At 43.8% G+C, this 70768-nt stretch overlaps 1 protein-coding gene and 1 long non-coding RNA gene across 5 annotated transcripts; both read left to right on the forward strand.

The window, feature by feature from the left end:
- The first annotated feature begins 9053 nt into the window (after nucleotides 1-9053).
- LOC135572557 (uncharacterized) lies at nucleotides 9054-11891 on the forward strand. Its single transcript, XR_010464393.1, has 3 exons — nucleotides 9054-10145; nucleotides 11380-11566; nucleotides 11688-11891. It is a non-coding gene; the product is annotated as an uncharacterized LOC135572557 (long non-coding RNA).
- A 6688-nt stretch (nucleotides 11892-18579) lies between these two features.
- On the forward strand, nucleotides 18580-60415 carry LOC115132237 (msx2-interacting protein-like). Of its 4 annotated transcripts, none has more exons than XM_029664665.2 (15): nucleotides 18580-18953; nucleotides 21596-21916; nucleotides 28081-28695; nucleotides 44222-44382; nucleotides 47748-47948; nucleotides 48082-48233; nucleotides 48343-48468; nucleotides 48611-48724; nucleotides 48853-48966; nucleotides 49091-49191; nucleotides 49306-57130; nucleotides 57340-57675; nucleotides 57844-58038; nucleotides 58196-58354; nucleotides 58502-60415. In XM_029664665.2, exons 1-15 carry the CDS (start codon nucleotides 18871-18873, stop codon nucleotides 58631-58633), a joined length of 10635 nt encoding a protein of 3544 aa, XP_029520525.1. In that variant the 5' UTR covers nucleotides 18580-18870; the 3' UTR covers nucleotides 58634-60415. The 4 variants fall into 4 exon arrangements, with proteins under 4 accessions (XP_029520525.1, XP_029520526.1, XP_064876826.1 ...); XM_029664666.2 differs by having other exon boundaries at nucleotides 44225-44382; XM_065020754.1 differs by lacking the exon at nucleotides 18580-18953 and adding an exon at nucleotides 22274-23801 and having other exon boundaries at nucleotides 21828-21916.
- The last annotated feature ends 10353 nt before the right edge of the window (nucleotides 60416-70768 follow it).

Raw genomic sequence — 70768 nt, forward strand, 5'->3', positions numbered from 1 at the left:
AGTTGCATGTACTTTATTTGAAAACATCTACATTGGTCAGTCCATAATTACTTTTGAATACTGTCATAGAAATAAATGTATTTCCTATTACCAAGTAATTTACGGTTTCTATGCCATTAGTTTTCCATGTGGACCAATTTATTGTGGAGAATCGGTTTAATTTCTTCCATATTCTTATAGTGTTCCTAACTAATAGGTTGTTAATGTTCTTTGCTTTATCCTTTGAAAATACACATGTGAAAAGATTCTGGGGGCAAGCGTGGCAGTGGAGGCTGCTGAGGGGAGGACGGCTCATAATAATGCCTGGAACATAGCAAATGGAATGGCATCAAACCATGTGTTTGATGTATTTGCTACCATTCCACTGATTCTGCTCCAGCCATTACCACGAGCCCGTCCTCCCCAATTAAGGTGCCAACAACATCCTGTGGAGCATGTGCATCTTCAATATGTTCCTCTTTAGTGCATTTATAGATGAGACACTTCTAAAGCGTACATTGATGATTTGTCCTGGCCAGCGTGATAGGCCCACCTCTTGTTTTTTTTAAAGCCAAGGGATAGGAATAAGTTATCCCTCTCAGGGTCAATAACAAGAGAAAAACAACATTAAAAGCTCTTGCCATCACCATCTTGACTGAGAATAAAATGAATTTGATTGTTTGGGCATTAGGCATCCTTATAGTAAATGAAATAAATTATTTATTCAACTCTCCAATGAAATAAATGCAAACAGATGCAGGCCTATAACCACTGGAGTAGCCTTCTGCACACAACCACACGTGGGGCGCACTCGTTTTGACGCACGTGGGGGGGAGGGGGGAATAAACTAAAGGGAAAGGTGTGCAATGTGTAGGCCCTCTGAGTGTACATTCTGAACCTTGTTTGAAGTCAGTAGGTCACATGACCAAATTGCTATTGAAATTCATTTAAAAAAAATTATAATAAAAAATTGTGCGAGATGTAAATCAACAAAAAAGTGTGTGCAATGTGTGTCTATGCCATCGGGAGAGCTAGAACCAGTTTTGAAAGTTTTAGGAGTATTGGTTAAAGAGCTATTGAAATGTGAAAATGTTGATTTGTCACTATGTTGACGGTCCCTAACTGCTGTTGGTGGGCGTAAGGAAAACTACAGGTGAATATCTATCGAATATCCAACCTGAATCTGTTTTTACCTAGGTCCTTTTATAGACGCATTTCATTTACATAACTGGAGATGTTCGCAGAATGTTTTTTTTGGCATACTGTACAAATGATCGAAATGACAGACTACTGACAAACTGAGAATTTGAGATCAATAAAAATGACCTTGTCTTGAATCCATAAATAGCCTAGGCTTAGGTGTGTCCAGACACGTATTGTAGGCTACAATATGAAGAGGAAATTATAGTGCTAAAAATGCTTCCCAGTTTCACTGAATTCACCCAATGATGTGCAGCTGGTTGGTGCCAAAAGCCTATAAAATGAGAGTTGCAGGCTCATGTCTTGGTCTATCACAGTTGAGAGAGGGTGAGAGATCATTTAAAGAGAATCTCATTCTAGTTCTGTAAGAGATACAGGTGTGCCTCTCACACAGCCAGGCATTGATCTCCAGGTTACAATGTTAAGCAAACCATAAACCTGGGCCGGCCCAATGCCAATCAACCATTAGAATATCATGCCCGGGGTGAAAATCTATTTTTTCACATTACTTTTGCGGGGTCGGGGGGGAACTCGAAGGAACTTTGATTGCTTTTATTATAATTTGTTTTATTATCATTTTTGCATCGCAAAAAGTGACAATTATTTAAGGGTGTATATAGCAAAACAAATAATTCAACATCCACCCCCAAACTCAGGGGCCTAAATGTGAATTTAAAAGTGAGGGGTACATAATTGTTTTTCTTATCAAGTAGGATAAACACTCCAAACAGCTTACCCGACTGCTCAGAGGCAGGTTCCTAAAGCAAACTGTTGCCTTGTTTTGAATCACATTCCAATGATAAAACTGGGGGGGACAAAAATGCAATTTCAGAATGTCCCCAGAGAAAGTGGCGCCCCTAACCAAACTACTTACAGTGGCTTTGGATCCGGCTCAAATTAATCACTGCTCTAAACTCACTTTAGTCGAGTCGCCATCTACTTAATGAAGAGAGTTCAGTTTACTAAGATAGATAATAGCCTAATGAGGTCCACCGTCCATCAGTACTCCTACCATTCCACCTATTTGATCTCTCACACCACAGGTGAAAAATAGTGGAGATGGACCCGTTGCCCCCTGAAGGAGATACAAGGGATCCCATTGCTGGAGCCCATAGTCTCACACTGGGAACAAGTGGAGAAATTCTAAGCATATCTAGAGGACCTGATATTTGCCATATACCCCAAAGGCAGGTGAGGAAAAGTATATACTCAACTCAAAGATAGAACTAATGAATGATTCGACAGTGAATAAAGTAGGAATGGAAGAGGATGCTTGTTCTGTGAGGGGAAAAACTGTGTATTATGACATTTTGAATTTTTGACAATATACAAATATCATCAATATCAGGTGAGTAAGAACGCAATCAAAGTCTGCATGTGATACCTATATCTATTCCTGATAGGAACAACATGGACCCAAAAGATAGTGGATCTGATCTTAAATCATGGTGAATTTGTCATTTTTTGCTAGCTTGCTGGTGCTAGCTAATTTGTCCTGGGATATAAACGTTGAGTTGTTATTTTACCTGAAATGCACAAGGTCCTCTATTCCGACAAATTAATCCACACATAAAACAGTCAACCGAATTGTTTCTAGTCATCTCTCCTCCTTCCAGGCTTTTTCTTCTTTGGACTTTATATGGCGATTGGCATCTAAACTTTCATAGTATTACCACGACGACCGACAAACTCAGTTGTCTTTCAATCGCCCATGTGGGTATAACCAATGAGGAGATGGCATGTGGGTATCTGTTTCTATAAACCAATGAGGAGATGGGAGAGGCAGGATTTGCACCGCATCAGCAGTACAAATAGAACTGACTTCTATTTTAGCACTTGGCAACGAGTGCGCACGAGCAGTGTGGGTGCAATAATTGAATAACATGTATGTTTAAATTGATTTTGCCATTTTCACGCGTCACGCACGTGACGCGAGCGGTATAGTCAGCATGTTAAGTTTCTCTTTATGTAGTGTTGTCTCTCTTGTTGTGATGTGAGTTTTGTTCTATATTTTGATTTTATTTTTAATCCCAGCCTACCAAAAGGCAAAAAGGCCTTTTGCCTTTTGGTAGGCCGTCATTGTAAATGAGAATTTGTTCTTAATTAACTGACTTGCCTAGTTAAATAAAGGTGAAATAAAAATAAAATGTCTGCCCATGACTCTGACCTATGAACAGCACAATGAATGAGCAAAGCTCAGTGTTATTTAATCATAGGGACATAAACAGCCGAGGTAGAAATTTAAATTTTGAAATGATTGAAGTATCCTGTCAATTGATAAGCGGGCGTGGTCTCATCTTTTATCGAAATTTAATTTTTGCTATGAAATTACCTATTTCCGAAAATAGCCTATAATTTCAACAGGTTTGATATCGAAACTATAGATATAGGGAAACGTTAGGCTAATATTGAAGCGATTTACCGCAAATGTTATCCTTCATTACCTCATTTCTTCCGAGTTTATCTGGATGGCTAACGCTGGACGCAAACCCTCTGGACAGTCTACTCTAAGGCGAGATTTGTGTATCGTTCTCTAGGCTACCCCAGGTAGGTCGGCGCTTGGCCTGATCCTTTCTTGGTTTATTGTGAATGCCCTTTTGCAGGTTACCACTCATGCTGTAGTCTACCTTTATTTTAAGAACCATTTTGTTGAACACGTCAATTTTGGAGATGTCAGGTGATCAAATATTCTTGGTAATATACAGGACTGCGCATGTGGGATCTCTGTTCTCTGTAACCTGATGAGAGTACAATTATTCTTAAAGGCTGAAAGGTGAGAAACGTATACGCCAATGGTAATGTCCCGAAAGATCATATGGCAAGATATGATTCCAACGAGTGTATAATAATACCTATGTTATTACATGTTAGTTACATAGGCAGCTTCAGTGTATAGGTTAGGCTATATTGTTAGCTGTTATACTTGTTTAACACATTACAATTTTACATCCATTTGACTAGCAAACAAACTCGAAATCGATTGTTGCTAAACCTCTTGCCCTAGAATTATAATCTGAATGCAATTACCATTTCATAGATAGGGAGGGACTCATAAAAAACAAACACTTCAGAAGTGGACCAAAGGATATCCAAGATGTGGATAACTGACCTTTTCCCTACTAACCTTAGGACTATTGATGTACAGTTTACTAATTTGTGCTGTTGAATAACATGCTTGTATTCATCACTATTGTAATGACCTGACTAGATCATAAATGAACAATTGTCCAGACAGAGGCTTGAGTTTGCGAATTGACGGTTTATTGAACCAACTTTACACAGGCTACTGTTTGGGCCGTAGCACACGCCAAATAGATGACAGATAACCCACAAGCCAATCGTGACCTTCTCTTGTGAAGCCCAGACGTAAGAGAGAGAGAACAAAGGCTGAACCTGGTCTTAACTTCCAATGCCCAACCCCCCTCCACGCCACTACGCCAACCACCAGGATGCCCGGCATCAGAACATTCCAGGCATTCCCGTGATTGGCAGATAGCAGGTTGATTGACATGTCGGACCCCGCGAACACCGGGCACTGGTCAGTACAACACAACCACCTCCTAGCCTAGCACATAACACACAGCTGTCTGTGCGGGTCGCTACACAGCCCCCCCACCACAAAGTCCCTCGTCCCTGAGGGAACAAACAAAGTCTCTGAAGCGACCCGGAGGTCTCCTTTGCCTGCGTGGCCGTGATGGTCGCAGAGTGCCCCTCTGGGAACCAGGGGATGAAGGCAGGGATATGGGGGACAAGGAAGCGGGACGGGTAATACAGTCCGTGGTTCTGGGGAACCACGCGGTGACACAGGGGGAGACAGGGGAGTGGGCTGTCTGGAGCCTTGTCTGCGGCACCTGAGGGTGGGTGCCTAGAGAATGTCATTGCCAGAGAGGGGAATTGTGGGGGTTCCTGGGGTTTGGGGAGAAGAGGCCCCTCTGTATGGGGCTAACCTGTCCCGGTGCAGTGCCACCTTTCTCCCCCTGGGAGGAAGCTGCACCCGGTACACAACCTCCCTACCCTCTCCAGGACACTGCAGGGTCCCACCCAGTGACTGTCCAACTTGGGGCATCTGCCTTTTTTTCCTTAGGGGCTGTAGACCCAGACCAGCTCCCCAGCCACAAAGTGCCTTCCCGGGTGTGCACGTCATAGTTCCTTTTCTGCCTCACACCTGCATTCACCAGCTGCTCTCTGGCGAAGGTGTGGGCTGTCTCCAGGCGGTCCTGGAGTCTCCGGGCATACTCCGGCCCCGGAGGAACATGAGGGCTATCCAGGGGCCGACCAAACGCCATCTCCGCAGGGGTGCGGATCTCTCTCCCCAGCATGAGGAGGGCAGGCGTGCAGGAGGTGGAGTCTTGGACAGCGGAGCGGCATGCCATGAGGACCATAGGCAGGTGCTTGTCCCAGTCACGCTGGTGTTTGGAAGAGACGATGGCCAGCTGCTGTCCAAGCGTTTTGTTGAAGCGCTCCACAAGGCCATCACTTTGAGGATGGAGAGGAGTAGTGCGGGTCTTGTGCATACCCAGCCTCTCACACATGGTGGCGAACACACGGGACTCAAAGTTTCTGCCTTGGTCGCTGTGGATGGACTCTGCAGCTCCAAACCTGCTGAACATCCCCGCTGTCAGGGTGTCGACGATGGTCTCTGCCTCCTGGTCAGGCAGAGCATAGGCCTCGGGCCATTTTGTGAAATAGTCCATGGCCGTGAGCACCCAGCGGTTTCCACTGTCTGTGGTGGGGAACGGCCCAACTACATCCACTCCCACCCTCTCCATGGGAGCCCCCACTGGGAACTGTTGGAGCTGAGCATGAGAGCGGCCTGGGGGCCCTTTCTCGCTGTGCAGTTGTCACAGCGGCGACAAAAGTCCTCCACATCCCTCTTGTGCTGCCCCCAGTAGAAGCCCTGACGGAGACGGCGCAGTGTTTTTGTGACCCCAAAGTGTCCAGTCCCCACCCCCCATGAGTACTCTGGAGCACAGCCTCCCGCAATGCTTTTGGGACCACCACCTGCCACCTCTCCTCTCCCGTAGCTGACTCCTTCCATGCCCGCTGTAGCACGCCATCAGCCAGCCGCAGTCTCTCAAACTTCGACCACAACCCTTTGGTCGCGAGTGAGAGCGCTGTCACCTCTTCCCATGGTGGCCTCACCTGCGCCTCTACCCACTGTAGCACTGGCTGTAGGTCTGTGTCCCGTCCCTGCTGCTGCCGCCATTCAGCCACGTCGACAGTCTGCAGCTCACAGCAGACAGGCCCGCTCGCCCGACACACTGTGGCACAGACACCCTCCTCTGCCCGCAGCTCTCTCTCCCGTCCCCCCCCCCGTTCACAGTGGCGGCAGCCGTCTGCAGTACAGGGCCGACGGGACATGGCGTCGGCGTTGGAGTGGCGTGCCCCTGCCCTGTGCACCACCGTGAAGTCATACGGCTGAAGCTCCTCCAACCAGCGTGCCACCTGCCCCTCTGGCTCTCTGAAAGACATGAGCCACTGGAGAGCAGAGTGGTCAGTCCTTACAGTAAAGGGCAGACCACCCAGGTAGTACTTGAAGTGTTTGACGGAAGCCACAACAGCCAAGAGCTCCCGCCGGGTGACACAGTAGCGGCGCTCATGTTTGTCAAATGTTTTGCTGAAGTACGCCACCACTCTCTCCCCCTCTGGCCCCACCTGGGCCAGCACCCCACCCATGCCCACATTGCTCGCGTCTGTGTCCAGGATAAAGGGCAAGGTGAGGTCAGGGGGCAGGCACGGGCCTCGATCAGTGCACGTTTGAGGGTGTTGAACGCCTCCTCACACTCCACTGTCCAAGTGAAAGCCTTGTCCTTCGGCAGCAGGCGGTTCAGTGGAGCAGCAACGCTTGAGAAGCCCCGTACAAACCTCCTGTAGTACGAGGCCAGGCCCAGGAAGCTCTTCAGCTGACGCTGGTCGGTGGGGGTGGGCCAGTCTCTGACAGCCCCTACCTTGTCCTCCATGGTGCTGATCCCCTCCTTCCCCACTCGGTGGCCCAAGAAGGACACCTCTCTCCTCATGAAGTGGCACTTCTCGGGGTGGAGCTTCAGACCTGCGGCAGCCACCCTCTCCAGCACACGCCGTAGCGCCCCCAGGGCTGACTGGAAGGAGCTGCCATGGGCCAGGATGTCATCGAGGTATACCAGACACTGCTGTCGGGGGATGCCATCCAGCACCCTGTCCATCAAACGCTCAAAAGTAGCTGGAGCGTTGCACAGGCCGAAGCACAGGACCTTGAACTGCCAGTGTCCTCTGTTAGTGGAGAACGCAGTTTTGGCTCTGGCCTCTGGGGAGAGGGGCACCTGCCAGTAGCCGCTGCGGAGGTCTAGTGAGGAGAACCAGGAGGACCCCTAACCAGGTCCAGCGACTCATCGATACGTGGTATGGGGTATGAGTCCTTCCTGGTTACCTCATTCAGCCGCCTGTAGTCCGCACAGAACCTCAGCTTGCCCCCCTTCTTCGGAACCATGACGACTGGCGCCGCCCAGGGGCTGTCTGAGGGCTCAATGAAGTCTGCCCGCTGCATCTCCAACACAGCCTTGTCTGCCGCCTCCTGGCGTGCCAGCGGGATACGGCGGGGACGCATCTTGATGGGTCGAGCATCACCTGTGTCGATCTCATGCTGCACCAGATGGGTCTGACCCACCTCTTCCTCACTCAACGCAAAGCTGTCTCTGAATTCAAACAGCAACTGCCACAACCGTTCCTGCTGCTCGGGGTCAAGACCAACACAGTTCCTCCCCATATCTCCCTCACTGCAGACAGTGTCCTCTCCTCTCCCATCTGGGGTAGCTGGGCTGGGGGTGCGGCCCGGGCTCACAGAGGGCTGTGTCATGGAGGTAGCTGGGGAATGTAACACACCGCCGTAGGTGACAGGGGGACTGGGGAAAAGTCACACACAGCTGTGGGGGAGGGGGCACAGCCATGAGTCTCTGCTGCTTTAACTGTTGGAGTAAAGGGTTTGTTGGGTTGAGTGAATGTGACATTAGGGGGGGCCATGGTGACTTCCGTCCCTCCCTGGAAGCTCAGTGTGCCCCTATTTAGGTCTAACTGGCAGCCTGTGCTCCTAAGAAAGTCCAACCCCAGGATAGAAGGGTCCTGCACAGCCGCCACCCACACAGGATGACGCACAGTCCTGCCCCCTACTGTCAGAGTCATTATTCCCTTCCCTTTCATGGGTGCCAGCTCACCTGTGACTGTGCGGAGCTGCACAGTTGTAGGCTCACACTGAGTCCAACCTTGCACAATATCTGGCCTCACAAGGGTTACTGTGGACCCAGTGTCCACCAGGGCGGAGCAGGGCACCCCCTCCACAGTGACAGGGACATGAAAAAAGTCCCCAACACAGGTCCGGCCCACCACAACAACAGGCTCCATCCGCTTGCCCTCGTCTGCTTCTGGGGGAAGTGGAGCCTTGCCCCCGTCTGTGCCGGTGGGCTCCTCCTGAAGATGATGGTGGTTGGGATAGAAAGCCAGGGGTCCGCACTACCCGGTCTATGCGGACCCCGAGCCGTTTCCCTGAGCTCTGGGGGACATGGGGCAATCTCTGCGCAGATGGCCTGGCTGGCCACAACCCCAGCAGACCCTGGGACCAGGGCTTGTGTTTCGTGCCGCCTGTAACGACACAGCCCGAATGAGTTCTGTCATTTCGGCCACCCAAGCAGGCTTTTCCGGCTCCGGGCTGCTCTGCCCCCAGCTCGCACAGAGGGTGTGTCTCCCTGCACCCCCACCAAAGCCCCAGCTGAAGCCCCAGCCCACACCAGCTCCCTCTCCAAAGCCATCTCCAAGGCTGTCTGCAATGACTCAGGATGAGCCAGCTGGGTCTGTATGCGCAGCTCCGTAGGGAGAGCGCCTGTATGAACTGGTCCCGTGCTAGCTCGCTCTGCACGGAGGGGGCATGTGAGCATATGCCCGCCGAGAGAGGCTCTCAATGTCATTAGCTAGCACCCGTAGAGGCTCTCCAGGCTGCCTGCGTCTATTCCTCAGTTCGGAGCGCAGTAGCCCGGGCTGTACACACTGTCCATAGCGCCTCCTCAGTGCTCCCACTAGAGCACCATAATCATGCCTGTCCTCGGGGCTAATCAATATCAAACAGGCCAGAGCTTCATCCGTGAGGCATAAAGCCAACTGCAGTGCCCTTTCTTCATCCGACCACCCCCTAAAATGAGCTAACAGTTCAAACTGAGCATGAAAAGCTTCCCAATCCGCCTTACCGGAATACTTCGGGGTCTTAACAGATACGGACGCAGCCGGGAACTGGGCGCCGCCATGTTTGTTTACATCCTGAGCCCCAGATTCCTCGTCACGTCGCCACTTCGGTCCGCCCACCAGAATCCGCGCGAAATACACTCGACGAAGCACTCATGTCCGCTTCAGCGGCCATCACTCTAACGTCCTCCCTCAAGCGGCCTCTGCGCTCCGACGCCCTGGCGATCTCCTCAGACAGAACCCCCGACGTCCATTCACACGCACCTCCTTGGCCATAATCGTCCCCTACCTCCACCTTCACTTTCGGATTCCCTCGAAGCATTTTCAATCCCCGTTCTCACCTACGGTAGCTAGCCACATAAGTTAGCTAGCTAGCTGGCTAACTTGTATCAACGTTTTTACTTCTGACACCAATGTAATGACCTGACTAGATCATAAATTAACAATTGTCCAGACAGAGGCTTGAGTTTGCGAATTGACGGTTTATTGAACCAACTTTACACAGGCTACTGTTTGGGCCGTAGCACACGCCAAATAGATGACAGATAACCCACAAGCCAATCGTGACCTTCTCTTGTGAAGCCCAGACGTAAGAGAGAGAGAACAAAGGCTGAACCTGGTCTTAACTTCCAATGCCCAACCCCCCTCCACGCCACTCCGCCAACCACCAGGATGCCCGGCATCAGAACATTCCAGGCATTCCCGTGATTGGCAGATAGCAGGTTGATTGACATGTCGGACCCCGCGAACACCGGGTACTGGTCAGTACAACACAACCACCTCCTAGCCTAGCACATAACACACAGCTGTCTGTGCGGGTCGCTACACTATGAACAGACTGTTATACGATTTACATTGGCAACAGTAATCAATGTATCCTTAGAAATCATTGTTTTGTATTTCACTGCCTTGAAATGTATACCGTCTCAAGTTACTCTCTCTACTCAGTTCAAATAATGAAGGCAGCAGTAAAGATACATCTATGCAGAAGATACCAAGACATCAAGCCAGTACTAAAATTGGGCTAAGTGAAGCTCTCCAGTTCTTGTTCCTGCCGGTGATGCAGTCTGTAGTGGGCTCTCAGGTTGCATCCCTGGTGGTTCTAGAGTTCTCCCTCAGAACAATGTCAGCTTAGGTCACAGCTGGACCAGTAAGCATTATAATAGCATACTTGTCACTAAAAATTACATGAAAATCATTCTCACATTCATCAGCCTTGATTCATCTCTCCTCTTAATTAATTTCCCTCCCGCTCTCTGAATCTGCAGGAGTCCAGTAGGTTCCTACAGCAGCTGCTGGTCCAATGTAGCCTAGTGGTTAGAGCGTTGGGCTAGTAACCCGAAGTTTGCAAGTTCAAATCCCCGAGCTGACAAGGTACAAATCTGTCATTCTGTCCCTGAACAGGCAGTTAACCCACTGTTCCAAGGCTGTCATTGAAAATAAGAATTTGTTCTTAACTGACTTGCCTAGTTAAATAAAGGTAAATACATTTTTAAAAAGTCAGTTCTCCTTGGGCTGTGCTCTCAGCTGCGGTCTCCATTTCCTCCACGAGGGGGCGCCACAGCTCCGGCTCTGCCTGCTCCTTGCTGCAGGACTGAGCTGGTTCCTGGCCAGCCAAACTAGGCACCTACGACTCCATGTCATGTCACTGTACAGACTACACAGTTCCCAGTGCTACTGTGGAGTGCGCATGATACTGCTAACATCAGGTTGCTTTCTGTTACCGCGCCTGACCAGGGACCTTGTGCTCACCTTTGCAGTGGCAACCATTGCCCCCCCCCAGGTTCTGGACTCCACTGACAATCTGCTACACACTGCTGGTGGTGTATATGCAGGGTGAGAGACTGAACATACAGTAGACTACATGGTTAAACTTTTAAGCAGCAGAATGTCAGAGACTATTTGGTATTTTATACATAGCAGAAAGCAAGTAAAGGACAAGCATATTGTTGTCATTCTCATTGAGAAAGCTGATGATAATTATTTTCTACTCAGAGGAGCAACATCGTCAGCCAAGTGGCCAAGCTGTTATAAACACAGTGGTGGTGCGTCTTGGGGGAGGCTCATGGTCCTGATGCTGATTGTTGGCCGCTGGGCAGATGTGGTCCACATCATCCTGTGCTTCCTGGGTGAGGCTAGCTGTCTGATACCCTCCAGAGACCTATTGGATGCTACAACACAGGTGAGAATGAGTGTCCCTCAATTGACCGTGCTCTTCCAGCTTGTTGTACGTTTATCAATTTATCTAAATATTTCTGTCATTTCAATGTATCTTACATAATATAAATGTGTGTATTTTGCAGGATATAGAGGAAGTTACCAGGTACCACATTCTCAGAGGAGTAAGAACCAGAGGAGATGCCTGACACCTGGCAAAGACCACCAGAGTTAGACTAATTGACATGGGAAGAAACTGTTTGTGCTGGGACTCTTAGAGCATCAGTCTTCGATTATATTTTGTATTATTATTGATTATCAGTGGTGTAAAGTACTTAAATAAAAAATAGTTTAAAGTACTACTTAAGTGTTTTTTGGGGGGGTATCTGTACTTTACTTTTCTATTCATATTTTTGACTACTTTTACTTTTACTTCACTACATTCCTTTTAAGAAAATATTGTACTTTTCACTCCATACATTTTCCTGGATTGAATCATACTACACCGGCTCTGACGCTCGTCTTATGTGGCAGGGCTTGCAAACGATTACAGACTACAAAGGGTAGTAGCACAGTTGCGAGCTGCCCAGTGACACGAGTCTACCAGATGAGCTAAATCACTTCTATGCTCACTTTGAGGCAAGCAACACTGAGGCAAGCATGAGAGCATCAGCTGTTCTGGACGACTGTGTGATCACGCTCTCTGTAGCCGACGTGAGTAAGACCTTTAAACAGGTCAACATACACAAGGCTGCGGGGCCAGATGGATTACCAGAACGTGTGCTCCGGGCACGTGCTGACCAACTGGCAGGTGTCGTCACTGACATTTTCAACATGTCCCTGATTGAGTCTGTAATACCAACATGTTTCAAGCAGACCACCATAGTCCTTGTGCCCAAGAACACAAAGGCAACCTGCCAACATGACTACAGACCTGTAGCACTCGCTTCCGTAACCATGAAGTGCTTTGAAAGGTTGGTCATGGCTCACATCAACACCATTATCCCAGAAACTCTAGACCCACTCCAATTTGCATACCACCCAAACAGATCCACAGATGATGCAATCTCTATTGCACTCCACACTGCCCTTTCCCACCTGGACAAAAGGAACACTTATGTGAGAATGCTATCTTTGACCACAGCTCAGCGTTCAACACCATAGTACCCTCAAAGCTCATCACTAAACCTAAGGATCCTGGGACTAAACACCTCCCTCTGCAACTGGATCCTGGACTTCCTGACGGGCCGCCCCCAGGTGGTGAGGGTTGGTAGCAACACATCTGCCATGCTGATCCTTAACACTGGAGCTCCCCAGGGGTGCGTGCTCAGCCCCCTCCTGTACTCCCTGTTCACTCATGACTGCACGGCCAGGCACGACTCCAACACCATCATTACGTTTGCAGACAACACAACAGTGGTAGGCCTGATCACCGACAATGACAAGACAGCCTATAGGGAGGAGATAAGAGACCTGGCTGGGTGGTGCCAGAATAACAACCTATCCCTCAACGTAACCAAGATTTAGGAGATGATTGTGGACCACAGAAAAAGGAGGACCGAGCACGCCCCCATTCTCATCAACAACAAACTATAATGGTCCAAACACACCAAGACAGTCCCCCTCAGGAAACTAAAAAGATTTGGCATGGGTCCTGAGATCCTCAAAAGGTTCTACAGCTGCAACATCGAGAGCATCCTGACCAGTTGGGCCCAGTACATCACTGGGGCTAAGCTGCCTGCCATCCAGGACCTCTACACCAGCCGGTGTCAGAGGAAGGCCCTAAAAATGGTTAAAAACCACAGCCACCCCAATCAAAGACTGCTCTCTCTACTACCGCATGGCAAGCGCTACCACAGTGCCAAGTCTAGGACAAAAAGGCACAGGTAATCAAATGGCTACCCGGACTATTTGCATTGTGTGACCCCCCCCCCCAACCCCTCTTTTTACGCTGCTGCTACTCTCTGTTTATCATAAATGAATAGTCACTTTAACTATACATTCATGTACATACTACCTCAATTGGGCCGACCAACCAGTGCTCCCGCACATTGGTTAACCGGGCTATCTGAATTGTGTCCCGCTACCCGCCAACCCCTCTTTTACGCTACTGCTACTATCTGTTCATCATATATGCATAGTCACTTTAATCATATCTACATGTACATACTACCTCAATCAGCCTGACTAACCGGTGTATGTATGTAGCTTCGCTACTTTTATAGCCTCGCTACTGTATATGGCCTGTCCTTTTACTGTTGTTTTATTTCTTTACTTACCTATTGTTCCCCTAACACCTTTTTGCGCTATTGGTTAGAGCCTGTAAGTAAGCATTTCACTGTAAGGTGTAGACCTTACGTGACAAACGTGACAAATAAACTTTGATTTGGACACCCAAAAGTAGTTTAATTCAAATTTACATCAAATATAAACATGACAATGTAAATTACGCCTCACAGGAAAAATCTATTCGGCACTGTTTTTTGACCAATGCAGATAGGCCTACCTCATTTAAACCCCACATTTATGGCACCTACAGAGTAGATTTTTTATCAGTCCTTTTCTATCTTTTGAGAACAGTTTTCTGGCCACTATTAGTATGCGCAGATTGTATTTCACAGTAAGGTATTTATTTGCCTGCCTCCAACATTAGACTTGTTTATTCCGTTTATTTATTCCATGATCATTTGAAGAAGTGTGGATAATAAAACGGTGCCGCATGATCAATATAATCCAGGGTCGACCAAGACTGAAGGTGTAAAGGAATATGGCATGGTATAGGCTTGATAGTTCCACCACGAAATGCCTGTCTTGGACAATAAAACAGTTGTACAATCCACGAGGTTATTGGATTTTATTTAGCAGTTCCTTTTTACATCAGAAAAAAAATCGTTGCGTTGTTATTGGAAGCACACGATTATTTCCAAGAGCATTCATGTATGGAGTTCGTGGAAATTATAACGTGCCAGTACCTCCTCGTTGACGACTTGACTCAACTGTAGCCTTTCTAGAAATGCCTATCTCTGGCCCCTTGGTAGGTGAGCCATACGCATGCGTCCCAGCTCCTTCCCCCCTTTTTTTTACCGCATTGCAGCGCATGCGTAGCCTAAAACAATGGATTTGTTTTCTTCACGTAGGCCTAACCATCTTTATTCAAACTGTCCATTAGATTTCATAAAACCTTCACTGTAAACTGTAGCCTACGGTTCTATCAAGTAATTTGATATTTAATAACATTAACAAGGCTGGCCTACTGAACTTGCAACACAAGGACTTTGACCTATAGGCAATTATATCTTATCACCTTACTTTGTTTTGTGGCCTTGTGCCTGATTATGCTGTTAAATATTAAACAGAGCTCAGAAACTAGCAAAAGTGTTGAGTTACTGACGTCTGTGGTATAGCCACTAAGTTGAAATGGCATTGCAACTTAGTGTTGGAGCTAGAAACATAAGCATTTTGCTACATTTCCCTGCAAATCTGGGTAAGCCACCAATACACTTTGATTTGACTTATTCAAAAGGGCAAAGATATACACTGTATACACAGAAGTATGTGGACACCCTTCAAATTAGTGGATTTGGCTATTTCAGCCACACCCGTTGCTGATGTGTATAAAATTGAGCACACCGCCAAGCAATCTCCATAGACAAACAGTGGCAGTAGAATGGCCTTACTGAAGAGCCCAGTGACATTGCTACGGGGAATCAAGTCCTCACAGCAATGTTCCAACATCTAGTGGAAAGCCTTCCCAGAACAGTGGAGACTGTTATAGCAGCAAAGGGGGAACCAACTCCATATTAATACCCAGGATTTTGGAATGAGATGTTCAACGAGTAGGTGTCCACATACTTTTGGCCACGTAGTGTATTTTGCTAGGTTAGTTATCCTCCAGGGATGAAGTGGTAAAAAAGGGGGAAACACTGAGCGCTGTGAGTATACCCTATGCAAATAAAGAACAATTTAAAGTGGCGACCCACCATTCAGGGCAGGTGTCACATATCAGTTTGCAAACAATGTAAAAAAAAAAATTTGAGTTAATAAGCTGCATGCAAACATGGTCTCTCTTTTGCTTTCTTGAGTAAGGCAGCTCCAAAATGCAGGTGTTTCTGCCTAGCTCAGTGCTTTCTGTGGTGGTGGGGCAGCCAGCGGAAAATATGGAGGGTAGAGGTTGGTAATGTCCTCTAGTTGCTCCGTGATTGGCTCAGTGTTATGTAACTCATGGGGACACTATGTCGCCATCTACGCGGAGAGCTCAAATTTAAGCCCTTTGGGTGCTGCCATGGAGTTACATTAGAAATGCCCATCCAAAAAGGCTCAAGGTCATTGGCCACAGATAAAATTATGTTTTATCTACCGTAGCTTTGATTAGACTGATCATGTCAACATCATACTTTCAAAATCTTAGCTAGCAAGCTAGACAAGCAGTCATCATCATGACTCAATTCGACAATCTACTGGCAAATCCTTTTCAATCCTTGTCATATGAAGAGAAATTATAGATAAAACGTATTGATGCTCATCGGCCATTGGACATCCACATTACACAACAAGTTGGTAATCGCAAATTCAACAATGAGTCGTTTGGAAGGAATCAGTGGCTAACTGCAAGTGTTGCAAAGCAATCACTAGACTGCTATTCAATGGAGTGGGTATGTGGTCCAAGTCTGGGTTTAAGGGTCTCTTTTCCAAGCTTAAAAGGTTAAACATTCAACACCATGGGCCAGAAAAAGTTGAATACATTGACCATGCTGTCAATCCAGCATGACTTTTGCTGCGTTCAAAACAACTGGAGAATCTCAGACTTCAGTGAGTTCAAGACAACTGGGAACTCTGAAAAAAACAAGCTCTGACTTGGAAAATAAGTTTCCAACTTGGAATTCCAAGTCGGGAACTCAAACCTCTTTCTAGAGCTCCAACTTGAAGATCACTGACGTCACAATTCGACCTGGTTTATTTCAGAGTTTTCAGTTATCTTAAAAGCACCATAAATCCAGAGAATGCCAGACTTTGATAACAAACCTTGATTGACAAAATGTACCCACAAGAAGGACCGTTGCGTCACCTTCCTGTTCAAGTGGGCACAGCACAACAAGGTGAGTCCACAAATGTATTGTATGCTGCTGCATAATTTATGTAATATGCCAGGTATATATGTACACTGTAGCTAATAAAGTAATACTAAGTGTATGTTGTGCTGTTAGTAGCGCATGTGCCTCACCCTAATAATTTGGTCCCTTTCCCCCTCATAACTTAGCCTACTGTTCTGATTTGGTGGTGCACATCTAGCCTATAGCCTGTTTTAGAGAAATGTAATCATCTGTAACGATGTGAGCTGAGAGTCGGGAAGCAAGTTCAGGGAGTGTATTAATAAATAAACACAACTTAATACAAATGAAGAAATACGAACATCGCACAGACATAACACAGGAACAGAAACAATAATGCCTGGGGATATATAGGGAAGGTAATCAGGGAAGTGATGGAGTCCAGGTGAGTCTGATGATGCGCAGGTGCGCGTAACGATGGTGACAGGTGTGCACCATAACGAGCAGGCTGGTGACCTAGAGGCCAGAGAGGGAGGACACGTGACAGTACCCCCTCCCCTACGTGCGGTTCTAACCGCAGGGCGCTGACCAAAATTACGATCCCGGGGATCAGGAGTGGACCGGTCACCTCTGCTGAGGCGTGGGAACCCTGTCAATCCGCCTGGGGTGCGGGAACCTGACAGACTGGCTGAGGCAGGGGAGCCTAGAGATCCGGCTGAGGCATGAAAGCCTGACAAGCCGGCGGAGGTAGGGAAGCCTGGCGAGTTGGCGGAGGCAGGGGAGCCTGGCGATCTGGCTGAAGCATGAGAGCCTGTAGCGGCTCCCGGATCTGACGTCTTTCCACTGACACAAAAAACTAAAAACACTCCCTGATGCTTCCCTTAATTGAGGCATTATTCTGTAACGATATGCGCTAAGAGTCGGGAAGCAAGTTCAGGGAGTGAGTGTTTTAATAAATGAACACAGCATAATACAAAATAAGAAACACGAACAATGCACAGACATAACACAGACATAACACACGAAACAATAATGCCTGGGGAAGGAACCAAAGGGAGTGACATATATAGGGAACGTAATCAGGGAAGTGATGGAGTCCAGGTGAGTCTGATGACGCGCAGGTGCGCGTAACGATGATGACAGGTGTGCGCCATAACGAGTAGACTGGTGACCTAGAGGCCGGAGAGGGAGCACACGTGACGTCATCGAATATTGTAAGAGCGTTCATTGTCTGCCCCCTTTATTTATGCTACGGTTCTGACTTGATGTACAGGGAGAATACTGTAAGAACGGTCCATGTTCTGAATTCTGTCGCTGTAGTTCTCTCATACCAAGGTAGTGGAATTATACTCTACCAGTAACCATAATGTCCTTCAAGCCAAGGGGTTATTCTGTAGAAAACTATTTGCAGCAGGGTGAAACAATTCCATGACACATTTGAACGTTCATCTTTCGTCATAATTAACTCTTTATTTTACATAATGCAATAATAATAAAGGCATGTACAACCTACCTAAGCCTACTTAAAAAATGTAATTCAACCTTATTAAGCACGTCAAATTATTGAAAATAATATATGTCTATAAGCTTATAAATTCTATATAAGCTTAGTACAACTGTCTAATAAAGGTTTTATTACTAAATGTGTTGTTTTTGTCATTTGCGTCTTTGTATAGTAACTGCAGTAACCTACAGTTTTATATGTTTTCTTATCCAATGGATAATACACTATTCAATGTCACAATGTAAAACATGTTTCAATGGCCTGTTGTTGGACTGCTTTCCAGTTGCTGCCTGTGTGTGTGAAAGATTAATTTCATACCCGTCGTCTACCCAAACCAATGACCCAAACCCCAAACTCAAGCATTCGATACCCACGCATGCGCAAGACGAAAGGCGATCTCAACTGAAAGCGGAAAAATAGTTCACACACAGTGCCACGCGTGCGCTGTGTGCGCCTCATTACGAGCAAGGGTGCTGCATCTTTTTAGGTAGCTACAAGCATTATTTCGACAGCCAAAGGTCGCATGGTGTCAGGGACGCGCCTAGTCACGGGAATGGTAATAGACCGCATGCTCGTACACCCAGATCGCGCACAGTAAAGGAAATCAAACAGAGTGCAATAATTGAACCTAATGGTTACATTGGGTCAGAACAAACAGTTGATGATCTACGCACAATACTTTGCTGCGCTCAATTTCGCAACGTATTTGACTTTGTATCGGAAAATATAAGGACATCACAAACTCTTCTGTATGATCGGGGGACAGGAGCGCACAGTATGGTCCGTGAAACCAGACATTTATGGGTGGGAAATTTACCCGAAAATGTACGAGAGGAGAAAATTATTGAGCACTTCAAGCGGTGAGTAAACGATCTTATTCCGAATATTTGATTGAGTAGGTCACAACTGTCAGCATCTGTCTGCCGGATTCCCCTAAAATCAGAAGATGATCAATCCTGGAGCGAATTGCCCAGGCAGTGACAGTAGGTAGCCTGGCTAGGCAACTGCCAGCAAACCAGCAACACAAGCTCACAAAATTCGGATGAAGAGTAAGTCGATAGATATTGTAGTTAACTAACATGAACGTACAAATTTCAATCTTATGACCCACACCTGCATTTCGCGGTCTTGTAAGCCATCTTTCCCACACCGTGGATTTGGAAATAGCCTAGCTAGCTAATTGCTTTAGCAAAACAGCTATAGCTAGCACCACTGAATACTCTTGCCACTGTAACAGCCTACCGGTTGTGGTGTGTTAAGACAGTGACTTGAATTGTGTTTACAATTTTATGGTTAGCCTAAAACTTGCCAGTTGCGGAGAGTGTCTCGTGCAATGGAATTCTAACTAAGCAAAAACAATTGAGGTAGTTTGCAGTTCCGCCAAGACTCACTGCAACATTGTAACAAATATTGAGGTGGCTTGTGTGAAGTGATGCAGAGCTGACTCTTGCCAGCAGCATCATAATGTAACTGATATGGCGTCAATTAGCCTAATGTCATTAAATGTCAGTGGCTATACCAGTTGACTATCAAAATAAACTGAAATGTTCATTGAATGTTGCTATTAGTTGTTATTCAGTTGATTAACATAACATTTGGTATAGATTACAGTGATATCCTACAATGCCACTAAGATTTCCTTCCTTTACATTGGTTGCATTCATAGGTTGTGTAAACAAACGACCATATGATGATTATAAGCCCTAATGAAACTGCCAACATAAGAAACACGGCTATATATGGCACGGATCATATTCTCGATTGTAGACTACATGTTGATATAGCAATTTTTTTACTTAAAAAAAAAACTTTATATAAAAACGGTAGGCTATTGTTGAAAATAATTATTTTTCACTACTGAAATGTAAAGGGCAACATTTTTGCCACTTTGTTCCATTACTATTACTTCCCATTGTTATCAGTATGTCAAATCAGATTTGACGGCAAAGGCTATCGTTTTTGTGCATTAAACATTTCCCAACATCTGAATACATTTGGTTCTTGTTTCGACGCTGTGTGCGCTCTCTAGCTCCATACTGGCCGCCAAGGAAAAAACAGCCTGCCTATCTTTCGAATTAGGCACGAGGAGTAGCCTAATTAAAAGATGTGACATCCGTATTATTTCTTTACGTTAGCTGAAGTGCTACATTCATGTAACATTATGGCTGTCTATCCTGTGTTGTAGGCTAAATGGCGTATGTATTTCTGCTACGATTTGAAGCGCATTGTTTGCTATGCAGTGTATGTAGACAATATTCATCAGATCATTATGACTTCAAGAGTATCCTACAAAATACAGTCCGAAATGGCCAAAACGGACGTTTATTTAGGCATACTTTCCTTCAATGTAATCCTTAGCCTTTGATGGTATTGTCAGATGCATGGCTTATGATAGCCTAACTGTTTTTCAAATCTTGCGGGGCATTTATGTCATGCTTATGATTTTAATGCATTGTTTACGTCATAAAAATTTAATATGCTTAGGCTATAACACGTATAATAAGACAAACGTTTTGGACAATTGATCACATACATATTGTTTTGACTTTTGAGGATGAAGCATTTTGTTGAGGGGAATGAGTGCGCGTGGAAAACACATTTCGGGGTAGTCTACTTACTCACTGCTCTTCAAGCAGTCTTTAGTTAAAGCTTTTGTAACAAGAAACAGCCAGCGTATGCAGGTGCATGACAGCTAAATTTGTGATTGGAGTCCTTGAAGATGGGGGACGGCAGAATGAGGAAGCAGTGTGAACGGTTTTCTAAAATGGCGTCGGAGGGTATTCAATGTGAGAACTGGCATGACAGAGAGACTACAGTTATGGGCATTCTCAGGGTGTCTTTCGGAAAATAAGCAGAAACAGATTTATGCTCTAGTTTTCATTGAATAGAAAAAAAGTGTTGCATGGAGCTAAGCTCTCCAAGACTGGCAAATAACCCCAAACACAATTTTCTTTCTCCAGTTGGTTTATAAACGCCATAGGCTACAAAAAAATACATTTTCAGACAGTAAACCATTTTAATTATAGGCTACATACATTCAAGGTAACGATTGAAATCATCACTTTTTTCCTGTATTTCTCGTAAGCCTTTTTGGAATGCCATATTGCATAAAACATATTGCACCCACAAGCAAGAGGAAACCAGGAAATGTCACGTGTAGTTATGCTGCATTGTGCAGACCTCATCAGAGTTCCATCTTTGAATAGCTAGAATACATCCTCTATTGAAAAATGTATGTATAGTGCTATCTGCTTAACCAACAATGCATTGTGAAAAATAACGAATGTGTCACAAAGGGATGAGAGAGAGCGAGATCTTTCAGTTGTGCAACTGACTAGGTTTTCCCTTCCATTTCAATATTATAAAACACATATATGGTGAACATTAGGCTCCTTTACCCATTGACCTGTTTCCATTTCCAATGAAATATGGCATACACCTTAAATCAATTAATTATTTGTTGCTGATCTCTTTTCCTTATAATTCCCCCTTTCCTCCATAGATATGGACGTGTGGAGAGTGTCAAGGTCCTTCCAAAGCGGGGGTCAGAAGGTGGAGTTGCAGCCTTTGTTGATTTTGTGGACATTAAAAGTGCCCAGAAGGCTCATAATTCTATCAACAAGATGGGGGATAGAGACTTGCGCACTGATTACAATGAGCCAGGCACAATCCCTAGTGCCGTGAGAGGGCTGGACAATAGCCTGTCCTTAGGCTCTCGTGGGCGGGATGTTTCAGGGTTCACAAGGGTGGCAGGGGACCTGGTGTATGTGCCCCCTGCATTGCTCCACAGCAGAGAGGGACGCTATGAACGCAGACTAGACGGGTAAGTGGACAAAGTTTCTCTGAACGCAGGGGGAACTTGGTTTCTTGTAACGCCTTACCTCCAAGCATATTCCACAATCTATTCATTTACTTGTTTGGGGGTTAAAGAGGAGAATGAGGGGGAAATAAAATAAGTTCATACGCAGGAATAAATCTGTAGGCATCCCTTCCAAAATCCTCAGAGCGTCACCATCGCTCATGGATTGATATGGTAGACACCAAGATAAACTGTAAATGAGCATGTATGTATATCATGCACACAATTGTATTTCTATGTGTGTAGTAAATAGCGTATTTGCTGTTGAGGATTATCTTTGTAAACTTAAACATTCCTGTGAGGTGGATATCCCATTTGCAGAGAGTATGGGGCATATTGGATATCGTAAATCTCCCGGGATTAATGGATGCTGGAGAGAGTTTGTTCCAGCGGCCTTCCCTGGAATCACCCTGATCTGGAGTACCATGCCCTCCTTGGTGGATTAATGGGTCATTTTTGTATAACAATTCAACCAAGAATACATATTTGCATATTAAAGACGCATTCATTAGTTTTTGGATTAGTAGAAATTGGGTTCTCGATCATTCTGCACCCATTCCAGTGGTGTTTTCAAATGCATCACTTCCCTTGTGGTCCGGAGTCATGTGGATAACCTAAACCGGATATGTATTCCCGTTGGATTAAAACTGGCCAATCACAAAAGGATATTCTATCATTCAATAAAGTTGTGGGTTTTCCGGTTTTGTGTGGGATTATGTTTTGTTTCAGGTTTTAAGAATTAAATGCTGGGAGACCTCTACTGTTGATCAACTTTGTAGAGAAATGACAGAAATGTTGAGCAAATTACAAACACTTTTTTTGAAAAGTTTTTTTGAAAAATTAATTTTGTTGGTGGTTCAAATTATTTATTTTTATATTTTTGCTCTTGAAAGAGTGAGACTGTCCATTGGATGTAGGGGGAAGCATTAAACATAAATTATTAGAGGTTTGGACTATTTTTGGATCATACAAATCAATACAATTACATGGAAATATGGGGCTACCTGTCTTCTGGCATTGGATTACCTGCCTCCTGAATGTGGAACTACATCTGTCCATCCTTGGATACAATTATTCCCAGAATCAGAACACACATCATCCTGTCAACTTCTTCCCAAAGAATAAACCTACTGCCTTTAAGGGAACTGTACATGTTCGGGAGAATCATTGGGTGAACTGGATTATTTCTGACAGGTAAACTGTTACGGTCAGATAATTTTTGCTTCAATGGATCAAGTTGGACTATTGCTCAATTTTGCACACAGAATGTGGCGGACTATTAAAGATGAAGATGAAAGACTTTTCCATAAAATCGTGTGCCATGATGTTCCAGACTCATTGCTCATGGGGTATCAATAGAGCACTGTTTACAGAAGCTGGACAATTGGATATAATTTCTTGATTTGACTGGACTCTGTAGCCTAATTTTCCATGATTTTATTTTTATCAGTTATGTTTTATGTAACCATTTTTGAAAGGATAGTTTAGTCCTATGACTATTTTCCACCACATCAAAATATTGTTACAATTGGATTTGATTTTTGGATTATCTGATCAAAGCAAGTGAGGATTCCTGCCATACTGACGAGGATTACTATTTTGAACATAAACCTCCCTATACTGTGGATATATTTTTACATTGACTCTTTTTGGAATTAGCACTGCAAACATCTGCTTGGAATAATTTATTATCTTGGCTGCAAAGACTTTTGTTTGAACATAAACCTACCAGAATGTTTTTGATACATTTTTATGCCCACCCTATTGGTTTTTCCTTTTTTTGCTCACAAAGTTCTGTCTCCCTAGATTGTATTTGGAATTGTAGGTCGGGTTACCGCTGTCTCAAAAGGTTGGTATATCCTGCCCTGTGTATTTTAGCTGTTCTCTCTAACCCCTAGTTTGAACCCCTGTCTCTCTCCATATTTTTCACTAACAGAAGTAGCTGTTAAACATACGGTTTAACTGCTTGTTGTTATTTGCAGACTCTTTACTTTTTACCTGCTGTCTCCCCTCACCTTGAACCTACCCTGCCCACTTCCCAGCTGCTAATCCCTGCTCTCCCTAGTCAATAGTACCACTTTGCTGAGGCATTTTTCACATTAAAGTGAAAAATGTAGATACAGGCCAGATCATGGTAAACAGAGAAGGAATCATGCACCTCCTCTGAATGCTTTTAAAACCATGAACAATTACGTCAGATTTAATAGTTGTATCAGTTATCGGATTATATTCAACCCAATTTGAATTGCTATTGTATATTACATTTTACTGTCAGATTTGCCACCACTAAAGGGTTTATGCCAATGTTTAGATAGCTAGTCTCTCATTTGGTCTTGCTACATGATCGTTAGTAGCCTAACCTTGGAAACTTGTGGTCAAGTCCTTTTTTCTTCTGAGCCCAAGAGCAGGATAAGTCCAGGAACAGATTCCTGATGTAGAATTTATACTGAAAGCCAAATTATCCATTGGCTTCAGCAACCCTAATTGTCACAATTTACAATGTTGCATGTAAAATCAGAGAACTGCGATTATTATAATTTTTTGTTGATCTAGTAGGTAGCATGACATATTCACACTAACCTCACAGTTTTTACATGATACTGGCAGCCACAAAGTAGCTAAAAATATGTCAGTGCCAAAGAATCGTTATTCCTTATGGCTATGGGCAGTGCATGCACTTGACAGCAACACACCTACTACAGTAGCTAGCTAGCAATCCGTTCGCTGTATACAGTACCAGCATGTGATGGTAACAAACAATTATAGATACAAATCCTGCCTTTAATAGGTTTAATTATTTTACGATTCATGAATGATTCAAATTCCATGAGTGTCAGGACAATGGAGACACTGGCATTGTACACACATTTGAGATTCAAATATTCAGAAAGTCCCAAAATAGGTTAACGCGGTTCTGTCCAGATTTGGACTAAACAGCATAGTTGCAAATATCTACATGGAGGAGTTCACAAAAGTTTGCGTCCAAACCATAGAGCAGGGATCATCAACTAGATTTTGCTGTGGGCCAATTTAATTGTTGAGTGGATGGTCAGGGGGCCGGAACATCATTTCAAATCATTTGTAGACTGCAAATTGACCGCAAGAAGCCCAAAAATATGTAATATGATATTTGACTAAAACATAATAATTTTAAATATTGCTTGCATTTGTATATGATTATGAGTCTCTCTGTTATGCTTGGGAATAATTGGGAACACATTTCCAACATTTAAATCGCTTGGGGCTGATTTCCTGGTGTTTTTAAAGTATTTTATGTCCAATATTAAATAAATACAAATATTTGCTCAGAAACTTAGGGTGGGGGCATATAGAGAATGATAGAGGCCTCTAGTGACCATAAGGCTGTATTAGCATGGGCAGCGTCATTGAGGGCTTCCACCATTTTATTTAGTCAACTGGGTGGGACTTACAAATTCATTGACTGATCCCTCATGGTAACCTAGTTGGAGTCATGTCTAAACATGTCATCAGGAGGGATCAGCCAATCGTGAAGAAGAAAATATACTACTTCAAAATAAAGATTGCATGTGCAGCACCACTGAGGATATCACAGATGGTATAATGGCACAGATACAAAGAGGAGTCCTCTATATAGCTCTATTGTCCAGCATGTCATCATGCAGCCATGCAAATCTACCTGAAAACATAAATATGTATGCATTTGCTAACAGAAAAAAAGGCTAGTGGGCTCGATTGTTAAGTAATAGCTCATTGCAAATAAATGATTTTTCCACTTAAGTTGACTGTTTTTGTTTCACCCAGAATGGTTTTCATATGTATTTTGTTAATTAATAGCTAAACCTCATTCATACAATGTTTTAGGTTCCCAGCCTTTTAGCTACTTAATGTATCTAAAACAACTTGCAAACACTCCAATCCAAACTATCTCTTATAAATACATTTTTAAAAAGTCACCCTAAAAATCAATTTTGTTTTGAAGGAAGATCAACTTCACCAGTTTGACAACAGGCAGTACTATATTGTATTTTGCAACTCGGGAAATGCCCCATTGGCCATTCTTCTTAAAGTAACATCAGGTTTTTGAAACTTTCTAATTGTGACTAACCAATCATTTAGACTTCCGTCATACTCATCACTTTATTCGGAAATTAAGTTATTGTAAAGCTTCATTTTACAGCTAGCTATGTATCAGGCACAAGGGGGTGTGGTCTATGGACAATATACCACGGCTAAGGGATGTTCTTTTTCACGACACAACGCGGAGTGCCTGGATACAGTCCTTAGCCGAGGTATATTGGCCCTAAACCACAAACCCCAGAGGTGCCTTATTGCTATTATAAACTGGTTACCAACGTAATTAGAGCAGTAAAAATAAATATTTTGTCATACCCGTGGTGTACGGTCTGATATACCACGACTGTCAGCCAATCAGCATTCAGGGCTCGAATCACCCAGTTTATAATTTCAATTAGATTGTATATTAGTTATACTTTGGTTTCTTTGAGATTGATAGACTCAAGCAAAGCAGAAGTTACACCGCCAGCCCCTTTTATACTGCGTTTCAATAAGTCACAGATTAATCTCATACGTATGAAAATGTGAATTAATCATCTAAGTGTGTTTGCTACATTGTAAGCTGTTCCATTTTTAAGTAGGCATGAATTGGGCTTTTTTATTCCTCTGCCCTAATTCACACCATTTTTAAATATTTGTTGATAATTCACCACTTCGCTAACTCATGCATTTTTTTACGGACCCCGACTGCCTCCTTATTGAGGTGGTGGTGTACCTGCTATAAGAACATAACTAATGAATAGAATTGTACTAATGTATCAGAGCAGAGGATATCAATCAATTTCAGTGTACCTAAAATCTTTCGATTGGTGTTTTAGGCCATTCTGACATAGATGAAGGCTGTCACACCGTGACCAGCTACCAGTTAGGAGGTCTGGTGATTTTCTACTTTAGATAGCAAGTTGCAGTATCTTGCAGGATAATCCTCAGAAACTTCTGCATTGTACTGATTACATAATTGATTATGAATAAGCGCGGTATCTTTCTAGCTAGCAGCTACCCCTGTGAATTTAATTAAAAGATAACATAACAAATTGTGCAATAACATTATGATCTTAATTGCACAATACAGTGAAAACCATGTAATTGCGATATTTTAGGGTTATCATAATATCAAAATCTAATCCTGGACATCCCTAATGACAAGCTAACATGCGAGCTCAGTAGATTAGTATTGAACTATCAACTACTTGTCTAGTGCCTGAAATGCTCCTCAGTTCCATTTAAGAATGGATTCCATACTTTGAAATAGCTTCTCGTCAATAACATTTGTTGTATTGTTATTAGGGTTGCAAAATATAAACTGGAGCTAACCATCATCTTTGATCTGTCTGATCCTAAACTATTAATGTACGGCTGTCCAGAATAGGACAAATATATTTTTTAATAACGTTAGGTTTTAGCACTGCATCCATTGAAGTCTCCAGACTTTTGTTTTTCCACATCCGGTTGTGCTCTCTATTGTGTGGGTCATGAGAATTATATAGAAACTAGTTTTCTTTTCATTCTGATTTTCTGTTGAGCACATGTAAATTCCATGTACAAAATATCTACTCCTTTTATCTAGTTTTCATGACATTTTCCAATTGCGAAGATTTGGATGTTTGTCAAATACTAGGGGGGAAAAATCACAAACAAGTGAAAGATTCATCGCCATGCCTAGTTAGTAATTGTTCAATTTAATTTAGATAGAAATCAGAAAGTATCTGCATAACAGTGACAAATTCTGCAAAATATAATGAGCAATATGAATTAATGAGAAATTTTTACAAATATCTAATAAGTAAAGTATGATATTAATTGATATGTTTACTGTATATTTCAAGTCTCAAATAAACAGAAACACCCTTTGAACACTCAACTTGACTGCTGTCTTAGTTATTTGATAGCCTGACACTTTTATTTACCACCTTGTAAAGCTCAACTAGTTGATTACTAATTAGTGTCAAAAAGCATAACGTTTCTCTCTCTCTCCCTCTCTCTCTCTCCTCTCTCTCTCTCTCTCTCTCTCTCTCTCTCTCTCTCACTCACTCTCTCCATTTCCTCCTTCCATCCCTCTCCCTGTCACTCAGGACTGCTGAAAGTCGGGATCGAGCATATGATAACAATGCCTACGGACATCACGAGCGTGCTGGCAGTAGCTTTGACCGGCAGCGTCACTACGACTCAGACTATTACAGAGATACCAGGGAGAGAATGCTTAACACTGGCTCTGGCACTGCCAGTGGAGGTGTTGGGGCTGGCTCTGCAGGGGTCGGTGGAGGAGTTGTAGGTACTTGCGTCAGTGCCTGTGGAACAGGTGGTGGGGCTGGGACTGTGGCTGGAGGAAGTGGAGGATCTTCATCGGTTGGTGTGGGATATTATCGTTCACATAGCCGGAGCCCGAGCCACTTTGATACACCAGAGCCTCAATATGATACTCGTGCCAGAGAACCCTTTATACTGGGCAGCATAGATCACAGGGATCTGTACCAAGAAGAGCAGGGACGACATGGAGATCGATCTTACCACGACAGTCGCAGCCTGTCTCCACACTCTTCACATTCACGTAACCTCTCTCCACAAAGGTTCGCGAGTCCAGCATCCTGGCCTCCCCGCTCCCACAGTGGCACCGGCTCTCGCAGCCGTTCCTCCAGTTCCAACTCTGTCAGCAGCGTCAGCAGCACCAGCAGTAGCACCAGTGGCAGGTAGGTAGAGTGAGTTCTCATCAGTTTCACTGTCATGCATTCTGTCCCCTGTAGTTTATCATATGGTGTCTCTCAGTAGCGGCTCGTCCATTAGAGGTGGCGCTCCACTTGTGATTGGTCAAAAAAGTTAAAATATATACAGTACCAGTCAAAAGTTTGGACACAAATACTCATTCAAGGGGTTTTCTTTATTTTTACCATTTTCTACAGTGTAGAATAATAGTGAAGAAATCAAAACTATGAAATAACATATATGGAATCAAGTAGTAAACAACAAAGTGTTAAACAAATCCAAATATATTTTATATTTGAGATTCTTCAAAGTAGCCACCCTTTGCCTTGATGACAGCTTTGCACGCTCTTTTTTAAAATGTTAATTGAACCTTTATTTAACCAGGTAGGCTAGTTGAGAACAAGTTCTCATTTACAACTGTGACCTGGCCAAGATAAAGCAAAGCAGTGCAACACAAACAACAACACAGAGTTACACATGGAATAAACAAACATACCGTCAAAAGAAGTATGTACAGTGTGTGCAAATGAGGTAAGATAAGGGAGGTAAGGCAATAAATAGGCCATAGTGGTGAAATAATTACAAATGACCAATTTAACACGAGTGATAGGTGTGCAGAAGATAGGTGTGCAGAAGATGAATGTGCAAGTAGAGATACTGGGGTGCAAAGGAGCAACAACAACAAAAAATAACACTATGGGGATGAGGTAGTTGGATGGGCTATTTACAGATGGGCTATGTACAGGTGTAGTGATCTGTGAGCTGGTCTGACAGCTGGTGCTTAAAGTTAGTGAAGGAGATATGAGTCTCCAGCTTCAGTGATTTTTTTTTTTTGCAATTCGTTCCAGTCATTTGCAGCAGAGAACTGAAAGGAAAGGCGGCCAAACGAGGAATTGGCTTTGGGGGTGACCAGTGAAATATACCTGCTGGAGCATGTACAACTGGTGGGTGCTACTATGGTGACCAGTGAGCTGAGATAAGGCCTAGCAAGGCCTTTACCTAGCAAATACTTATAGATGACCTGGAGCCAGTGGGTTTGGCGACAAATATGAAGCGAGGGCCAGCCAACGAGAGCATACAGGTCGCAGTGGTTGGTAGTATATGGGGCTTTGGTGACAAAAGGGATGGCACTGTGATAGACTGCATCCAATTTGCTGAGTAGAGTGTTGGAGGCTATTTTACAAATTACATCGCCGAAGTCAAGGATCGGTAGGATAGTCAGTTTTACGAGGGTATGTTTGGCAGGCATGAGTGAAGGATGCTTTGTTGTGGAAATAGGAAGCCGATTCTAAATGTAATTTTGGATTGGAGATGCTTAATGTGAGTCTGGAAGGAGAGTTTACAGTCTAACCAGACACCTAGGTAGTTGTAATTGTCCACATATTCTAAGTCAGAACATTCCAGAGTAGTGATGCTGGACGGGCGGGCAGGTGTGGGCAGCGATTGGTTAAAGAGCATGCATTTAGTTTTACTTGCATTTAAGAGCAGTTGGAGGCCATGGAAGGAGATTTGTATGGCATTGAAGCTCGTCTGGAGGTTAGTTAACAGTGTCCAAAGAAGGGCCAGAAGTATACTTCTGTGTCGTCTGCGTAGAGGTGGATCAGATAATCACCAGCAGCAAGATCAACATCATTGATGTATACAGAGAAAAGAGTCTGCCCGAGATTTGAACCCTGTGGCACCCCCATAGAGGCTGCTAGAGGTCCGGACAACAGGCCCTCCGATTTGACACACTGAACTCTGTCTGAGAAGTAGTTGGTGAACCAGGTGAGGCAGTCATTTCAGAAACCAAGGCTGTTGAGTCTGCCGATAAGAATGTGGTGATTGACAGAGTCGAAGCCTTGAAGTTGACCGGGTTAGGGGTAGCCAGGTGGAAAGCATGGCCAGCTGTAGAAAAATGTGTCGATTTATCTGTGGTGAGAGTGTTTCCTAGCCTCAGTGCAGTGGGCAGGTGGTGCTCTTATTCTCCATGGACTTTACAGTGTCCCAGAACTTTTTGGAGTTTGTGCCACAGGATGCAAATTTCTTTTTGAAAAAGCTATCCATTGCTTTCCTAACTGCCTGTGTATATTGGTTCCTAACTTCCCTGAAAAGTTGCATATCGCGGGTGCTATTCGATGCTAATGCAGTACGCCACAGGATGTTTTTGTGCTGGTGAATGGCAGTCAGGTCTGGAGTGAACCAGGGGCTTCAGTCAGCCACCAATTGTGCAAGTTCTCCCACTTAAAAAGATGAGAGTCCTGTAATGTTTATCATAGGTACACTTCAACTATGACAGACAAAATGATAAAAAAATATCCAGAAAATCACATTGTAGGATTTTTAATGAATTTATTTGCAAATTATGGTGGAAAATAAGTATTTGGTCACCTACAAACAAGCAAGATTTCTGGCTCTCACAGACCTGTAACTTCTTCTTTAAGAGACTCCTCTGTCCTCCACTCGTTACCTGTATTAATGGCACCTGTTTGAACTTGTTATCAGTATAAAAGACACCTGTCCACAACCTCAAACAGTCACACTCCAAACTCCACTATGGCCAAGACCAAAGAGCTGTCAAAGGACACCAGAAACAAAATTGTAGACCTGCACCAGGCTGGGAAGACTGAATCTGCAATAGGTACGCAGCTTGGTTTGAAGAAATCAACTGTGGGAGCAATTATTAGGAAATGGAAGACATACAAGACCACTGATAATCACCCTCGATCTGGGGCTCCACGCTAGATCTCACCCCGTGGGGTCAAAATGATCACAAGAACGGTGAGCAAAAATCCCAGAACCACAAGGGGGGACCTAGTGAATGACCTGCATAGAGCTGGGACCAAAGTAACAAAGCCTACCATCAGTAACACACTACGCCGCCAGGGACTCAAATCCTGCAGTGCTAGACGTGTCCCCCTGCTTAAGCCAGTACATGTCCAGGCCCATCTGAAGTTTGCTAGAGAGCATTTGGATGATCCAGAAGAAGATTGGGAGAATGTCATATGGTCAGATGAAACCAAAATATAACTTTTTGGTAAAAACTCAACTCGTCGTGTTTGGAGGACAAAGAATGCTGAGTTGCATCCAAAGAACACCATACCTACTGTGAAGCATGGGGGTGGAAACATCATGCTTTGGGGCTGTTTTTCTGCAAAGGGACCAGGACGACTGATCCGTGTAAAGGAAAGAATGAATGGGGCCATGTATCGTGAGATTTTGAGTGAAAACCTCCTTCCATCAGCAAGGGCATTGAAGATGAAACGTGGCTGGGTCTTTCAGCATGAAAATGATCCCAAACACACCGCCCGGGCAATGAAGGAGTGGCTTCGTAAGAAGCATTTCAAGGTCCTGGAGTGGCCTAGCCAGTCTCCAGATCTCAACCCCATAGAAAATCTTTGGAGGGAGTTGAAAGTCTGTGTTGCCCAGCAACAGCCCCAAAACATCACTGCTCTAGAGGAGATCTGCATGAAGGAATGGGCCAAAATACCAGCAACAGTGTGTGAAAACCTTGTGAAGACCTCTGTCATTGCCAACAAAGGGTATATAACAAAGTATTGAGATAAACTTTTGTTATTGACCAAATACTTATTTTCCACCATAATTTGCAAATAAATTCATAAAAAATCCTACAATGTGATTTTCTGGATTTTTTTTCTCATTTTGTCTGTCATAGTTAAAGTGTACCTATGATGAAAATTACAAGCCTCATCTTTTTAAGTGGGAGAACTTGCACAATTGGTGGCTGCCTGAATACTTTTTTGCCCCACTGTATATCTGTTCCTGGTTCTACATTTTATTTTTTAATACCAGGGCCAGGTCGATTAGAAAGGCCTGCTCGCTGAAGTTCTTTTAGGGAGCGTTTGACAGTGATGAGGGGTGGTCGTTTGACTGCAGACCCATTACGGACGAGGAAATGAGGCAGTGATCGCTGAGATCCTGGTTAAAGACAGCAGAGGTGTATTTGGAGGTCAGGATGATATCTATGAGGGTGCCCGTGTTTACAGATTTGGGGTTGTACCTGGTTGATAATTGATCATTTGTGTGAGATTTAGCTTAGATTGTAGGACGGCCGGGGTGTTAAGCATGTCCCAGTTTAGGTCACCTAACAGTACGAGCTCTGAAGATAGATGGTGTGCAATCAATTCACCTTTGGTGTCCAGGGCACAGCTGGGGGCAGAAGGTGGTTTGTACCAAGCGGCAACGGTGAGAGACTTGTTCCTGGAAAGGTGGATTTTTAAAAGTAGAAGCTCGAATTGTTTGGGCACAGACCTGGATGGTATGACAGAACTCTGCAGGCTGTCTCTGCAGTAGATTGCCACTCCACCCCTTTGGCAGTTCTATCTTGTCGGAAAATGTTATAGTTATTTCAGGATTTTTGGTGGCCTTCCTAAATTAGGATTCAGACACGACTAGGACATCCGGGTTGGCAGTGTGCTAAAGCAGTGAGTAAAACAAACTTAGGGAGGAGGCTTCTAATGTTAACATGCATGAAACCAAGGCTTTTACGGTTACAGAAGTCAACAAATGAGAGTGCCTGGGGAATGGGAGTGGAGCTAGGTGCTGCAGGGCCTGGATTAACCTCTACATGACCAGAGGAACAGAGGAGGAGTAGGATAAGGGTATGTCTAAAGGCTATAGGAACTGGTCGTCTAGTGCGCTCGGAACAGAGTGTAAAAGGAACAGGTTTATGGGCGCGGAAGAATAGATTCAAGGCATAATGTACAGACAAGGGTATGGTAGAATGTGAATACAGTGGAGGTAAACCTAGGCGTTGAGTGACGATGAGATAGGTTTTGTCTCTAGAGACATCATTTAGACCAGGTGAGGTCACCGCATGTGTGGGATGTGAAACAAAAATGGCTAGCTAAGGCATATTGAGCAGGGCTGGAGTCTCTACAGTGAAATAAGACAATAATCACTAAACAAAACAGCAATGGACAAGACATATTAACATTAGGGAGAGGCATGTGTACCTTAGTGATCACGGCGATTCAGACAGCTTGCGGGCCGGGGCTAGCAGAAGCGCCTTAGGGGGGACGTCGCGATGTAAGAAGTTTGTTGAAGCCCCCTCAGACGGTTACGTCGGCAGACCAGTCGTGTTGGATTGGCAGGGCTCCGTGTAAGCAGTAAAAGGGCCAAGGCCAATTAGCAAAATAGGTTTTGTAGCCCAAGAAATTGGCTGATGGTCCTCTTCAGCTAGCAGTTCGATATGTTCTAGACAGCTAGCAGGCTAGCGGATGGGCCTTCGGGGGACGTTGCGATGGAGGAGCCTGTTGACACCCCTCAGGCGGATTACGTCGGTAGACCAGTCGCGGTGGAATCGTCGGGGCTCCGTGTCGGTAGTAAAAGGGGTCCAGGCAAATTGGAAAAATATGTATTGTTGCCCAAGGAGTGGCTGATGGACCTCTTCAGGTAGCCAGGAGATGGGCCTAGCACGAGGCTAGTTCCAGGCTCACTGGTGCTTTCTTTCGGGACAGAGACGTTAGCCAGGGGGTAGCCACTCAGATAGCAGCTAGCTAGCTGCGATGATCCAGGTGAAAAGGTTCAGAGCTTGCGGTATGAAACCCGATATGTGGAGAAAGAGCAGTCCAGCATGCTCTGGGTTGAAACACGCTGTGCAGACTGGCAGGAGTTGACCAGGCTAAGGTTAGCCATGGCTAACTGACTATTAGCTAGTAGCTAGTTAACTGTCTAGCTTCTGTTGGGGATCCCGGTTAGAAAAGTATAGAAAATAGCAGATCCATACCACATTTGGTGAGGCGGGTTGCAGGAGGGTATGTTGATACTGAGGTTGAAATATATTTTTAAAATATACAAAGGAAGAAAGAAAAGATATATACACGGGACATGACAAGACGAAGACAAAGACGTCTGAACTGCTACACCATCTTGGAGACGGGATTACAGGTCACAGCAGAAAGTATAGTGCATTCGGGTAGTATTCAGACCACTTACCTTTTTCATGTTTTGTTACGTTACAGCCTTATTCTAAAATGTATTTTATTTTTCTAAATCCTCTTCAATCTACACACAATACCCCATAATGACGAAGCGAAAACAGTTTAAAACATTTTTTTATCCCAGTATTCAGACCATTTGCTATGAGACTCGAAATTGAGCTCAGATGCATCCTGTTTCCATTGGTCAACCTTGAGATGTTTCTAAAATTTGATTGGAGTCCACCTGTGGTAAATTCAATTGATTGGACATAATTTGGAAAGGGACACAACTGTGGGACCTACAGTTGAAGTCGGAAGTTTACATACACTTAGGTTGGAGTCATTAAAACTCGTTTTTCAACCACTCCACAAATTTCTTGTTAACAAACTAACGTTTTGGCCAGTATGGTTAGGAAATCTACTTTGCGCATGACACAACACATTTTTCCAACAATTGTTTACAGACAGATTATTTCACTTATAATTCACTGTGTCACAATTCCAGTGGGTCAGAAGTTTACATACAGTAAGTTGACTGCCTTTAAACAGCTTGGAAAATTCCATAAAATTATGTCATGGCTTTAGAAGCTTCTGATAGGCTAATTGACATCATTTGAGTCAATTGGAGGTGTACCTGTGGATGTATTTCAAGGCCTACCTTCAAACTCAGTGCCTCTTTGCTTGACATCATGGGAAAATCAAAAGAAATCAGCCAAGACATCAGAAAAAAATGTGTAGACCTCCACAAGTCTGGTTCATCCTTGGGAGCTATTTCCAAATTCCTGAAGGTACCACGTTCATCTGTACAAACAATAGTACGCAAGTATAAACACCATGGGACCACGCAGCCGTCATACCACTCAGGAAGGAGACACGTTCTGTCTCCTAGAGATGAACGTACTTTGGTGTGAAAAGTGCAAATCAATCCCAGAACAACAGCAAAGGACCTTGTGAAGATGCTGGAGGAAACAGGCACAAAAGTATCTATATCCACAGTAAAACTAGTCCTATATCAACATAACCTGAAAGGCTGCTCTGCAAGGTAGAAGGCACTGCTCCAAAATCAGACTACGGTTTACAACTGCACATGGGGACAGAGATCGTACTTTTTGGAGAAATGTCCTCTGGTCTGATGAAACAAAAAGGGAACTGTTTGGCCATAATGACCATCGCTATGTTTGGAGGAAAAAGGGGGAGGCTTGCAAGCCAAAGAACACCATCCCAACCGTGAAGCACGTGGGTGGCAGCATCATGTTGTGGAGGTGCTTTGCTGTAGGAGGGACTGGTGCACTGCACAAATAGATGGCATCATGATGCGAGAAAATTATGTGGATATATTGAAGCAACACCTCAAGACATCAGTCAGGAAGTTAAAGCTTGGTTGCAAATGGGTCTTCCAAATGGACAATGATCCCAAGCAAACTTCCAAAGTTGTGGCAAAAGGGCTTAAGGACAACAAAGTCAAGGTATTGGAGTGGCCATCACAAAGCGTTGACCTCAATCCAATAGAAAAGTTGTGGGCAGAACTGAAAAGTCTTGTGCGAGTAAGGAGGCCTAAAAAGCGGACTCAGTTACATCAGCTCTGTCAGGAGTAATGGGCCAAAATTCACCCAACTTACTGTGGGAAGCTTGTGGAAGGCTACCCAAAACGTTTGCCCCATTTTAACCATTTAAAGGCAATGTTTCCGAATACTAATTGAGTGTATGTAAACTTCTGACCCACTAGGAATGTGATGAAAGAAATAAAAGCTGAAATAAATCATTCTCTCTGCTATTTTTCTGACATTTTACATTCTTGAAATAAAGTGGTGATCCTGACTGACCTAAGACAGGGAATTTTTACTAGTATTAATTGTGAAAAACTGAGTTTAAATGTATTTGGCTGAGGTGTATGTAAACATCCGACTTCAACTGTATATAAGGTCCCACAGTTGACAATGCATGTCAGAGTAAAAACCAAACCATGAGGTCGAAGCAATTGTCCTTTGAGCCCCGAGACAGGATTTTGTTGAAGCAAAGATCTATTCCGCAACAAAGCCTCCTTCACTCACGCCGCCAAACTTACCCTAGTAAAACTGACTATCCTACTGATCCTCGACTTCGGCGATGTCATCTACAAAATTGCTTCCAACACTCTACTCAGCAAACTGGATGCAGTTTATCACAGTGCCATCCGTTTTCTCACTAAAGCACCTTATACCACCCACCACTGCGACTTGTATGCTCTAGTCGGCTGGCCCTCCCTACATATTCGTCGCCAGACCCACTGGCTCCAGGTCATCTACAAGTCCATGCTAGGTAAAGCTCCGCCTTATCTCAGTTCACTGGTCACAATGGCAACACCCATCCGTAGCACGCGCTCCAGCAGGTGTATCTCACTGATCATCCCTAAAGCCAACACCTCATTTGGCCGCCTTTCGTTCCAGTTCTCTGCTGCCTGTGACTGGAACGAATTGCAAAAATCGCTGAAGTTGGAGACTTTTATCTCCCTCACCAACTTCAAACATCTGCTTTCTGAGCAGCTAACCGATCGCTGCAGCTGTACATAGTCTATCGGTAAATAGCCCACCCATATTTACCTACCTCATCCCCATACTGTTCTGCTCTTTTGCACACCAATATCTCTACCTGTACATGACCATCTGATCATTTATCACTCTAGTGTTAATCTGCAAAATTGTAATTATTTGCCTACCTCATGCCTTTTGCACACAATGTATATAGACTCCCCTTTTTTTTCCTACTGTGTTATTGACTTGTTAATTGTTTACTCCATGTGTAACTCTGTGTTGTCTATTCACACTGCTTTATCTTGGCCAGGTCACAGTTGCAAATGAGAATTTGTTCTCAACTAGCCTACCTGGTTAAATAAAGGTGAAATAAAAAAATAAAAAAGTTAAACATATATGGCAAATAGAACTAAATGGTCTTCAGCGATAGATGGGAGGGGTTGAAGGTAGCTGAATGGGATTAAAAACAACTTGTAAAATATATTGTGTCTGTAAAATATATATAGTATGTATCAGTTGGAAATAGAAGCCTAAGTGTTCTTGTCCATTAGTTTACTCCAATTAGGATAGGGGTGGTAGGGTTAAGGGAAAATAATATGTATATTTATTTACCAAAAAATATATGGTGAGTTGAGAATGATGCAGACAATTACATTGATGGAAGCTACAATCTATTTGCAATATTAAAGAAAAAACGAACCAACAATCACAAAATTAATAAAAAATATCAAATTCCCAGTTCATGCTTCAAAAGAAGCAACTTCAACTTTATAAGAGGTTTAAAAATAGGTTATATTTGATTTAACATTACAATGACATACACTAAGGCATTGTTGGCAGAATAGATCGATGCAGTTCAATGCATGATTAATATAATTCAAATCAAATCAAATTTATTTATATAGCCCTTCGTACATCAGCTGATATCTCAAAGTGCTGTACAGAAACCCAGCCTAAAACCCCAAACAGCAAGCAATGCAGGTGTAGAAGCACGGTGGCTAGGAAAAACTCCCTAGAAAGGCCAAAACCTAGGAAGAAACCTAGAGAGGAACCAGGCTATGTGGGGTGGCCAGTCCTCTTCTGGCTGTGCCGGGTGGAGATTATAACAGAACATGGCCAAGATGTTCAAATGTTCATAAATGACCAGCATGGTCGAATAATAATAAGGCAGAACAGTTGAAACTGGAGCAGCAGCACAGTCAGGTGGAAGTTGAAACTGGAGCAGCAGCATGGCCAGGTGGACTGGGGACAGCAAGGAGTCATCATGTCAGGTAGTCCTGGGGCATGGTCCTAAGGCTCAGGTCCTCTGAGAGAGAGAAAGAAAGAGAGAAGGAGAGAATTAGAGAACGCACACTTAGATTCACACAGGACACCGAATAGGACAGGAGAAGTACTCCAGATATAACAAACTGACCCCAGCCCCCCGACACATAAACTACTGCAGCATAAATACTGGAGGCTGAGACAGGAGGGGTCAGGAGACACTGTGGCCCCATCCGAGGACACCCCCGGACAGGGCCAAACAGGAAGGATATAACCCCACCCACTTTGCCAAAGCACAGCCCCCACACCACTAGAGGGATATCTTCAACCACCAACTTACCATCCTGAGACGAGGCTGAGTATAGCCCACAAAGATCTCCGCCACGGCACAACCCAAGGGGGGGGGGCGCCAACCCAGACAGGATGACCACCACAGTGAATCAACCCACTCAGGTGACGCACCCCCTCCAGGGACGGCATGAGAGAGCCCCAGTAAGCCAGTGACTCAGCCCCTGTAATAGGGTTAGAGGCAGAGAATCCCATTGGAAAGAGGGGAACCGGCCAGGCAGAGACAGCAAGGGCGGTTCGTTGCTCCAGAGCCTTTCCGTTCACCTTCCCACTCCTGGGCCAGACTACACTCAATCATATGACCCACTGAAGAGATGAGTCTTCAGTAAAGACTTAAAGGTTGAGACCGAGTTTGCGTCTCTGACATGGGTAGGCAGACCATTCCATAAAAATGGAGCTCTATAGGAGAAAGCCCTGCCTCCAGCTGTTTGCTTAGAAATTCTAGGGACAATTAGGAGGCCTGCGTCTTGTGACCGTAGCGTACGTGTAGGTATGTACGGCAGGACCAAATCAGAGAGATAGGTAGGAGCAAGCCCATGTAATGCTTTGTAGGTTAGCAGTAAAACCTTGAAATCAGCCCTTGCTTTGACAGGAAGCCAGTGTAGAGAGGCTAGCACTGGAGTAATATGATCAAATTTTTTGGTTCTAGTCAGGATTCTAGCAGCCGTATTTAGCACTAACTGAAGTTTATTTAGTGCTTTATCCGGGTAGCCGGAAAAGAGAGCATTGCAGTAGTCTAACCTAGAAGTGACAAAAGCATGGATTAATTTTTCTGCATCATTTTTAGACAGAAAGTTTCTGATTTTTGCAATGTTACGTAGATGGAAAAAAGCTGTCCTCGAAATGGTCTTGATATGTTCTTCAAAAGAGAGATCAGGGTCCAGAGTAACGCCGAGGTCCTTCACAGTTTTATTTGAGACGACTGTACAACCATTAAGATTAATTGTCAGATTCAACAGAAGATCTCTTTGTTTCTTGGGACCTAGAACAAGCATCTCTGTTTTGTCCGAGTTTAATAGTAGAAAGTTTGCAGCCATCCACTTCCTTATGTCTGAAACATATGCTTCTAGCGAGGGCAATTTTGGGGCTTCACCATGTTTCATTGAAATGTACAGCTGTGTGTCATCCGCATAGCAGTGAAAGTTAACATTATGTTTTCGAATAACATCCCCAAGAGGTAAAATATATAGTGAAAACAATAGTGGTCCTAAAACGAAACCTTGAGGAACACCGAAATTTACAGTTGATTTGTCAGAGGACAAACCATTCACAGAGACAAACTGATATCTTTCCGACAGATAAGATCTAAACCAGGCCAGAACATGTCCGTGTATACCAATTTGGGTTTCCAATCTCTCCAAAAGAATGTGGTGATCGATGGTATCAAAAGCAGCACTAAGGTCTAGGAGCACGAGGACAGATGCAGAGCCTCGGTCCGATGCAATTAAAATGTCATTTACCACCTTCACAAGTGCCGTCTCAGTGCTATGATGGGGTCTAAAACCAGACTGAAGCATTTCGTATACATTGTTTGTTCGTCGTATACATTGTTCGTATACATAATTCACCAATACATTTATTGGAGTCCAAAACATATTGCTATCAGGTTGTAAATCACAGCTAGCCTGGTTCATTGTTTGCTGCCTCCATTCGCGATGCACTGTTTCAGTTTCAATAACTCAATATTTTGGACATAAACGGACTAATGTAACTTTAAGGATTGGTATGTCAATACAGTCAAACTAGCAAGGACTAACAAGTCAGTCATAACGTGGTTAATAGGCTAGCATATGTAAGAATTTTCACCTAAAATGACATACCCAAATCTAACTGCCTGTAGCTCAGGACCTAAAGCAAGGATATGCATCTTCTTGATACCATTTGAAAGAAAACACTTTGAAGTTTGTGGAAATGTGAAATTAATGTAGGAGAATATAACACATTAGATTTGGTAAAAGATAATACAAAGAAAAAAAACATGCATCTTTTTAAATTTTTATTTCATCACCTTTGAAATGCAAGAGAAAGGCCAATATATGACTTAGGAATCTAGGCGCTATTTAGATTTTGGCCACTAGATGGCAACAGTGTATGTGCAAAGTTTTAGGCTGATCCAATGAAGCATTGCATTTCTGTTCAAAATGTTGCCCAAATGTGCTTAATTGGTTTATTAATAGATTTTCAAGTTCATAACAGTGCACTCTACACAAACAATAGCATAGTATTATTTCACTGTAATAGCTACTGTAAATTGGACACTGCAGTTAGATTTAAAAAAATGTCTATGTCCTGGGAAATGTTCTTGTTACTTACAACCTCATGCTAATCACATTAGCCTACGTTAGCTCAACCGTCCTGCGGGGGTACACACCAATACTGTAGAGGTTTTCAGCAAAGTTGCTATTCCTCAATAAAGTTATTGGAAATGTTCTTAATTTTTTTTTAAAGTTAAGAGGAAATGGGATTCTTGAAAATAATGTTTTAAGATTTCTTCGTGGAAAACTACTTAACTTTAGGACAGCTAAACCCTTGTCTTGTGACAACTGGATACTTTTGTAACCGTGAACGTTTTCTTGCGCCACTGCCACAGACAGTCTGCTTCCGAACATTTAATTACAGCAAGAAAACGAATTAAACGCGCATTATTTAGCTAGCTAGTAATTAACAATATATTACAATATTCTAGAAGTGTTAAATAGCTAGTGTTAGCTCGTCAATTTGTAAAGAAGAACTTGGCTAACTTAACTAGCTAACTTACCGGTCACGCAGTCCCTCTATCACTGTGTCTCCTTTCATGGACAACACCTTCATTCCAGCTGGTCCACATGAATGGTCGATTACACCCCCCCCCCCCACTTTTTTTTTTACAATATCACTGTCCCTTGCCATACCCCCGACGGGAGAAACAGACTCGGCCACTCTCACCCATCCTCTCTTTTTGGCCTCTGCAGTGACTCCGCAGTTATCGAGTCTCCCCAACAGCAACCTTTTCCTGGCTGCTATTTCCTCCACCATTAATTCAAGCTCTTGTTTGCTGAAATGTTGTGCTTTTCTTGGTTATCCATTTTTGTTTTTGATATAACTGAATTTTTTTTATTTTTGTGTTTGAAGGGTTTGCGAGCCACCTAAAAAAATATATATTCTCGAGACATAAAGCAGATAAATAAATGTAATAAAATTGAAATATCAACACTTTATTATAATGGGCCAAATCCTATCATCCCTATCACAGGTTTATTTATTGATTTCAAGCACGTCACTAATGTCAATGCCACATGAGAAGATATTTACAAAGTTCTTAGGAAAGATATTTACGAAGTTCCTAAGAAAACTATGAATTCCTAAGAACATTAAGGAATGCACTTACGAACTATCATATGAACTTCTTATTTTTTTCCATAAGAAACTTCTTACGTTTTTTCTTAAGTAGTATTTTGTGAATCTGGCCTCAGAGCCCGATACTATGAATCAGTTTTTTGTATTTTTGTATTTAACCTTTATTTAACTAGGCAAGTCAGTTAAGAACAAATTCTTATTTACAATGACGGCCTACCCCAGCCAAACCCGGACAACGCTGGGCCAGTTGTGCGCCGCCCTATGGGACTCCAAATCATGGCCGGATGTGATACAGCCTGGATTCCGAACCAGGGACTATAGTGATGCCTCTTGCACTAAGATGCAGTGCCTTAGACCGCTGCGCCACTCGAGGAGTTAGTGAGGTAACTTTGGTCAACTCGTTATAACTGTTGACACGAAAGTGGCTCACCTTTTAGCCAGATCAATTTCTATGGCAACAAATCCTTCAGAACTAACCTGCTTCGGGGCAGGCTAACTCGAGGTTAACTCTACATATCCTGAATGAAGTGTGTGAGCCATGAGTTGATGACCAATCAAAGTAGATTCCCTTCCTCTCGGAGAGTGGGTCATCATCCCTTCATTCTCCGGACTATATTTGAGGAAGATGACGGATTTAAATATTTTATTAATCAAATGTTCTTGTGTGTAATTTTTTTTATTTTTTTATAAATAAATATTCAAATACATATCACGCAACACATTTAGTAATGACAGGACTAGGGTTTCAAAATTCTGAAAATGTTCAATAAATTCCCTGATTTTGGCTATATCCCGGTTGGATGATTCCCGGAAACAGGAGGGAATAAGCAGGATTTCTGGAAAACCAGGGTGTGCAGTCAGCTGCACATGTGGATTCAGGGAGAAATGCTACAGAGAATGTTTGGAGATGGCTGGTGCATTTTCTCACTGCCTACCTCTGTGTATGGGTGATAGCTCCCCCCCTCCGTGAGATCCAGTTGGAACTGGACATTTCTGGCCACTGCTGGCTCCCTGCCCACTCCCACAGGCCAGGCTCCATTAGCAGTACTTCCGGGAGTGTTTAAGAGAAGGAGGAGGAGCAGCAGGAAACAATTGACAGGGAGAAGGCTGGAAAATAGAGAAAGGAATATTGGGGTGTACTATTAAGGGGAAATTCAGAAAGTATTCACACTCCTAGACTTTTGTGTTCTGTTTTGTGCCCAATTCTTTTTGTCATTGCCCCTACACACAATACCCCATAATGTCAAAGTGGAGTTGTTTTTTAAATTTTATTCAAATTAATAAAAAATTAAAAGCTGAAATGTCTTGAGTCAGTAAGTATTCAACCCCTTTGCTATGGCAAGCCTAAACAAGTTCAGGAGTAAAAATGTGCTGAACAAGTCACATATTAAGTTGCATGCACTTTCTGTGTGCAATAATAGTGTTAAACATGATTTTTGAATGACTAACTCATCTCTGTACCCCACACATACATAAGGTAAGGTCCCTCAGTCGAGCTGTGAATTTCAAACACCGATTTAACAGCACAAGCAGTCTTCTTTCCAAATTGCTCTCTATTTCCCCTATTGTAGTAGTTCTATGCTACTCTCCCAACCTTGGTTGTTAAGTCAAGGTGATTTCATTCAAATCCATATGGGCACGACCTGCTGAACATTTTGAGAAATTGGAACAATGGTGGCCAATATTTCAAGCCTTAATGCATTCGTGGGATAATTTCTATATTAACCTGTGAATGGTTATGCAGAATATTCTGCTTCAACATATGAACAAAAAATAGACCTGTATCAAAACAGATTTAATTTCATGTTGATGAATTGGGCCGATGACAGTGCCACTGCAAGACAAATATTGATATTCCATATCTTCATGTTAGTTTAACCTTCATTATTTCCAACCTCATACAGAAGGTTGTTCAAACAAACCTGATTGTTGAGTGTGTAATGGATTGATGATGTTTACGATATACATCAGATCTGTGAGCTATATCAAAATCTTTTGTAATTGTTCAGACAAAAGTACACAATTTCTGAATTAGAGTTCTTTACAGAGATTTACTCCTCTTCTTATGTCTATGTGAGGTTCTGTGACATTCACAGTATGCTATTTTCCATTAAGCCTCTGTTCCTCTCTGGCAGCAGTGATTCCAGCAGTAGTTCGAGTGATGACTCCCCAGCACGTTCAGTTCAGTCTGCTGCCGTCCCTACACCTTCAGCTCTGGCTTTATCTGCCGTTGACAAGGATGAGCCTCGAAAAAGTTTTGGTGTCAAGGTTCAGAATCTTCCTGTGCGTTCTACAGGTGAGGATTTGACCCCTTTTCTGCTGTGTATATACCATACATTGTCTAGTCTAGACTACAGGGTCAATATACTGTTAGGTTTTGGCAATAATTATGTTTGTTGAGTTAATGACATTGTTGTTGAGGCTCTTTGTACTGCAGATATGAATTAGTCACTATCTACAGTATTTGTAAAATATTCAGACCCTTTGACATTTTCCACATTTGTTGTTACGTTACAGCCTTATTCTAAAATGGATTAATAGTTTTTTCCCTCATCAATCTACATCGTCATAATGACGAAGAAAAAACAGTTGAGACATTTTGCAAATGTATTTTAAAAATATATATATTACATTTACATAAGTATTCAGACCCTTTACTCAGTACTTTGATGAAGCACCTTTGGCAGCGATTACAACCTTGAGTCTTCTTGGGTATGATGCTACAAGCTTGGCACACCTGTATTTGGGGAGTTTCTCTGTAGATCCTCTCAAGCTCTGTCAGGTTGGATGTGGAGCGTCACTGCCCAGCTATTTTCAGGTCTCTCCAGAGATGTTGGATCAGGTTCAAGTCCAGGCTCTGGCTGGGCCACTCAAGGACATTCAGAGAAGCCACTCCTTCATTGTCTTGGCTGTGTGCTTAGGGTCATTGTCCTGTTGGAAGGTGAACCTTCGCTCCAGTCTGAGATCCTGAGCGCTCTGGAGCAGATTTTAATCAAGGATCTCTCTGTACTTTGCTCTGTTCATCTTTCCCTTGATCCTAACTAGTCTCCCACTCCCTGCTGCTAAAAACATCCCCACAGCATGATGCTGCCACCACCATGCTTCACCCTAGGGATGGTGCCAGGTTTCCTCCAGATATGACGCTTGGCATTCAGGCCAAAGAGTTCAATCTTGGTTTCATCAGACCAGAGAATCTTGTTTCTCACGGTCTGACAGTCTTTATGTGCCTTTTGGCAAACTCCAAATGGGCTGTCATGTGCCTTTTACTGAGGAGTGGCTTACGTCTGGCCACTCTACAATAAAGGCCTGATTGGTGGAGTGCTGCAGAGATGGTTGTCCTTCTGGAAGGTTCTCCCATCTCCAAAGAAGAACTATAGAGCTCTGTCAGAGTGACTATTGGGTTCTTGGTCACCTCCCTGACCTAAGCACATCTCTCCCGATTGCTCAGTTTGGCCGGGCGGCCAGCTCTAGGAAGAGTCTTGGTGGTTCCAAACTTCCTCCCTTTAAGAATGATGGAGGCCATTGTGTTCTTGGGGACCTTCAATGCTGCAGAATTTTTTTGGTACCCTTCCCCAGATCTGTGCCTTGACACAAACCTGTCTCGGGGGCTCTAAGGACAATTGCTTTGACCTCATGGCTTGGTTTTTGCTCTGACGTGCACTGTCAACTGTGGGACCTTATATAGACAGGTGTGTGCTTTTCCAAATCATGTCCAGTCAATTGAATTTACCACAGGTGGGCTCCAATCAAGTTGTAGAAACATCTCAAGGACGATCAAAGGATACCGGATGCACCGGAGCTCAATTTTGGGTCTCATATCAATGGATCTGAATACATACAGTTGAAGTCGGAAGTTTACATACATTTAGGTTGGAGTCATTAATACTCGTTTTTCAACCACTCCACATATTTCTTGATAACAAACTATAGTTTTGGCAAGTCGGTTAGGACATCTACTTTGTGCATGACGCAAGTCATTTTTCCAACAATTGTTTACAGACAGATTATTTCACTGTTTCACAATTTCAGTGGGCCAGAAATTTACATACACTAAGTTGACTGTGCCTTTAAACAGCTTGGAAAATTCCAGAAAATGTCATGGCTTTAGAAGCTTCTGATAGGCTAATTGACATAATTTGAGTCAATTGGAGGTGTACCTATGGATGTATTTCAAGGCCTACCTTCAAACTCAGTGCCTCTTTGCTTGACATCATGGGAAAATCAAAAGAAATCAGAGCAATTTCAGAGCAATTTCCAAATGCCTGAAGGTACCACGTTCATCTGTACAAACAATAGTATGCAAGTATAAACACTATGGGACCACGCAGCCATCATACCGCTCAGGAAGGAGACGCGTTCTGTCTCCTAGAAATTAACTTACTTTGGTGCGAAAAGTGCAAATCAATCCCAGAACAACAGCAAAGGACCTTGCGAAGATGCTGGAGGAAACAGTTACAAAAGTATCTATATCCACAGTAAAACTGGTCCTATATCGACATAACCTGAAAGGCCGCTCAGCAAGGAAGAAGCCACTGCTCCAAAACCTCCATACAAAAAAGCCAGACTACGGTTTGCACATGGGGACAAAGATCGTACTTTTTGGAGAAATGCCATCTGGTCTGATGAAACAAAAATAGAACTGTTTGGCCATAATGACCTTCATTATGTATGGAGGAAAAAGGGGGAGGCTTTCAAGCTGAAGAACACCATCCCAACCATGAAGCACGGGGGTGGCAGCATCATGTTGTGGGTGTGCATTGCTGCAGGAGGGACTGGTGCACTTCACAAAATAGATGGCATCGTGAAGAGGAAAATGATGTGGATATATTGAAGCAACATCTCAAGACATCAGTCAGGAAGTTAAAGCTTGGTTACAAATGGGTCTTCCAAATGGACAATGACCCCAAGCAAACTTCCAAAGTTGTGGCTAAAGGGCTTAAAGACAACAAAGTCAAGGTATTGGAGTGACCATCACAAATCCCTGACCGCAATCCTATAGAGCATTTTTGGGCAGAACTGAAAAAGTGTGTGCGAGCAAGGAGGCCTACAAACCTGACTCAGTTACTTACACAAGCTCTGTCAGGAGGAATGGACCAAAATTCACCCAACTTATTGTGGGAAGCTTGTGGAAGGCAACCCAAAATGTTTGACCCAAGTTGATCAATTTAAAGGCAATACTACCAAATACTAATTGAGTGCATGTAAACTTCTGACCCACTCGGAATGTGATGAAATTAATAAAAGCTGAAATAAATCTTCTCTCTACTATTATTCTGACATTTCACATTCTTAAATTTAAGTGGTGATCCTGACTGACCTAAGACAGGGAATTTTTACTAGGATTAAATGTCAGGAATTGTAAAAAAAAAACTGAGTTTAAATGTAATTGGCTAAGGTGTATGTAAACATCCGACTTCAACTGTATATCAATACTTTATGTTGTTGTTATATATATTCTTTAAACATTTGCAGAAATGTCTAAAAACCTGTTTTCACTTTCTCATTATGAGGTATTGTGTGTAGATTGAATCCATTTTAGAATAAGGCTGTAACGTAACAAAATGTGGAAAAAGTGAAGGGGTCTGAATACTTTCCGAGTGCACTGTATGCACCTGAAAGTATTTAGTCAAGCTTTTTTATGGTCTTTTTTCCCTCTTTCAGATACAAGTCTGAAGGATGGCCTGTTCCATGAGTTCAAGAAGTATGGGAAGGTGACTTCTGTGCAAATCCATGGAGCTTTAGAGGAGCGCTATGGACTTGTGTTCTTTCGCCAGCAAGAGGACCAGGAGAAGGCCCTTGGCGCATCAAAGGGGAAGCTGTTTTTTGGCATGCAAATTGAGGTCATCATCTGGAATGGCCCTGGTGCGTCCACAACTGGTATATAAAGTGGCTTGAGTTTTTCCTAACCACTTAACCTGACCAGGAAAATCTCTGTGCTCTACCTTTTTAAACATGATTTATACAGGTTTATGAAAACATGAATTTCTCTTTTTAGAGACTGAAAGCGAGAATGAGTACCGGCCTCTGGATGAGAGGATAGACGAATTTCACCCCAAAGCCACACGAACTCTGTTTATTGGCAACCTGGAAAAGACCACCAGCTACCATGACCTTCTCAATATCTTTCAGCGTTTTGGGGAGATAGTGGTATGTAAAATACATTCTGCATGTTGCAGAGGAGATTTTGTGAGGAGGAATTGCCTAATTCAACACTGCCTCTCTAAATTTAGTGTTGCCTTCCTTTCCATTCACATAGGATATTGACATCAAGAAAGTTAATGGTGCCCCTCAGTATGCCTTTCTACAGTACTGTGACATTGGCAGTGTTTGTAAGGCCATAACGAAGATGGATGGAGAGTACCTCGGCAACAATAGGCTAAAGGTGAGGACAGCATTATAACTCTCATTTTACACAAAACACTTATTCTGAATGTACAACTGAGATTTTAGTTGTTGATAGTAGTGACAGGAGTATTGCCAACATGATAATATTGTTGATATGTTATTTATCCCTATTTTTACAGCTGGGATTTGGAAAAAGCATGCCCACAACTTGTGTTTGGTTGGATGGTTTAGCCTCCAACATCACAGAGCAGTATCTCACTCGTCATTTCTGTCGTTATGGACATGTTGTCAAGGTAAGCCTGCTGCTTATTCCTGTTTAAGCCATTTTCTCATGACACATTTCATTTCATTCCACATGTTATCTAAAGGATCATATAGTTTTACCAAATGTATGTCATACTTCTCTCCCCTCCCACCACAGGTTGTATTTGACAGACCCAAAGGAATGGCCCTTATACTGTATAAAAACATTGAATATGCACAGGCCGCTGTCAAAGAGACCAAGGGTTGGAAGATTGGTGGCAACAAAATTAAGGTCAGCAGAAAAAAACATATTTTGAGCTAGAATACCTGTCGTTGGGGGGAATAGGCCAGATGATTGAAGACCATAGTCCAAACAATAATTGTTGTCCGCCTTATCAATTTCCATGTGTTTGCAGGTGGACTTTGCCAATCAGGAAAGTCAGATGGCTTTCTATCGCTCAATGCAGGCATCTGGGCAGGACATTCACGACTTCTATGAAATCCTATCTGAAGGAAGGTTTGTATAATTTAGTTTAGTTTTCTTTTGTCACAGATCCCCATTGAAAAATAATGATATAAATTATATATAAATAATGATTTTGGTTCCTGTGTATATTTTTGTGTTTTTCAGTGATGAACGCAGGTCTCAATATGAGTTTGCAATTGAACGGCCATTCTTTGACAACAATGTGCGAACACCTGGAGGAGCCTTAATAGAAGACCCCCGTCGCAAGTTACCTGCCAGGAGCCGCGAGTCCTACACTGAATGGGACCCATACCAGGGAGATTTCTATGACCCACGTTACTTTGATGACCCGCGTGAATACAGAGATCACAGAGACCCCTATGAGCAGGACATCCGCAAATACAGTTACTTGCAGAGGGAGCGTGAGAGGGAGCGCTTTGAAACAGACCGTGAACGTGACCATGGGCGGAGGACAATTGAACACAGCCAGAGCCCTTCTCACCCTAATCGCCCTGTCAGTCCTACAGTGTCCCCCTCTCTCTCTGAGCGTCTACCAAGTGACTCTGATCGCCGCATTTGCTGTAGATCCTCAGAGCAAAGTGGCAGCTGCAGTTCACTCTCACCTCCAAGATTTGACAAGCCTGACAAGGAACACCCTGACCGGTATAATAAGAGTGATAAGCCAGAGAAGGAGAGATCCTCTGAAGTTGAACGTGGTATCGGCGGTGAAAAGGAAAGGCGGGCCGGGCGCAAGGAGAAGGGTGAAAAGGAGAAAGGCGAGAAGCTGAGGAAATTTAAGTTGCTATCTTCCAGTATTCCATCGCCTGAGACGGACCCTGAACTTGAAAGAGAAGGTAGTCCAGGCCTTCGAACCAAAGTCAGCAAGTTTCCTCCTAAGGAAAAAGAAGGCTCAGGCAAAGGACAGCTAGACCTACCACCTTGTGTGGTGCAGCTAACGCGTGTGAAGGAGAAGGAAGGAAAATCGCTTGGTCATGCTGTCCTAGAAAAACAAAAACGTGGGAATGACAGTATTCGGCTTGAATCACCCTCAAGTGACCAGAACAGTCCTCCCTTTCACATAAAGCCTCAAAAAGGAGATATAATCAAGCATAGAAAGGTGCCCAAAGACAAAAACATGGCAAGACTGGTTGAAGTTGTAGAAAATGATATTAAAATGAAAGCCAAAATACATATGAAAGCTGGCCCTGGGTTTGATGGTTCTAACTCTTTAGATGTTGACCGTCTAGCTGCACGAAAGAGGCGTTTTGAAGAATCCATGCTGAAGACCGATCGACTGAAGAGGGCCAGTCAGGAAGAGGAAGAGTGTGGTAGATTGGGACTTAGGAAGCCAGCTGAGGAGGAGAATGAGGGTGACAAGAGCCTATTGCAAATAGGGGTTCATAAGAAAGAGCATTGCAAGGCTAAATCTGAGAGACTTGTTACTGTTTTCAGTCCTAAAGATAAACAAGAGTCTGATATTGTCTCCATGGGAATGGGCCTTGGACTCAGTTTGGAACTTCAGTCACGACTTGGAGAGCCAACAGAAGATGAAACCAATCCATTAGACCCACCCTGTCTGAAAATTGAGTTTTGGGGATCAAAAATCCAGAGGAGTTCAAGTCTCATGAAAATCTCTGATGATGGGAGTCTTGACCAGGACGCATTCAAGGTACAGCCGCAAGAAGACAATGGTGGGCAGGGTGTAGGACTATACAAAAGCAGAGGGGAGACTGAGGAACGACTTGCGTCTGACATTGACCACTCTCAGAGCTGCCAAAAACAAATGGAACAGAGCCAATGGCTTTGGCAGAAGCTAGAAGAGCCTGACAAATCAGATAAAACTGAAAGCCCACAAGGCAGCAACACAGAGGACTTTGAACGTTGCAGTCTGTTGCATGAGGTAGGAAAATCACGTCAAGATGTCACACATGATTCTCCATCTAACAAACGTAAGAAATCTGATAGTTTTAACTTTGACTTGCTAAGTGCTAAGAGAGAACGACACTACAGGTCTTCCCAGGAATTAAATGAAGACCTTTGCCGGAGTGTCACAGCCTTTTCTGGGTCTGGTCACTTTCCCTCAAATGAAGTGTATGCATCCCAGTTATCACAATCAGTTACCAATAAAGAGACTAAAGACTCTCCTAAAAAAGAGGACAAAGTCTACTCGCATGTAGATTCATTGAAATACAGCTTGGACGTGACACCCAATAGTCTCAGTTCCCCGAACACAGAATTTCCTAAGTCTAAGACAACATTGCTTGGGTGTGATGAGGAGCTACTTCAACGATGGGAGAGCGGAATCAAATCTGACTTCCTCAGAATGGACATGACCTTCCCCAGTAGCATTGTGAAACGTGAAAGCATTCGCAAATGTCTTGTGCGTGAACTAGAGCCTGGAGAAGTACAGTCAGATTCAGATCATGATGGGGAGAACAAAAACCACTCCACTAAGCCCAACACTTCACTGTCCTCTATCCTCAGAGAACGTGAAGAAAGGTTGACAGACCTGAATTTCTCAGGCTCCCTGGAGAAGAATAAGTTTTATTCTTTTGCATTAGACAAGACTATAACTCCAGACACAAAAGCACTTCTTGAGCGAGCCAAGTCATTGTCTTCCTCAAGGGAGGATAATTGGTCCTTTCTTGACAGAGACTCTTGCTTTGCAAGTCTTCACAGTAGATCAGACAAAGAAAAGGCAGAGTCTGCACCACGACCTATCCCGTCTTGGTACATGAAGAAGAAGAAGATTCATACTGACTCTGAAGGTAAACTGGATGACAAAAAGGAGGACCCCAAAGCAGAGGATCAGCAACGGCAGGAGCTGTTTGCCTCTCGTTTTCTTCATAGTTCAATCTTTGAGCAAGATTCACGGCGATTGCAACATCTTGAGCGCAAAGATCCAGATCCTAAGTCGGGATTTGGTAGACATCTTTCCAAACAGGATTCTGTCGAAGGACAACCTGAGCCAGGAGGAGTGGACCTTCAAGAGCCCATAGTGCTTTTTCATAGCCGCTTTCTAGAGCTTCAACAACGGAAGGAGACCTCAAGGGACCACTTTCCACCAGAAATTGAAAACGTTGATGTGGTTGATAAGAGTGAAGGAGAAGTTCAGAATGAACAACAAGAAGGGTCTTCCGAAGTTTCAGAGTTCATGCAGAAGGCTGATATTAAATCAGTCGGCTCTTCTCTCATCCTACCAATTTCATTGTTTCTTCCTTCACCCAGAGCGATATTACCACAGCAGGAGAAAGAGGCTGTTTTAACTTCCTCATCTGAACAAACTGTCTCACCGATTAAAGAGGAAAAAGTGGAACATAGTCGTGATTTGTCCCCACCCCAATCTCCTTCACTAGTAGAGATCCAACCACCATCCTCGATTGTAATCACACCCCTACGGTCTGTCCTTTCAGAGGCTGAGGTTAAAGTTGAACCTAGAGAGGAACTATGTGAACCCAAAGTTACAACTGAGAGCAATATTACAGTGGATCATGCATCTTTCTTTGATGATAAGCTTCCCACTCCTGGTGCCTCATTAAGTTGTTTTGATGCAGAGGCTGCCGAATTCCCTTGCTCTGCTTCCCCCATGATTGAAGAGAATATGAACATGGTAAAGATGGAGGTCCAACCACGGAAACCAGATTCTAAGGACTTTGATACACCTCAGAAATCTGAAGCTTCCCATGAGGTTCACATGCCAGTTTCAGAGGCTGAAATGAAACCAGCAAAGCCAATTCGCAAACAACCCAAGAGTAAAAGGGCTAAGCCAAATGTGTCCGAAACACAAATCCTGAAGCCCCCCGAAACAGTTGTCTCTGAGAAACCAATTACTCGAAAGAGTGAGCGAATTGACAGAGAGAAAATGAAAAGGTCTTCATCTCCACGAGGAGAAATATCATCAGAGCCTATAACCAAGTCACCAGTTCATGTCCTTGACCCTGAGAATGAATCAAGCCTATTCCTCGGAAGGACTAGACGCCGAAATGTTCGGTCTGTTTATGCCACACCATCTGAAGGGGAGGCCCAGCCACCAGGTAAAGAGGTGGTGGAGTATTCCCGCGCCACACGTAAACGTGGTGTTGACAAAGAACCAGTGCAGCAGCTGCAGCAGGACACATTGAACACATCTACTAACACAAGGCGAGGTCGCCCATCCAAGTCACGCAGGCGAGGGGAAGATGTGTCACCAGTGAAAGGAGACTCACAGAAAGCAACCGAGGAAGACATTGATATCAAAGAGCCTGTGAACACTGGAGAGGGTTTAAGAATGTCTGAGGGGTGGCATTCACCCCGTATGCAGAAAGTGCAGACCGCTCAAGTGTCTTCACCTACTGGAACCTCTGTTGGCAGGAGAGCAAGTAGAGTAGACAAACAATCTGAGAGTGCACCATCAACAGGAGAGAAGTCGGGTGATAATACTGAAGAGCCTGAGCCCAAAATAAAAGATGAGTCTGAAGAAGCAGGGACATTATTAGAGGAAGCAAAGCAATGCTTGCCAACACAAAAAGACAAAGATCTAACTGATCAAATTGCAAAAAGGTTATCTGAAGGGGACATTGAGAGGATAGAATCTACCAATGTAGAGAAAAGACAACAATCTGAAAGGAGTGGGAAAGTAAAAGCACCAAGGTTGACACAAAATGCCAAATTGGTGACAGAGGATAAATCGCATTGCTTGAGAAACTTTGAGATTCGTGTAAGCGTAGATGATGTGAAAGGGTTGCTTTGCTCTGGGGAGGATGAGTCTGAATCTTTTGAGACCACTGTTAAAAAGGCCAAACCAGGAACACCAGATAAAGAAGAAACAAGGACTCAGTATCTGAAAGAAGCAGCAGAACTCAGCCCAGAGGAAAAGGAAGTTCTATTAGACCCTGAACCACCGGTGGACCCAGCAACCGCTCTTTTGGCACGTCAGATGGAACTGGAACGGGCAGTGGAGAATATTGCCAAACTTACAGTTGAGAAACCTATTCAACCCTATAAGGAACCACCTGCAGAGCCACGTACCCTACTGCCCCCTGTCACTGTAGAAATGGAGGGGGAGAAGTCTGCTAATCCTGCCAGTGAAACCGAACTGGCTGCTGCCATTGATTCCATTACTGCTGAAGACATACCTACTGATACAGATGGGTTCACAGCTCCTCCCACTTACACTGCACTTGTTCCTACCCCAGAGCCCCTGGTCTCCCCCTCTGCCGATTATGTTTTGGAACCAGAAAAACACGTTATTGACCCAGACCCAGAGATGGGAGTTCTGATTCCCAGTGTCAAGCCCTTGATGCCAGATGATAAAGCCTCTGAATCATCTGTTTCTGGGGCCTCTGCCCAAGATGATTCCCCTTCACCAGAAGCACCCAAAAAAACAGGGAAAGCAGTCAGAGCTAAGACTCCAAAGAGGTCCAGGGGACGAAAGGCTTGTATCAACAGGAAGGGAGAGACTGCTGAAGATGTACCAGAAGCTGAAACCTCCCCTATCAAGCCAACAGAGTCCATTCCTGAAGACATGGAAATAATCAACTCTAAGGCAGCTACAGCAACAGTGGATGTCACATGCACCATGACCGTGGACACCCCTAAGGAGGCAGAACAACCTGCTGTGGAACAACCCGTACCTGAAGAATCTGCCTTTCACGCTAGCACCAAGAGTCCTCCTCATTTCAAAACGTTACAACTATCAGCAGTAGCCCCTGCTCTTTCTTCATCCCTTGCGCTCAAACCATATCCAACCCAATTGAATGTCCCTCCACCCTGCCCCGGCACAATGCCTGTTTCACCAGACTGGCTTCCCAGATCTGAAGAAAGTAGAATTCATGCTACTCCTGCAATTCAAGTTAATGTAGTCACTCCCTCTGCACAAGCAGTAACTGCACTTGGGAACCAGTCAGCAAATCCACCCATGCCTCCTGATACTAAGGCATCGGATATTGACCCTAGCTCCAGCACTCTAAGAAAGATCCTCATGGAGCCAAAATATGTATCAGCATCAAACAGCAATGCCATCCCTACTACAGTCTTAACGACAACGCTGACAGACATTCGCATGTCAGAGAATGAGAACTCGTCTGACACAATGACCGCTTGGAACAAGCATCTTAAAGACAGAACCTCGCCTTTGATACCACATCCCACTTTTCAAAAACCTTCCCCGCTCACAGAGACCCAGCAGAACTTTGGAGAGAAGATAGTCCATTCAGTAATTTCTTCGCCTACTACCTCTGTCATCAGCCGGATTCCAATGCCCTATGATACTGAGGAAGCACCTCGAATCTCCCTAAGTAACCGTAATGCTGGCCTATCTTTACCCAAACAGAAATTCGGATCAAGTATGAACGAGAACAATCGTTACCATGGAGTGGATGCGGCAGAGGATTTGAACAGCAGAGGATGGTCTGTAGTTGAGAGCCCACCCTACAACACAGACTCCAGTCCTGGCCTCAGGGTGAATACATCACAGGGTGTGGTAGTACTAAGTTACTCAGGGCAAAAAACAGAGGGACCTCAACGGATCAGCGCCAAAATTAGCCAGATCCCACCAGCCAGTGCAGTTGACATAGAGTTCCAGCAGTCTGTCTCTAAATCTCAGATTAAGCAAGAACCGCTTACCCCATCCCAGCCTTCCACCCCCAAGGGACCCCTGACACCCACAGGGTACGGACACCCTGGGGTACTCTTAACTGGCCAGTCATACCATTTTCAGCCTGTCATCTCCACTATTAAGCAGGAGAGTCCTGGTTCTGACAAGTCAGAGTCGTCATATCACACTGGACTTCAGGGTAGCACAGTAATGATGATTCAACCAAAGATGATTCAACAACCGGTCACAAGTCCTCAAGTATTGATATACAAGAAAGGGCTTGGAGTAGAATCTATACCAATGCTGGCAGATATGGCAAAGGCACACCAGACATCCAACCTCAGTCCAATCATGAATCCACATCACCCATCTTTGACTGGAAACCGTATGAGTCCTAGTCCCAGTACCCCAACTGATCAGTCAGTCCCACACCTCAAGCAAGAGCCCTATTCCCCTAGAACAACAGGCCACTCACCTTTTGCCAAAGTTTGCCCTCCCAGCAACTCAATGTCCCCCCATGGCAGCTCTATGGTTTTGCATCCTGGTATGCCTGAGATGTCTCTGTATATCTCCAGTATGCACCACCCCCACCCAGAGCAGTCTGTTATCATGACCCCAGTGTCGCATAGCGTCACCCAGTCAGTGTCTATGGGTCGCCTCTCTCACGGCGAGGTCAGGATCAACACCCCACACCTTTCTGGAATGAATTACGGAAGACGGGCGGATTTCCTACCATCTTCCCACACTGGGCCCCCTCAGCGCTCCAACATGCCAGCCGTGATCAGAGACATGGTGGTGCAGTCCCACGTGGGCCCCACTCGGGGAGCCTCAGACTGCAGCGTCGAGGAGGACATAAGGCACTACCACCAGGGGCTGTGCAGATCCTCTACACCCCAGCTCCAGTCAGATGTGATGATGATGCAGGCAGAGAAACGGAGAGGGCTGCATCACGCAGGTCTACGTCTGGACCAGTACAGCATGGCCTCCCGAGACATCAGAGACATACGGGATATGCACATCCTGATGCACCATCAGCTAGGAGAGCACACCATCGCAGAGGGACGTCAGTCACGAACTCCTGAGGCAGGAGCAACCTCAATTACCAACATCTCTGCTGCTTCCAATAGTCCCTTGGTTGGAAAAGGCATGACACAGATGGGGAAGGAGACTCCCAAACCATTGGAAGCAAATATGTCTCACCCACCTCATACCGAGAACAGCAGGATCATGGGGGTCCATTCATCCGTCCCTGTTATGGTATCTCCTCATCATCATCCTCAAGGGGTTCAGCTGATTCATCCAGGCGGCGCTGGCTCCTTCCCAGTGTACAGGGATATGCGGGGCTTCCACTCCCAGTTTTCCAGTCACTCTTCGATGGGATTTAACCTGGCTTCCCGCGGCATCACACCTTCCCAGGTCAGAGAACAATGCATTCATGCTTACATTTAGTTCATTAGTTTATAAGCTTTCATCTGTTCAGTGTTTTTGCCAAAGTGTTTTCAGTTAGGATGGACTTTTACTATTACATTGTTTCTCTCCTACATGATTACTTCTATGCATGCAGCACTGTAGTCCTATTTGTTACTTATGTTTCTAAACATCTAGTTTTTTATTTGTTTCCTCAGAATGCTGATCTCAGCCACAGGGGAATGCTGTCTCAGTCACTATCTGCTGGGTCACTTGGTGGAGGATGTGAAACCAAATCGGACAACTCCCACCTCCGTCACACAACCTCCATGGACCTATCTCACATGCCCCGGATACAGAGGGACACCATTTCACCCTCTTATACATCTCCCATGGCTCTCTCCCACAAGCAAGAGCTAGTTCTGCAGAAGGGCCCACCAGTCTTCATGTCGAGCCCTCCAGCAGCACCCCTCTCAAGTTCCTCAGAGTTGCGCCCTGAGGGTAAACTGGGGCACTCAGGATACCGGTCCGTCGATATGGTGCAGCTTTTAACGGTAATGAGGCTGATCATGGGAATTAGAACAATTACTAGAGGGGCAATACTGAAGACATTCAGTCGTCATTTGTAAGATTAGAATAATAATCAGTTTACGTAATATTGCTTGTTCTTAAGATTGAACCTATTTATCTGACCTGTCTTTGCTCTACTTTTGTTTGTGCAGACATACCCCATAATGTGGCAAGGCCTGCTGGCAATGAAGAGTGACTCAGTTGCCGTGCAGCTCCACTTTGTCTCTGGCAACCATGTGCTGGCTCACCACTCACTGCCGCCCCTGGAGGGAGGAGCCCCACTCCGCATTGCACAGAGGATGAGACTGGAAGCGTCCCAGCTGGAGGGCGTGGCTCGCAGGATGATGGTGAGATGCTAGCTGTTCGCCATTAAAACAATGCATTTTTATCACGATTCTTAGGACGCTCATTGGTGATGTTTTCTTTTCAGGCAGCTAGTTCTGTAAACATGCTTAATATTTCAGTAGAAAAGCTCAACTGATTTGTTTGGGTTGTTGTTTACAGGTGGAGAATGACTACTGCCTCTTGCTAGCTCTGCCATGTGGACGAGATCAGGAGGACGTTCACAGCCAGACCCTTCTCTTGAAAGGAGGCTTCATCACCTACCTACAGAAAAAACAGGCAGCTGGGATCATCAACGTCCCCAACCCCGGCTCTAATCAGGTATGTTGTGCATTGACTGTTATGCCATGTAAGCATCCATTTTCAAACAGACCTGTTCCTTTCTGTATTCAAGTAAACATTAGTTGGAGATGGGAGTATGCTACTGAACTGACTTCAAACCATGTGTTTTGTCTATTTCTTCCCCAGCCGGCATATGTGGTGCAGATTTTCCCACCGTGCGAGTTCTCAGAGAGCCACCTGTGCCGGCTTGCCCCCGACCTTCTCAACAGTATCTCCAGCATCTCTCCTCACCTCATGATTGTCATTGCCTCCGTGTAATACCTCTCCATAAAAAACGATATTTTCTTGAACCCACCAGAACCAAGCCAACACCAGCCTTTTAGGACTTTCATCCAGTTTAGAAAACTGGAAATGCCTCAGTTTGGATTGGTTTAACCATTTTTTGTTTTAAAAATATGTTTTTCTCTTCACCGAGTCCTTAAATCATCCTACCACCTCTGATTCCACAAATCTCTGCCTTTACTGAGAGCATACGGAAGGGTGGATTAGGAGTTTTGATGATCAATTCTATGATCATCCATTTCGCTTTTGCCATTGTTGAAGGTTAACTGGATTGCGTCTTGATTTTCTAAGTATTGAAGGGGACAAGGGAACTAAATTAGAAGGATGGCTAAGGGATGTTTTTACTCATATCTAAATAATGTTTGATTTTTCTTTTTTTTTGCGTAATGACTGGTCGGAATTGTTTTCTATGTTGAGAAAACCAAATCAATAAGTAAATCAAAAACATGATATTTTTACAGATTGAGAAAAAAAGGACACATATAATAGACATGCTCCAGTGACCAATCTTTTGTACTGCTTTTATTCTTCTATCATCTGCCAATTTAATTTCCTTCTACTTCATTTCCAGTCAGCTTTCCTCAATGTTCCCCAGGAAGCTATATGGGAACTTTGAGTTCTACATGCCTCAACACAGGACTAAATATATATTTAAAGAATATAGAATTTTTATTTGCCTCCTTTTCAAGTCTAATGTTTAAAGATTAAAAAGATTTAGGGAGACCAAGTGGATTACATGACAGATTATCACTTTTAAAATTTTAGGGAGGGGGGTGGCAACTGACCCCAACAAAACTCAGTTCAGTGACATTTATGAACCCTTGTTTTTAGAATTGATTATGTGCCAAAATGTATTTTTCAAAGGAAAAATCACCACAATGTATCTAAATAATCTGAACCTATTTTCATACTTGAATTTGTATTCGTCACTCAGATCTACTGTAATAGCCTCTGTTTTTGATGATATTTTCTTCATCAGCCCAACCTGTTACAGCCTACTGCTACTCCATTGTGAAATCATGTCCTCATTTCCATTGAGTACCATTAACAGTTTTATTTGATGTTGAATTGTGGATACAGTTTAGCAAACTAGTAAGCATAGTCCTTCTCTCTCCTTGTGTCCTCCACTGCCCCCTACTGTTCCCCTGAAAATACTCCTGGATACCAATATGTGTTCCCAAAGTCAAAAAGCAAATGACTAAATGACAGCTGTAGCATGCTTAACTTGAAGAAGTAAAGGGGAAACCAATCCATGAGGCAACAAATGTGACTTAAACTTTAACCAATGCCAGGAATGGATGTGTAAACTGTCCATCTCTCTTTCCTTTCTCTGAACTAGTGTCTCCCTGAACCAATGCTGTAAATACTCATGTTCCCAATCTGTGCTCTTGTGTACTTTCCCATATTACTGTCTCCGTTCAGGGTCCTCATATTTTGATTTGTGTGACAAAACAAGGCAGTCTGAAAGAGACGCAGCTAGTTGTGAACCGATGCAGAAAGTAAACCATGATTCTCAGTTTTTGTGCTGTAAATATTTAAATTACTGCAGGCTGAATACTCTCATGGTATGAGACATGTTGAAGGCACTTAATTTTGATATACAAATGACAACTAAATACAACAAAAAAATCTTAGACTGTCTTTTGATCAAATCTTATTTCATAATTTGTGTATTTTGCTGTTCCTCTATGAGGACATTTTAAACTGTAAAATGGTTGTTTAACATACTTACAGATCATTAAATGGTCTGTCACTCTCGATTGGCGTTTTCTTGATTGTGTCAGTTGTCTTGGTATGGCTTGTTCCACTATAGATACATTACTGTATGATAATATAATGCCAACAGTTTATCATAATGTTATTACTATATGTTGCAGTGCACCTTGAAGTCACAAGATGTCAGCATAGGCATTTTGCACGTGTCTGTAGCCTAAAGCCTGCCATGGCCATTTTATGTTTTGAGTCTGAGTCCTGTATCTGCACTCGTAGTTCACAATCCTAGTTTATGTGGGCAAATGCCTCTCATAAATTAGTTTTTTAAGAACTGTCACAAATGTATACACAAGGCAACTGCCGTAACAAAATCAACAGTACATGCATAGGAAAGAGCGTAGAGAAGTTGAATTCTTAGTCTTGCAAGTCAGACATTTGTATCTGATCATCTGTAGCCATATTTTGAATTTCTGTGAAGCAGTTTGAAGATTAGTGACTGGAAAAATGTCTAAATTGGGAATCGGCACAAGGGAAGGGCAATTAAAGTTGCACTTTTGTACTTATCCTCCCCGAGGCCATAGGTCTCCATGGTTTGGAGAATTTTAAGACTTGTGCCTGAAAATGTGGGTTTCCTGCTGCTCCTGTAACATTCAAAAGCAACTGGAGAATCCTCAGAGGAATGTCAATGGTGAGATAGTGGTGAGGTATTACTTGTGGAAATGTTTGGCAGTCAGGCCTGCGGGGGACTCATATTTGGAGGTACTGAAAAGGGGGAAATTAATGGGGGACTGCCTGCAGTGAAGATCCCCAACTGTACATCATGGTTTTATAGCCCTCAATTTCAGCCTACAAGGATGTTCTATATTTCCTAAATAATGGATTCTTCCTGAATTGTCAACTGTGGTTTCTGGTAATTGAAACACTCATCCCCCATGCCTAATGAAATAATACAGAACTTTTCATAACAGTATATCGTATCAGAGAGAAAAGGGAGACAAAGAGATGTAGAAGGGCTGAGGGCAGACCCCCTTTACAGCCTTTGACCTTTTTCCACATTTTGTTATGTTACAGCCTTATTCTAAAATTGATTAAATTGTTTTTCCCCCCACCAATTAACACACTACTCCATAAAGACAAAACAAACAGGTTTTTACTTTTTTTTGTAAATGTATAAAAAACTGAAATAACATTTACATAAGTATACAAACCCTTTACTCAGTACTTTTTTGAAGCACCTTTGGCAGCGATTACGGCCTCAAGTCTTCTAGGGTATGACGCTACAAGCTTGGCACACCTGTATTTGGGGAGTTTCTCCCATTCTTCTCTGCAGATCCTCTCAAGCACTGTCAAGTTGGATGGGGAGCGTCACTGGACAGCTATTTTCAGGTCTCTCCAGAGATGTTAGTTCGGGTTCAAGTCCAGGCTCTGGCTGGGCCACTCAAGGACACTGAGACTTGTCCCGAAGCCATGCCTGCGTTGTCTTGGCTGTGTGCTTACAGTCATTGTCCTGTTGAAGGACAGTTTTCGTCAAGGATCTCTGTACTTCCGTTCATCTTTCCCTGAATCCTGACTAGTCTCCCATTCCCTGCTGCTGAAAAACATCCCCACACCATTCTTCACAGTAGGGATGGTGCCAGGTTTCCTCCAGAAGTGACGCTTGGTATTCAGGCAAAAGAGTTCAATCTTGGTTTCATCAGACCAGAGAATCTTGTTTCTCATGGTCTCAGAGTCCTTCAGGTGCCTTTTGGCAAACTCAAAGCGGGCTGTCATGTGCCTTTTACTGAGGAGTGGCTTCCGTCTGGCCACTCTACCATAAAATCCTGATTGGTGGAGTGCTGCAGAGATGGTTGTCCATCTGGAAGGTTCTCCCATCTCCACAGTGGAACTCTGGAGCTCTGTCAGAGTGACCATTGGGTTCATAGTCACCTCCATGACCAAGGCCCTTCTCCCCCGGTTGCTCAGTTTGTCTGGGTGGCCAGGTCTTGGTGGTTCCAATCTTCTTCCATTTAAGAATGATGGAGGCCACTGTGTAATTGGGAACCTTCAATGCTGCATAAATGTTTTGGTACCCTTCACCAGATCTGTGCCTCGACACAATCTTGTCTCTGAGCTTTATGGACAATTCCTTTGACCTCATGGCTTGGTGTGTGCCTTTCCAAATCATGTCCAATCAATTGAATTTACAACAGCTGGACTCCAATCAAGCTGTAGAAACCTCTCTAGGATGAAACAGGATGCACCTGAGCTCAATTTTGAGTCTCATAGCAAAGGGTCTGAATACATAAATGAGGTATGTCTAAATCAAATCAAATCAAATTGTATTTGTCACATACATATGGTTAGCAGATGTTAATGCGAGTGTAGCGAAATGCTTGTGCTTCTAGTTCCGACAATGCAGTAATAACCAACAAGTAATCTAACTAACAATTCCAAAACTACTGCCTTATACACACAAGTGTAGGGGGATAAAGAACATGTACATAAAGATATATGAATGAGTGATGGTACAGAACGGCATAGGCAAGATACAGTAGATGGTATCGAGTACAGTATATACATATGAGATGAGTATGTAAACAAAGTGGCATAGTTAAAGTGGCTAGTGATACATGTATTACATAAAGATGCAGTAGATGATATAGAGTACAGTATATACGTATACATATGAGATGAATAATGTAGGGTATGTAAACATTATATTAGGTAGCATTGTTTAAAGTGGCTAGTGATATATTTTACATCATTTCCCATCAATTCCCATTATTAAAGTGGCTGGAGTTGAGTCAGTGTGTTGGCAGCAGCCACTCAATGTTAGTGGTGGCTGTTTAACAGTCTGATGGCCTTGAGATAGAAGCTGTTTTTCAGTCTCTCGGTCCCAGCTTTGATGCACCTGTACTGACCTCGCCTTCTGGATGATAGCGGGGTGAACAGGCAGTGGCTCGGGTGGTTGTTGTCCTTGATGATCTTTATGGCCTTCCTGTAACATCGGGTGGTGTAGGTGTCCTGGAGGGCAGGTAGTTTGCCCCGGTGATGCGTTGTGCAGACCTCACTACCCTCTGGAGAGTCTTACGGTTGTGGGCGGAGCAGTTGCCGTACCAGGCGGTGATACAGCCCGCCAGGATGCTCTCGATTGTGCATCTGTAGAAGTTTGTGAGTGCTTTTGGTGACAAGCCGAATTTCTTCAGCCTCCTGAGGTTGAAGAGGCGCTGCTGCGCCTTCTTCACGATGCTGTCTGTGTGGGTGGACCAATTCAGTTTGTCTGTGATGTGTATGCCGAGGAACTTAAAACTTGCTACCCTCTCCACTACTGTTCCATCGATGTGGATAGGGGGGTGTTCCCTCTGCTGTTTCCTGAAGTCCACAATCATCTCCTTAGTTTTGTTGACGTTGAGTGTGAGGTTATTTTCCTGACACCACACTCCGAGGGCCCTCACCTCCTCCCTGTAGGCCGTCTCGTCGTTGTTGGTAATCAAGCCTACCACTGTTGTGTCGTCCGCAAACTTGATGATTGAGTTGGAGGCGTGCGTGGCCACGCAGTCGTGGGTGAACAGGGAGTAAAGGAGAGGGCTCAGAACGCACCCTTGTGGGGCCCCAGTGTTGAGGATCAGCGGGTGGAGATGTTGTTGCCTACCCTCACCACCTGGGGGCGGCCCGTCAGGAAGTCCAGTACCCAGTTGCACAGGGCGGGGTCGAGACCCAGGGTCTCGAGCTTGATGAAGAGCTTGGAGGGTACTATGGTGTTAAATGCCGAGCTGTAGTCGATGAACAGCATTCTCACATAGGTATTCCTCTTGTCCAGATGGGTTAGGGCAGTGTGCAGTGTGGTTGAGATTGCATCGTCTGTGGACCTATTTGGGCGGTAAGCAAATTGGAGTGGGTCTAGGGTGTCAGGTAGGGTGGAGGTGATATGGTCTGTATATAAAGGTATGTTTTTTTAAATATATATAAATTTGCAAACATTTATAAAACCTATTTTCGCTTTGTTATTATAGGGTATTGTGTGTATGATGAGAAACAAAGTAACTTAATCAATTTTATAATAAGGCTGTATCGTAACAAAATGTGGAAAATGGGAAGTGGTCTGAATACCTCCCGAAGGCACTGTATATACAAAAGTATGTGGACACCTCTTCAAATTAGTGGATTCGGCTGTTTCAGCCACACCCGTTGCTGACAGGTGTATAAAATCGAGCACACAGCCATGCAATCTCCATACATAGCACCATCATACAGTAGGAGGCCACCTTTCCAACAAGTCAGTTCATTCAATTTTTTTCCCTGATAGAGCCGCCCCGGTCAACTGTAAGTGCTGTTATTGTGAAGTGGAAACATCTAGGAGCAACAACGGCTCAGCCCCGAAGTGGTAGGCCACACAATCTCACAGAGCAGCAAGTCAGCACAAGAACTGTTCGTCGGGAGCTTCATGAAATGGGCTTCCCTGGCCGAGCAGCCACACACAAGCCTAAGATCACTATACGCAATGCCAAGCGTCGGCTGGAGTCGTGTAAAGCTCGCCACCGTTGGGCTCTAGAGCAGTGGAAACGCGTTCTCTGGAGTGATGAATCACGCTTCACCATCTGGCAGTCTGACAGACGAATCTGGGCTTTGCGGATGCCAGGTGAACGCTACCTGCCCGAATGCATTGTGCCAACTGTAGTTTGGTGGAGGAGGAATAATGGTCTGGGGCTGTTTTTCATGGATCGGGCTAGGCCCCTTAGTTCTTAGTGCTACAGCATACAATGACATTCTAGAGGATTCTGTGTTTCCAACTTAGTGGCAACGGTTTGGGGAAGGCCCTTTCCTGTTTCAGCATGACAATGCCCCCGTGCACAAAGTGAGGTCCATACAGAAATGGTTTGTTGAGACATTGTGGGAGAACTTGACTGGTCTGCTCAGAGCCCTGACTTCAACCCTGATTTGTAACGCCAACTGCAAGCCAGGCCTAATTGCCCAACGTTAGTGCCTGACTTCACTAATGCTCTTGTGGCTGAATGGAAGCAAGTCCCTGGGAAAGCCTGCCCATGATTTTGTAATGAGATGTTCGACAAGCAGGTCTCCACATACTCCTCTTCATCCTTTCCCATTGGCTGGAATGTATTGTAATAAGCATCAATAGGTTGACAAATATTTTCCCATTGACTGTAAATGTATTGACATAAGCATCAATTGGTTGACATGTATATTTTCCCATTGTCTGTGATGTGTTGACATAACAATCAAGTTTGTTACACTCATCTTTTCCCATGGAATGCAATGTATTGACATAAGCGTCAATTGGTTGACACTAGAGGTCTTCTTTGGTCAAAAGGTTTGACCCGGACCCGAACAGACCCAAGGACAATCAGACCCAGAACCCGAATGGACCCGATGACAACTAAACCAAGACCCAACCCAGACCCGGTCTACAACAGACCCGATTGGACCGGAGTGACAAAAAAACTAAGTTTATCAGCCAACTTGTTCTTTTGGTTAATGAATAGGATTTTAGATGTTGGTTAGGCCATATATAAGTCAATAAATTAATCTTATTTGGGTCCACTCGGTCAATCAACGGTAGTTAAATAGACCCGAGACCCGATGACAATCAAACAGGACCCAACCCAGAACCGAGGCAAAAGTTAGAATTTTGGACCTGGACCTGCTCGGATCCGGGTTGGGTATCTGGTATTCGGGTTTGGGTTGACCTGTGAAGACCTCTACTTGACACTCATCTCATTGAATGCAATGCAACCCTGTGACACTCTTCTTTTACATTAAATGCAATGTATTGACATAAGCCTCATCCTTGTGACACTCATCTTTTCACCTTTAAATGTCATGTATTGACAGTCATATTTTCTCATTGACCATAAATGTATTGACATAAGTATCAACCTTGTGACAATCATCTTTTCCCATTGACTGTGATGTATTGACATAAGCGTCAAGTGGTTGAGGCTCATCTTTTCCTATTGGCACCGCAAAGCCTGCTGGGAGCATGGCCAATTGACATAAACATCAATTGTTTAATGCAAAACTTTTTTCAAAAACATGACACAATGAAGTTTTCTCTTTTCATTATAGGAGGAAAAAGGGAGTGTGACTACGAAAAGACGTGAAGCGCAAGCAATTTATAGTGCCTAGACAGGCTAAGACAAGGAATGTTAATTAAGGCCCAGCATGAGAAGAAGTAGAGATGGTGTGCTGGGACACAGTGTGAGGGGAGGACACAAAGCAAAGTGGAAGCTTAAGATGCTGCTCCTCTCCTCACCCCCCTCCTAAAAGCAGCTACAAGTTATGCGTCCTTAATGCTTGCTCAACCAACTTCATCTTTCTGTCCTTTCAGTCTGTCTCTTGAATGCTTAACCCAAAACATTACATTCCAAAGGCCAAATGTAGGTATTAAAAGAAAATACAAAGAATGTTGAAAATGCTGGTTTTGGCTTTTTCTGACACTGAAAAGTGCTTGTTTTCTTGTTTTTCTTTTTTTGGCTTGTTGCTATGACATTCCATGCAGATGTTGTTCTGAATGTATTATCCACAGACACATTTCAACACATGATAAACACAACTAGACAGGAAGAATTACAAAGTATGGAATGCATTTATGAAATGCTTTCCTCTGGGTCTGTAAAAGATACCCTGAAGTTACATTATGTAGGGGTAAACTCACTTCATCTACCATCAATGTGGACCATCCTCCTGGGTGATGCAGGCATCCATTTTATGACCGAATGATCACCTTACCTAATCAGGTTCCGTCATGCAAAGGCATAAAAAGAAAAGAATGGGATCAGTGGTTCTACAGCATTGCTGCTTAACAATCTGTGAATGTGGCTCTGGATGCAACAGAAAATAATCCTTAAGACCACTGGAGAACTCAGATTGACATTTGAATTGTCTGAACAATAACTGTTGCAAGACCTAGGCTGAACCATTAAGAAGAGGTCTAGAGTGGGGGCAGCAAATGTACCCTGGAGTGAATTGTGACCCCAAATGATGAATGGGATGTTCATTGTTCAGTAAGCTCTTCATTTGGGGGATCAGACCAAAGCAGCCTGCGTTTTACATGTTTGTCTTGTGGATACTCTGGGATGGGAGATTTCAGCGGCATGGCTCACCCCTCCCTTGACTGTGTGTGGGAGGACTGTCTAAAACGGAGTAATTTGAGGGAGTATGTTTTAAAAGAACACCCCCTCACTACGCCTTTGTGATAGCGTGAGCATGGCTAACATCACAGCTACATACAGTCATTAAATTCAACTTTTGTGAACAATGGTAATGGAGAAAATAAATGTTATGAGTAAACACTGTTGGTGGCAATTGGTTCCTGGGCTCCCAACGTGAAAAAGCTGAAATTTTGTGTTTTAACATTTTATTTTCAGGACAACCAGGGCTACAAGTAGAACACAAAACAATTTGACATAAGCAGTTTCATTCATGAGTTTTATTGACAAATGTCAATATACAAATAAAGTTTGCCATGAACCTGATAAAAATGCATTTATAACAATGCTGCAACTACATACAGTGCCTTCAGAAAGTATTCAGACCCCTTGACTTTTTCCACATTTTGTTACGTTCCAGCCTTATTCTAAAATGGATTAAATAAAACAAATCCTCAGAAATCTACACATAATACCCCATAATGACAAAGCGAAAAAAATGTTTTTTAAATATTTGCAAATATATTACATTGTGTTTCCATTGATCATCCTTGAGATGTTTCTACAACTTACCAAAGCATTTCTGCAGCATTGAAGGTCCCCAAGAACACAGTGGCCTCCATCATTCTTAAATGGAAGAAGTTTGGAACCACCAAGACTCTTCCTAGAGATGACCGCCCGGCCAACCTGAGCAATCGGGGGAGAAAGGCCTTTGTCAGGGAGGTGACCAAGAACCCAATGGTCACTCTGACAGAGATCTATAGTTCCTCTGTGGAGATGGGAGAACCTTCCAGAAGGACAACAATCTTTGCAGCACTCCACCAATCTGGCATTTATGGTAGAGTGGCCTGATGGAAGCCACTCCTCAGTAAAAGGAACATGACAGGAACATGACAGCCCATTTGGAAACAAGATTCTCTGGTCTGATGAAACCAAGATTGAACTCTTTGGCCTGAATGCCAAGCGTCATATCTGGAAGAAACCTGGCACCATCCCTAGGGTGAAGCATGGTGGTGGCAGCATCATGCTATGGGGATGTTTTTCAGTGGCAGGGACTGAGAGTCCAGATCGAGGGAAAGATGAGCGGAGCAAAGTACAGAGAGATCCTTGATGAAAACCTGCTCCAATGACCCTAAGCACACAGCCAAGACAATGCAGGAGTGATTTTTTTTACTTTACCTTTATTTAACTAGGCAAGTCAGTTAAGAACAAATTCTTATTTTCAATAACGGCCTAGGAACAGTGGGTTAAATGCCTGTTCAGGGGCAGAACGACAGATTTGTATCTTGTCAGCTCGGGGACTTGAACTTGCAACCTTCCGGTTACTAGTCCAACGCTCTGACCACTAGGCTACCCTGCCGCCCCAATGTCTTTGAGCGGCCCAGCCAGAGCCTGGACTTGAACCCGATCGAACATCTCTGGAGAGACCTGAAAATAGCTGTGCACAAATGCTGTCCCATCCAACTTGACAGAGCTTGAGATGATCTGCAGAGAAAAATGGGAGAAACTCCCCAAATACAGGTGTGCCAAGCCTGTAGCGTCATACACAAGAAGACTTGAGGCTGTAATCGCCTCCAAAGGTGCATCAACAAGGGTCTGAGTACTTATGTAAATGTCATATTTCAGTTTTTTATTTTTTATACATTTGCAAAAGATTCTAAACTTGTTTTTTGTTTTGTCATTATGGTATATTGTGTAGATTGATGAGTAAAAACATTTACTCAATCCCATGTTTCATGAGCTGAAATATAAAGTCCTAGAAATGTTCTAAAAGGCTTACTTCTCTCAAATTTTCTGCACAAACTTGTTCACGTCCCTGTTAATGAGCATTTTTTCTTTTGCCAAGATAATACATGCACCTGACAGGTGTGGCATATCAAGAAGCTGATTAAACAGCATGATCATTATACAGTTGCACCTTGTGCTGGGGACAACAAAATGACACTTTATAATGTGCAGCCCAATGCCACAGTGGTATCAAGTTTTGCGGGAGTGTGCAATTGGCATGCTGACTGCAGGAATGTCCACCAGAGCTGTTGCCAGTAATTAAATGTTAATTTCTTTACCATAATCTGCCTCCAACGTCATTTTACAGAATTTGGCAGTACGTCCCTTTTGTGGCGAAATCCCCATTCTGGTTGGCTGGACCTGGCTCCTCAGTGGGTGGGCCTATGCCATCCCAGGCCCATCCATGGCTGTGCTCTGGCCTGTCATGTAAAATTCATAGATTTTGGCCTGATTTATTTATTTCAGTTGACTGATTTCCTTTTATGAGCTGTAACTCAGTAAAATCTTTTAAATGTTTGCATGTTGTGTTTATAGCTTTGTTCAGTATAGTTTGCAGCTCAAACCATTCAGACTTTACAGTTGTTGTTGTGAGAAGAACCGTTTTCAGGATCTACCCTTGTCTCACAAACACTGCTCTAGTTCAGCACCCTTCAATTGCACAGGCTAATGGTTGGTATCGGTGGATGCAGAAGAAATAGACAAATCCAAAATCATCAGGCTAGGTACTCCTGCAGCATGGTCCTAGGCCTCAGGTCCTCCGGGAGGGGAGGGAGAGAGAGAATTAAAGGGAGCATGCATAAATTCACATAGGACTCCAGATAAGACAGGATAATCACATAATGTTTAAAAGGGGTTAGAAGCACTACATCACTCAGGCATGAAAGTGGGACTCGAGGTTAATGTCTTAAGTTGTAAGTCAAGATGAAGACCTCTTAAGGATCCGCCCCTTTTTTTCCATTTTTGCCTAAAATGACATACCCAAATCTGTTGCTCAGGACCTGAAGCAAAGATATGCATATTCTTGATACCATTTGAAAGGAAACCCTTTGAAGTTTGTGGAAATGTGAAATTAATGTAGGAGAATATAACACATTAGATCTGGTAAAAGATAATACAAAGAAAAACCCATGCATTTTATTAAATGTATTTTGTACCATGATCTTTGAAATGCAGCCCAGGCTCAATTTAGACTTTGGCCAATAGATGGCAGCAGTGTATGTGCAACGTTTTATACTGATCCAATGAGCCATTGCATATCTGTTCAAAATGTTGTATCAAGACTGCCCAAATGTACCTAATTGGGTTATTCATACATTTTCAAGTTCATAATTGTGCACTCTCCTCAAACAATGGAATGGTATTCTTCCACTGCAATAGCTACTATAAATTGGACAGTGCAGTTAGATGAACAAGAATTTAAGCTTTCTGCCCATATCAGATATGTGTATGTCCTGGGATTTTTTTT

This window comes from Oncorhynchus nerka, linkage group LG7 (genome assembly GCF_034236695.1).
Source record: "Oncorhynchus nerka isolate Pitt River linkage group LG7, Oner_Uvic_2.0, whole genome shotgun sequence".
Classification (NCBI taxonomy): domain Eukaryota; kingdom Metazoa; phylum Chordata; class Actinopteri; order Salmoniformes; family Salmonidae; genus Oncorhynchus; species Oncorhynchus nerka.

What these genes read in the sequence shown, in the direction of transcription:
- LOC115132237 (XM_029664665.2), top strand. Translation starts at nt 18,871, where the DNA reads ATGGTCCGTGAAACCAGACATTTATGGGTGGGAAATTTACCCGAAAAT. An exon ending in ATTATTGAGCACTTCAAGCG is followed by an intron (nt 18,954 to 21,595) that starts GTGAGTAAACGA and finishes TTTCCTCCATAG; the next exon opens with ATATGGACGTGTGGAGAGTG. An exon ending in GTTATGGACATGTTGTCAAG is followed by an intron (nt 48,725 to 48,852) that starts GTAAGCCTGCTG and finishes CTCCCACCACAG; the next exon opens with GTTGTATTTGACAGACCCAA.